This window comes from Parus major, chromosome 5 (genome assembly GCF_001522545.3).
Source record: "Parus major isolate Abel chromosome 5, Parus_major1.1, whole genome shotgun sequence".
Classification (NCBI taxonomy): Eukaryota; Metazoa; Chordata; class Aves; order Passeriformes; family Paridae; genus Parus; species Parus major.
The window spans coordinates 18,314,971-18,387,059 of NC_031774.1; the positions used below are offsets into that span (position 1 = coordinate 18,314,971).

The 72,089-nt window shown below is 37.9% G+C and overlaps 2 protein-coding genes across 4 annotated transcripts; one reads left to right on the forward strand and one right to left on the reverse strand.

The window, feature by feature from the left end:
• Positions 1-540: 540 nt before the first annotated feature.
• Positions 541-13,478, reverse strand: APIP (APAF1 interacting protein). 3 transcript variants are annotated; one of them, XM_015630710.2, is made up of 9 exons: positions 13,058-13,478; positions 11,356-11,390; positions 11,089-11,189; positions 8,143-8,191; positions 6,745-6,862; positions 5,552-5,687; positions 2,824-2,991; positions 2,167-2,289; positions 541-1,009 (listed from the first exon to the last, which is right to left on the reverse strand). In XM_015630710.2, exons 1-8 carry the CDS (start codon positions 13,245-13,247, stop codon positions 2,190-2,192), a joined length of 897 nt encoding a protein of 298 aa, XP_015486196.2. In that variant the 5' UTR covers positions 13,248-13,478; the 3' UTR covers positions 541-1,009; positions 2,167-2,189. The 3 variants fall into 3 exon arrangements, with proteins under 3 accessions (XP_015486196.2, XP_015486195.1, XP_015486194.1); XM_015630709.2 differs by having other exon boundaries at positions 13,143-13,203; XM_015630708.3 differs by lacking the exon at positions 11,356-11,390 and having other exon boundaries at positions 13,143-13,317.
• Positions 13,479-13,525: 47 nt separating this feature from the next.
• PDHX (pyruvate dehydrogenase complex component X) lies at positions 13,526-48,599 on the forward strand. The gene is made up of 11 exons (XM_015630707.3): positions 13,526-13,688; positions 19,848-19,931; positions 24,670-24,770; positions 29,602-29,801; positions 31,058-31,156; positions 35,757-35,928; positions 37,325-37,472; positions 39,637-39,695; positions 42,369-42,527; positions 44,719-44,783; positions 46,029-48,599. Exons 1-11 carry the CDS (start codon positions 13,547-13,549, stop codon positions 46,291-46,293), a joined length of 1,494 nt encoding a protein of 497 aa, XP_015486193.1. The 5' UTR covers positions 13,526-13,546; the 3' UTR covers positions 46,294-48,599.
• Positions 48,600-72,089: the final 23,490 nt, after the last annotated feature.

Genomic DNA, 72,089 nt, shown 5'->3' on the forward strand with positions numbered 1-72,089 from the left:
TAATTGAAACATTTTTTTCCCCAACTCCCACAATAGCTTTATTTTGGGTTGAAGAATTAATTCACCTTGTGTAAGCTCAAAAAAAAGTGCCAGAGATGATGGAAGGGGAAGTGGTGGGGATGCATGATCCGAGCAGAAAACAGGGTCAGCTGACATTTACCCTGTCTCAGTTCACCCTCGGGACTGAGGCCTCAATACTTGATTAGAAATTTGGTCAATCAAGGCTTTCGCTGATGCCACCAGGGGGCCACTCCAGAAGATTTTGAAAGAAGACACAAAGTGTCATAATTATGTGAGACTGTGTTTTAATGAGCAGTTTGATTAAATCTACCTTGGTGGGGGCTAAGCAGAAGTCATAAAAAGCTGATTTCAGAGTGCAGGAATTTAAAGAAGTAAGACCCAGAGCAGCCCCTCAAAAACAACTACAAAATACATGCTATAAAACTTCCTTCTCGTTACAATGACAATTAGGAAAATTTAAAAACACATATGCTAGAGGCTTAATTTAAAAAAATAAAAAAAATCAAAAACATGAACATGGAAGGAAGGAATCAACAGTTGAAACAATGCTTTAAGCTTTATTAACTTCTAATTAGGGGTTGTTCTCACTTTTTTCCCAAAGAATAAAAGCTACAATAACTTTCAGAATTAGAGACTTATTTCAAGTTCAATGAAGTAGCATTAAGCAGGATCAATAAATGCAGGTTGTTGAAATATGAATTTTTAAGGCACAAAACCAAAATGCGACATTATTTCTCTGAACTTTTTCAAAAGTATTTTTGCATCTGAATTTTCATTCCTCCTGCTGTGGCATTCAACAGGATTTGTAAATTGCAATGATTGTTCAGTATGTTAGAGTTTTTTTAACTCTCCTTTTCTTCTTGGGTGCGTTTAACAGTTAAAAGTTCCTGCTTCCTTTGACATTTGTCAATCAGCTGAGGATCAGCACCCCCTTCTGGCTTCAATAATGTGGGGTGAAAGCTGGAACTCCCATTATCATGTAAGAAACCTGTACAGGAGAAACAAAGGAAAAGCAAGAATATTCTAAAACTTGTCATGACAAATAGGCAAAGGAGTATTAATGCCGCTACATCAGCCCAACTTATCCAATTGTGGGGCTGAGGAGTAATTTTGGAATGGCTCTTGTGGGCCATGAGGTAGCTCTGTGCAGGTGTGGCAGCCAGTGTTTCTTCATCACTGTAGGCAGTGGCAGCACCCCTAACACCAGCTAAGGCAGAGGCTCACTGACAGCAAACCTCCTGTCCCACTGCTTCCTCCTCTAGGGTGGGCATAAAGGCTGAAAAGCCACGTCCCTGTCTGTTCTGGGCTCATGCTGCCTGAGCAAGCATCTGTCATTAGTCTATCCTGTTTAATTACACCACTGCTTTGGTCAAGAAACTCCTTTATAATCTCAATACTGGTACCTTTAAACTTGTACTCTCCACCTCTGAAATGTTATGCTACCACTGCATTTTGCCATATCAAGCTGTACATTACTTATGTGAGAATTGTTTCAGGTATCCTTCACATGAAGCACAGTCTGATCATGTTATCTGTCGGCTTTAACTTCAAAAATTTCTTACAAAAACTTTCAAAACTCATCATTGCTACAGTAGAAAACAGAAAGTCAATGTGATTTTGTGCATGAGGTAAACAGATGACACTTATGAGTGAAACTCAAACCAGCCAAGTCTGCTGAAAGAAAAAACCAAACCCTCTAAAACCCCCAACCAACCCACCATATAACCCACCATCCCTGAGATGGTCTGAAACCAAATCTCATCCTGCAAGCAAAAGAACAAATGTGGATGTTCAGACATCTCTGTACAGATCAGCTCACTAGGCTCTGGCCTTTTTCAAGCCAAGTTCATTGGCTTTTCTGGAAATGCTCGATATTATTTTGTTTTAAGAAGAAATCACACTCCATGCTGCACACTCATACTAAATATGCAATAGATGTATCTTGCTATTAATACATGTATTTTTTGTTGCATTGTGTGGAAAAGGAGCACCATTTCAGGCATAGGTACAACTGCAGTGGTAACGGAGCAGACTGGGGGAAGATGAGCAATACTGAAGTTTCCTGAGTGGGAAAGCAGACTGAAATGATGGTGTCATCTGTAGTCTCTCCCTCCAAACAGATCATCCTTACAGATAAATTCACACCTGAATATAAATGCTGTTGACATTTACAAGATCCCATTTTCTCCTGCTGGATGTTTTGAAGGATCTAGCCCATGCTGCTTCATCTGCACTGCGATATCAAACAAGTAGTCATAACATTCACACCTAAAATAAATAGGGAAAAAATGCAATGTAAGTGAAGCTCAAGTCTTACCATGTTTTATGAAAATTAGTATTTTCCTTCCTTAAGATTTTATCAGCAATGTGACAGTCTGACTGGACAGCTCTATTATTGTTTATTTCCAATGCTGTGGAATGGAAAGTGACATTTTGCTACATAATATTGATTTGCTGCATTTCCTTCAGCAGATGAGGTAAATTCCAAAAATGGGACTAAGGAGGGATATACAAACAGTACTGGCAGGTGTCATATAAAAGCAGAGATTGCCTGCATGTTTCATATGAGGAGGGACTTGTTGACTTGCCTGGAAGGAAAACGCTGGCAACCCTATCAGCCAGCAGTGATATGAAAGGAAAACCAAGAAACAGAATCATGGATGAATCCATTCCCAAAAACTCCCTATACATGCAGTGAGGCCTTAATATTCCAAATCATTGTCCATGGGCTGGAAACGTGCATAGCATTAAGTTCATCAAGATCTTGAGGCAAGAGATAGCATATTCCTGAATTGTACTCACATAGTTTTGGCTTTTTCCCATGTCTCTCCCCATACATAAACACCGTGACGTCTGACCAAGACAGCACAAGAGTCTGGGTATTTTTCCATTGCACGTGCCATTCTCTCCTTGAGATCCTTCTCTTCTGGTGTATTCTCAATAATAGGAACCACTAGTGTATCATCATATCTATAAAAAAAAAAGCCATGTTTGTGTATTTAAATAACCCCTGTGCTTGGATGTATGAAGCTTTTCCCTAAGAAAAAGATTATCCTCTGACTGTGTAAAACATTAAATCCTAAGCACTAGATTTTATGCTCTTCTCCTGTGAGTCATGCTGTAGCACAGAAATTCTCAGGAACATCTCTCACTCCCAAATACATATTACGCTGGCAATACCTGAGCTACACTTGAGGCACAAAAAGAAAACAACACTTTAATCTATTAGGTGTAGCTGTTTATTCCCGTATCACTTTGTAGTTGGGACCCTTTACAACTTTTTCAAACTTTTCATCCTGTACTGGCATCATCTACAAGCTTTACCTCAGATTAAATTATTTAAAAGAATCATATCATGAAGAAGGAAATGGAGCTGTTTGCTGGAGAGCAGAAAAAAATTAATTTAGGTAGTCCAAAAAGCCCCTGGAAGATGGTCCTGCTAAGGCATATAAATAGAAGGTAGAGTCAACACATGAGAAATAAATTCTCTGTGATGGAGTCATTGGTGGGCTACATGTGATCTTAAGAGAGCCTGAGAACCCCAGTTCCAAAGACAAGATGATGCACGTTACTCAGTGGAACTTGCCTAAGAGTTTCTTGTGAAGGAGGACTGGGATATTTGGCATTGTTTGAACCTTAATTAACACTAGCAGAAACTTGTTTAAATAGTTTTAATAAGTCCCCAGTTCAGGTTCAGATTTATCATTGAGATCACATAGATATTTCATGAGTGGATGCTAGTAGTACCTTCTTTCATAAAACACAGAAAGAAAGCAATGGTAAAAAAGCCCAACACCAACAGTTTGTATTTTAAATCAAATATTCATAAGATAAAGTCTCATCCCTTACGGTTCTCAGTGCTGACACTTCCTCAAGGAAGGCTATAAAAATAGTGAATGAAGAAAGTGAGAAGGTGGCATTTGAAACTCTACTTTGACTTCTATAAATTCTGATCACTAAAATTACACTTGGAGTGTTTGTCACTAATGAGGCCAAATGAGTTAATGGACTGGCTTCCTAGGTTCTGCTTTTTGCTTGAGCTTGGAAGTTGCTATAAATACCATAAATGATTCCTAACCAGGACCATAAGCTCTCTATCAAGAATTAAAATCTCAAAAATATCAAGAAGACTCTGAATGAGCTAAACACTTGGGATCTCTTTTTTTTTAAAATTTAAATATAAGCAGCCTGCATTTAGTCAAACCTTGATGTAAAATCCCTTGTGACAGTCTGACTTTCAAAGCTGTTTACTACTGATCTAATTCTCCTTCTATGGAAATCAAAGGTAAAACCAGTCTGGGATAACTGGAGTCATATTTAGGCCAACATATACTACTGATTATTCCATCTGTAGCATTTTCCTGGACAGCTTCCAGAAAAGACGTAACTAGAAACAACATGCAAACCCTTTTTGAAAAGTGCCATTTTGTATTTTTAATCCAAGGTCCCATTTTTCTTTTGAACTCAATGGGAAGACTTGTGTGAGGCAAGCCAGTGGTATGGATGAACACGTACTTATGAGCCACATAACCTGGATCTTTGATTTCTTGAGGTTTTTTTCTGGTAAATTAGTAGAATGACACAGGAAAACTTGGAGGTATGGAACCAAATAAATACAATGTTTCCCAACTAACACTTAGGAGGGCTTCAGAGTTCAAAATGCATATAAAAAATTGTTGTGGATTTTTTAAAAACCAGTATTGTTAGATAATTCAATACAAGGTCGTGTACTTTACCACATTAAAAATGCACATGCTAATGGTGACAAGAAAGTAAAGTTGGCAAGTCAACCAAAATGGAATAAAATATGTCTGGGCGTAAAATCACATATGGCTTGCTCCCTTGCCAAAGGGCAATAGTTAGATACAAAAATTAACATCAAAAAGTGGAAAGAATTTAGCATTTCAATTTCTCATCTCCTTGTCACATGTTATATAAATGTTGTTTGCAGATCCCAATTCAACACTCTGTGGGTGGAGACCTCAAAACAAGCCATCACACATAATTTGGAATAACTCAGCACTTACCTCAGAGCTCATCCTTGAAAAGTAATAACATTATCTTTAATGAGCTGTTTATTCTGAATTTTCTTTCAAACTCTGTCAAGTAAATCTGAAATCCTCTACTCTCTTAACATGCCCTAAACTAGCACAGGCAGTGATACATGAAGTCCACCCAAATGTAGTTTGTAAGTGCTATCAATCCAGCCTGGTGTTGGCTGGCTCCAGTTTCAGCTGAATGTTGTGCAGATGTGGTAACATCTCAGGATATAGCTCTTTATTTGGCTTCTTCCTGTAGCTCAACAGACCACAGCAGTCTTGGCATTGCAAGATTTTATCTCAGATCTCTTCCACAGGCTTCAGATCTTACAGAAAGCCAGTGGTGGTGACTCATTCATTCCAGAGGTCTCTTTACTTCTTATTCCTAATACTTTATATTGTACACTTTCAAGTATATAACTCAAATTACTTGTATTTAATTACTGAAAAAAAATTATCAAATATCACGCCTCTGTTCCTAAATATAGTACCTGTAATAGCCTCCTGAAGTACACTTCTGGATTCCTTTTATCATCTCCTGATGGGTAATAGAGAACTCACTCCCTGGGTAAAGAAGGGTAGCCATAACAGCAGCCTTGGAATGTGTATGGATCACTGCGCCTGCCCCTAAGAACAGAAAAAGAAAATTTAGAATTAATTTTAAAATGTGTCTACTAAGAAAATTTTATTCACATACTTGATTAATTATCTTTGATTAGGTATCTTAGCAAATGGAGATCTGATGTATGAGACAAAAAAAAATACAGCAACCTAAATGAAGGTATGAGGTAATTTACTCACATTAAAGGGTTAATTATGGATTGTCTTAGGACACTTCTGTTAACTTTTAGTTAGTGACAAATTCCAGGAGAGACACTAAGTGTACAAATTCAAGCAGAAACACTACTACATTTCTTTTCATACTGCAATGACTGAGATGCTCTTTAATTTTATCAGAGTTCTGAGGTTATAAAGAATTCCCAAACTTATTTGTGAAATGAAAGTTTGAAGCCTTTTACTTTCTTTTCATGTTTTCTTCAATTACCTGCTGATTCTTTGTAAAAAACATTCATCATTATCTTATTGTGTCACAATGGAACATTAGGTAGACAATAATTATAATCTACTTATAAAGATGCAATGCTGCTATTCCTCAAGTACACATGCAAGCTGCTTGTGCAGGAAGACCAGAAGAGACTCCCTAAATCCTGTCTAAAATAAATATGTAAATTTTACACAACATCAACAGCTCTCTATTACTGCCTACCTGCTAAAGAAAAGTTTCATACTGTTTTCACCTATTCCTATTTTGTAACTGCTAATCTTAGCCAATGGATGCAAAAGGATTTAAACTGTAATAGCTAAATTGGCAAAACCATGATATAAAACTCCTGTAATCCTGGGCTTCCCCTGCAACCTCCAAATATTCTGCACTGAAAATCAGTGCTGAAAAGATGACCACAGACATAGCTACAAGAGAAGATTAAATTCCAAGTGATACTGACAGGATGTTACTATGGATATCCCACTGCGTATATACCTTTGCAAATCAATTCATTTTTACAGCTTCATGTTGATTTCACTGTAACTTCTATGGATAAGGAATAATGTTCTGAATAGCAATTTTGTGGATGTACACATACAGAGTTTCACTCACTACTGAACTGCAAACATTGCTACATACCTCTCATAGTGTAGGCATTCATAAAAAGTGGTGTGCACTGGCTTTTCTTTAATTTCTTGTGCAGTGGAGGACCACTGATGTCCTGTTCATTCATGTCACAAACAAACATATCTTCTGGCTGTAAGAAAGAAGAAATTATTTTGATCTGTGATATTTCACCTCAAATAGTTTTGTTTTCCCTCTAGGGAAACAAATACATACAAACCATGTATTTAACACAGAAAGTGATTTTAACTCTGAAAAAGGGCTGTAATGCTCCACATTTATTCCAGCTTCTAATAGTAGTTACCGACATTGTGTAACGGAAATTAATATTAGGTACTCTTTTTCCTCAGACTGGTGTCATGCAGTTATTTGTAAAAATGCAATTTTCTCAGAAAGGAGATAGTGTAGTTCAGTAATAGCAACAGATCAAAAGGTAAAGAAGTAACTGATTCAAACTAAGAAATGTAGATGTACTTTTCCTTCCCTACTTAAAAGAACCAACAAATGACATGAGTTAAAAATAATATATTTAACTTGTAGAACTATTTCTTTGTAAAGTTTGCTTTTAGTATCTTTAAATTAAATGTTACCTTTGCATCGATTATCAATTCATAATAGTACAAAGAATTGTTCAGGACAGTAATAAAATTTTAATGTTATTTTAAAAATCAGCAGAAAATACAATTGCAGTAATCTCCTCACTGACTGCGCTTAATACTCTGTTACTGCGAGCCCAGACCAGACCATTGTGGTTATCTTACATACCTTTGCCTGCCTTACTTCTCCACATCCCCAGGTCTGTGAGACCCCAAGTTTCTATCAGTGCAGAAATTCCTTTCACTCCTCACTGTATTTATCCTCAGTTTTATGAGATGACAAATCTTTCCAAGTATTACTCTATTCTGGGGGAGGGAGTCCTGCGGTCATAAAACAGGTATCATTTACTGTTCTTCCCTCCTCTTACATTTTGGGCTTTTTTGGAAAGCAGACAGATAGACAAGGTCACCCTTTCATGGGGAGAGCCCAGTTATTTACTAAGAATATCAAGACAAATATTTGCAATCACTCAAATGAAAATAAACAGCGATGAGGTGTTAGTGTCTATTTAGGTGGGTAACTTGAAACCATAGCCAGACAGGTATAGCTAGCCAAGCCTGACAGAGAATAAAGCTGGACTCTCCAGCTCCACTCTCACACTGCTTTATGTTAACTTAAAGCAAGGAGACTAATATACACTGGCCACTGAAACACATACTGGATTGCTAAGATAGTGCAGAAATCATCAGCTGTTTCAGTAATGTAGGCAACAGTATAACAAGTTTGTAACCTCACGTAAGAAAAATGAAACTCTGAACAAAGGCATTTCCATCCATCTCAAAATGAGCTCTGAGGTAAAAGTACAGTTTAACACACCTGTATTCTTTCCTTTTGGACTCCTGAAGGAGCAATGTAGATTTCATCCCTAGGAAAAGTTGCAGATGAGAAAAGTCAGTAAACACAGCTGGGCAACGACTGTTCCACTGCACAGGCATTCGAGCTCTTGAGCCACTGAAAAGGAAATCGCAAATCTAGGCCCTCACAATTAAAAAACTTTCTTGCTCTTTCCATACATTGACAGGTAGATAATTTTCAAAATAGAACCGAATTGTACAAGGACAAATAAATCTCTAACTTGCAAGGGTGCAAACCCCTGCTTTCAACCTGACAGATATCTGAAACACATGTAAGTGCAGCCTTATTTTTCCAACAAAGAAAAACAGCCTCTCCCTGCAGTAACTGAAACTCAAATTCTTAGAATTCAGAATGAACATTAAATGAGAAATTGCAAGCAGATACTGATCTGTGACAAGTGACAAAACCATTACTTAAAAATCCATAAACTATCTATAAACAGTAATAATTATCTGCAACATTCAACACTGTAAATACTTTCTTTTTTACCTGCAGGTTAGGTTTCTAGTGCAATTCCATGTTTGTGTTGATAAAGAGATAGCACTAATTCAGTGCAATTAAATGACTGAAATTTAAGTAGAAGTGCATCACTTCTTGCAAGGACTACATGAACAAAAAACTGTAAAAACTGATTGAAACTAAAATGAATTCAAGATGGTACTGCATTATTTTCATTATTAGCACAAAAACCCCAACTAGATTCTGTCTCTGAATTGCAATCACTACTTGGCTACAGCAGTCACGTTCTAAATCCAGGAGCAGAGAGACATCTAGTGAATAATTAGTCAAGTTACAGATACATCTCCTATGGACCATGGGATGTTTCTATTTCTGGACAAGAGTATCGGAGCTGGTCTGGAGCATAAGTCTTGTGAGGAGCAGCTGAGAGAGCTGGGGGTGTTTAGCCTGGAGAAAATGAGGCTCAGGGAATACCTCATTGTCCTCTACAACTGCCTGAAAGGAGGGTGTAGCCAGGTGAGTTGGTGTCTTCTCCCAGGTAACCAGCAACAGGACAAGAAGAAATTATGTAAATTTGCATCAGGGCAGGTTTAAATTGGCTATTAGGAAAAACTTCTTCACTGAAAGTGTTACCAAGCATTAGAGTGGGCTGCCCAGGAAAGCAGCTAGCTCACCATCTCTGGAAGTTTTTAAAAGACATTAGGCATGGTGCTTAGGAATGCGGTTTTTTAGTGGAAAACTTGGCAGTGGTAGGTTTATGGTTGGACACTCTATGGTATTAAGGATTTTTATGAATCTAAACAATTCTGTTATTTTAATTCTTCCAAAAAGAAAACTCTTAAGATGATGTACTATTTGTAGCACTAACATGTCTGTGAAGCACAGAAAAAAGTGGCTTTATCATATTGGTAATTTTTGACATTCATGAATTAACAAAGCCAGCATTGCATTAATTTAGTCTTGAGTTATTTGCATGAGCAAGATGAGAAATTAAGTGGTAAATTCAGTCACTTATGACAGACACATAGTTTTTCTTAAACCAGATTTTTTTCTTTTTTAGAACTTCACCAGAAAGAGAAAATCTGATGACAAAATAAAGTCTTCAAATACAAGATTCCTCACAAAGAATTCGAATCCATTTTTAATATGCTATGCCACATCCAAATTGTCTTTTTTTCCCCTTGATAGTTGATACGAACTGCACAGTGAGTAAGGCTGATTAAGATTAGCTGGTAAAAGAATTGTTATATTTGAATCAAATTTCAACTGTTCTTTTACATTTTCCTTTCTAACAATGCCAAGTAAACAAGCTATGGAACTACTAATGAAAACTGTATTACTTTATTAGTGCATTCTCTGGTAATGCCATTTGCCTTGCCACAACCAACAGGAGTTGCACTGGAATGACAAAGAAAATGGGCTACACTTAGCTGCTGATGACAAACTAATACTAGAAAGACCTTCCCACAGACAACTTTGAAAACAAGAATTTAACCTCTTTTCATTCATCTCACTATTACTGTTGTTGCTTTGTTTGCAAAATCAAGCAAGGAGGTGAAATGACCTGCACAAAGTCCAAAGAGCACAAGTATGAGCATTTAGGGTTTTTTATTTTTTTATATATATATGTATGTATGTGTATATATGTATATAATTAAAATACATATTTGAAGAGCAATAGCTGTTCATGCATGCATGCCAGTGTATACCAGAAAAATGAGAGGTCAGATACTTTCAAGATTGTGTCACAACCTTGTGACTGGGTACAGAACTGCAGGCACTGTGCAAGGCTTTTTGCAGAATGAGGACTTATCTTTTTGTTTCAGTGGCCACTGAGAGGAGCTCTGTTTCCACTAAAAGGATTGGGGGTTATGAATAGGCAGGAGACAAGCAAATTAAAACACAAAGTGGTTCTTCTTTGTAGGAGATACACACCAAAAATTGTTGCTGTTACCTGTTGTGCTTTACATATATGCAAAGTATTTGTCTCCTTAGAAATTAAGCCCAGTAGGACAGTAATTTCCTTCTCAGAGGAAATACCTGCCCCGGAAAATGTCCAGGGTGAGATTGATTTTATTTAACCACAGGCATTTGAAAGTTGTGTGCCTGATGTAACCCAGTCTAAATTCCACAGTCAATGAAATGAAGAAGGGGAAACACATTGCTCTTTAAAGACAATTCATCTACTTTAATCAGGGGTAGGAAAAGCATGGGATAAGGCCACTCTGAAGTTGTCTCTCTCCATTGAAGGGTCTACAATGATTAATTCAAACTATTCACCTCCCTCCTAAATGATTAAATTTGACATACTGCTCATTTCCCCCTCCAACATCTTGCTCACTCTCAATATGCAAACATTTCCCATGGAACTGAAATGCCCTCAGCAACTACTAAACACAGCCAGACCCTCTCTCACCACAATATTATTTCTCTTTCATCATTACTTACCCATGTTTCAAGCTGATTCCTCCACCAGTTCCTGTTACCCAACCTAAATCATAAAACAGTCTACAAAGCTCTGGGATAAGATTCCTTGGATGTAACCCATCCTAAAAAAAAAAAAATCAAATAAATTAAAAACCATCAGAAACACCTCAAAGCTAAGAATTCAAGCTCTCAAAGTGAGTTTAAAGGACTTTAAAGTACTTTCATACTGCAGCAAAATGGTCTAATTTATGCTAACGAACTTCAGTTACAAAATAATTGCATACTTACACAATGCCCTTTATGCTCTGCCAGGGACATCATACCTTGAAACAAACAAAACCCCCAAATAAGGTGCATGTCTGACTATTCTTCACAGGAAAGGTCTCATCTAAAATTTATTTGAGTGCATAAATATTACACCATCAGGATCATGTTAAGGACTATTGCACAAAAAAAGGGAAAATAAATGCATCTGACATTATCCATTTTTAAAAGCTTGACTCATAGTTTTCCTATTATATCAGTTTTTCTGTAGGTTTATTTTACTTGATTTCCAAATTTTAGTAGAACAGACTTTATTAGTCAATATATATTTTTTAACAGCACTCAAAAATATCACAGAAAATATTTGAAAATTATTTTATGAACTTTACATCCTACATTTTTACAACACAAAGTTACTTTACATGCAGTTTAGTCAGAAGGCAAATTGCATTATTTTAGTATTTTTTTAGGAGGAAAAAATAATCTTGTATTTTTTCCATATTCCTTTGTTATTACATTAATATCTGTATCTATGTATTAACCAGAGGTGTCTTTATAATATACCAGATTACCTCTGGTGTCAGAGGTGATATTTCTACCTACATTATCACAGTAAAACTGCTGCTCTTATGGTGTGCTTTTTTTATAGGATTTTTTTTATTGCAACAATAAGAAGGTTTAAAAGTTTTTTTCTAAAATGACAAATGATTAGCTGCTACACTGCTCATGTCAGTCATTAATGCCCATCAAATAACATTTCCAAGAAATGTTTGTGTAGCAGCAAGAATCCACATTAGGGGAGAATATTTTGTCAACACCCACAGAATAGAGAGAACCAAAGCAAAAGCAGCATACAGCAAAAACAGGTGGTGCTGGACTTGCAGAACTAAGGGTGGGGAGGCAGTGGTTCTGAGGCAGGAGACTGAGCAGGTGATTTACTGGAGATGGCAGCTTGAGGCACGTTTGACAGTGTCTGGAATCTCCTGCTCTAACCTCATCTTTACAACCTCTAATGACAGTGAGTCATAAGATTTGTTCTCTCTTACCAAAGATCATGGACATGCAGAAGATGGTCTTCCCTTTCACCTCAGTGACAATGTTTTATCTATTATGACAACTCAATGTACTGCTCTATTTTATTTTTTTTTTTGGCTTTGTTTTGTTTGAAAAAAAAAACAAAAGGAAACTAAATCACAAAACAAATTTAAACAACCCCAGTTAACATAAAAAGAGCTGTGAGTACTGCAGATGCAGCCAGACTCAGGCAGACTGACAGCTGGCAACATCCTGGAAATTGTACTAAATTTTATAACATGCTTATATAGGAGCATATAATAGTTAGGGCTGGAAGAGACCTTTGGAAAAAATCCAGTGCAATCCCCCTGCTAAGGCAGGGTCATCAAGAGCAGGTGACACATGAAAGCCTCCAGCTGGGTTTGAAATGCTTCCAGAGAGGGAGACTCCACGACTCCCTGGGGCGGCCTATTCCAGTGCTCTGCCAGCCTCAACGTAAAGAAGTTCTTTCTGGAGTTGAGGTGGAACTTGTGCTTTGCCTTGTGAACATTACTCCCGGAGCGCTGGACACTGAGTCTGCCTGGATCTTGCTGGCTGAATTTCCCCTGGCCGCCAGGGCACACACACTGCCAGCTCATAGCCAACTTGCCATCCACCAGTACTCCCAGGGCCTCCCTGCTAATTAGCGACTGCGAAGCTGCTGGCTAATTACCCGGGTTCCAGCACAGCCTCACCCCGCGATGGCGGGGAGCTCTCGGAGCGGTGGCGGGGCCCCGCCGCCCCCCGGCCCTCGTTACCTGCGCCGCGTCCCCGCCAGCGCCCGCCATGGCGTGGCCAGCGCGGGGTCCTTGCTCGGGGGCTTCTTTGGGGGGCCGCGCGGGCGCCTGCGGAGCGCTGGGCATCCCCGGCCGTGGCGCCGACCCGAGCCCCGGCGGGCGGGATGGAGAGGCCGCTGCCCTCCCCCGGGCCGGGAGCCGGCAGCGACCGGAGCGGATGCGGGTATGCCCCGGGGACGAACAGGCAGGCCGGGAGCGGGTGCCCGTGCTGATGCACTTGCCCGTGCCTGGGGCGATCGAGGCGGCCGGTCGCACGGCAGGTGCTGCGGGAGGGGCAGCCGGGGGCTCGCTCAGGGCGTGCCCCGTTATTTCTGCTCAGGCAGTCAGCGGGGCAGCCCCGGCGCGGTCGGGGGGCGGGGAGCAAGATGGCGGCGTCCCTGTGGCTGAGCGGCGGCGGGGAGCGGCTGCTGCGGCTGCTGCGGGCCGGGCGCTCGGCGCTGGGCGCGGGGCTCTCCCTGCCCGCCCGGGCAGGATGGAGGCACCTGCACGGCACCCTGGAGCTGCTGGGTGAGTGGCGGGAGGGTGCCCCGCTCTAGGGGTGTCTGCGGGGACCTGCGGCGGAGAAATGGTTGAGGGTAGTTGCGGTGGGTTGACCCTGGCTCGATGTCAGGCACTCGCCAAATTCCCTCTACAGCTCCCCTCCGCAACTGGGCAGGGGAGAAGGTTCATATATTGAGATAAGGATAGGGAGAGACCACTGGTCGATTACTATCACGGCAGAGCAGACTCTGTTTAGGGATATTAATTGAGTTTATTGCCAGTCAAAATCAGAGCAGGATAATGCGAAGGGGGTGGGGGGGAACCCCGCAAATCACCTTTCCTTCAGCCCGCTCCACCTCCTCCCTTCCAGCGGCATAGGGAGACGGGAATGAGGGGACGGTCAGTTCATCCCGGGTTGTTAATGCCGCTGCTCAGGGACACGGCTCGCAGTCCTTCCCCTGTTCCCGGGGAGACAGTCCTGCAGGAGCTTCTCCAGCCTGCATCCTGCCCAAGGGCTGCAGTTCTTCACCAGCTGGGCGACAAGTCAGGGCTGTGCCCGGCGGTGGGAGCTGTCCGTGCCCGGTGTTCCCTGGCTGTGCTGGGCAGGAACTGAGCAGGGAGCCGTGGGGAGGGGGCTGAGAGCACCCGGGTGTGTCTGCCTTGGTCTCGCAGGTACTGAGAGCGCATCCACATGTGCGGGGGCTGATAGGAGAAAACTCGGAGAGATGTGACAATTAATTAAAGGTCTAGAAAGCAATAAATTGAAATCTAGAGAGGGAAATAAATTAAGCCTTCAAATATGAAAATGTGTTGTTGTGGATAAGGAAAAGGTTTTCACCATTGAAAACAGGAGTGTGTTTTCTCAGTGGAAGTATAACTAAGCACTGAAAAAGGCTTTTATATTGGGTTATTTTGGTCTGTTTGGCAAGTCCACCACATTTCTGCCGTCTTACTCTCCTAGTAATGTTTCAAGTAACTGGAGAAGGGTGTGTGATGTGTCTTTTATGTAAGTCTATTTGTTTTTTTAATTGAAAAATACAGTTTATTAATTGCATGTCTAGCATCCTTTCCTACACAGTAGTCAAGGTGTGAGGTTTTGTGAACAATCTTTCAAGATGTATTTTTCAGGAATTTGTTGTTACACAATTATCAGGCGGATCATTTACCCTTCCATGTTTTCCTTTAAGAGACGTGGGAAGAGTTACAGATCCTGAAATGAAATGTGATCTTTCCCTACTTGCTGTGTAAGTTACAACTTATAAAACATTTAAACAATGATCAGGTGCATTGTTAGGAGGTCCTGGTGTGATGCTGAGCATGAAATACCTGAACTCTTTGAGGTTTAAGTGCACTTACAAAAAAGTGAGCTTTCATTAACCTCGTGTAATGAAACTCAGTAGTAGTTCAGAGACAATTTAATCATTGTGGTTTAGATCTCAACATTCCCTTCTTTCCAGCATTGGTTGCCTTTGCTGCTTTGCAGTATGAAATTTTTTTCCTTTGTAAAACCTTCTGTGTGTGATACAGGGAAGCTGATTTCTTGAAATAAATGTTACTTGTTTCCAAATTTTGTTAGAAAAGGTTTGCTTCTTTCTAAATATAATAGTATGCAAATATAATACAATGCAGGATAAGCTACTCCTAAATTGATCTTATTATTTAACTCCTTAAATAACTCTTGTCTACAGTCCTTCCAAACAATCTATTATGTTTTTTATGTTGAGAGTACTTAACATATAGCTGGAGTTAAATTTCTAAATTTGGATATGCAAATGCCTAAAATCTTTTAATTCCTTACAGTAAGGTTTAAAGTGGATAGATGACACCTATAACTCACTCAGGCTTTCCTCATTCAACCCTCCTAGTGTCCTTACAGCTTTTCAAGGTGGTGTCTATTTTGGTGACACCATTTTTTAAACTCTATTGTTACCTCTAAAATTAAAGACAAGAAGTCATAACTTCTCTGGCAAAATACAGCTCATCTAGGCATAAAGCTCACTCTTGGTTTTTAGTTTGACAATATAAATTTAAGTAAATTTAATTTTAGCATTAGTTTTATTTCTCTGCTTTTCTGTTTCTGAAAAAGCCACTATTTGAAGTTTTGGTTCATGTGGATCTAGTTTTTCATGTCACATGAAATTTTTGTTTCTTTCTGTGTTTCTGTCCTTGTTTGTGGTACTGGTAGAGGAAAAGTTGTTTTGTGTAATTAAAACAGTTCAGAATGGAATTCCTAGTTTGTTTGTTACAGAAAAAGAGACAATAGAAAGACTAGAATGACCTCTTTATGTTAGAGGTGTGTAAATTTTTTTGTTTTTAATGTTTCATAATATTATCATTGGTGTTAAGTTGCAGTGCATTTTTCAATTCTCTGCTGACTACAGAGTGTGTGTAGGAAGTTAGGAAATATCTCTCTGGTGGGACAGGGTAAATATGCCTGGTAAATATGACAGTTAAAACTTGTCACCAAGAACAAATTCTCTTGGATACTCAGAGAGCAGTCTTTAAATAGCAGTCTTTTTTTCATGTGAAGTTTTTTTGGGTTCTTTTTAAGTCTTCTTCCTTTATATTCAGATAATTTATGTGTAATAATGCAGTTGCTGTTGATAGAAGTAAAAATCACTGGGTGGTGACTGGAAGTTCAGAAGTTTTGCTTGCTTATGGTTCTGAATTCTAATATGTCCATGAGCTTAGTCTTTGAGATTCTCTGCAAATTACCAGAACTTTTTGCTGACCCACAATTGCAAAGCAGCAATGTTTACTTCCCAAGGTGCTTTTGAGGGCTGCCTGTACAGTGGAACTAGCTTACATAAACACAGTGATTCCTTTTATTGTCTCCTTTTTAATTTAATGAGGGCAAATAATATTTGGTGAAGGCAATTCTACACTGTAAGGTTGCTTTTCTTTGGGGAGGCACAAGCACTTTGAGTGCTTCTAGCACTTTGAGGAGGTTTTTGAACGTGTTTAGTCATTAGCTAAAAAGCAACAGCTTTGAAAGGCTGTTGTTGTGCTGGTGTTCTTGTGTATCTCATGCTGAACAAGGCTCTTAATTGTAACAGCACTGAACTCTGAGCTTGGGTCTCTCTGGGCATGAGCATTAAATGGATGCACAAGGTCCTGTCTTCTACTTTGTATCCAGTTTTATTGATTTATTTGTTCAATTCATGGCTACCTGCTGCTGGAGCGCCTCTTCTGACTTGATGAAAGGACCAGAATGGGTTGTATGTTTTGTGGTAGTTGCTCGTAACATTGAAGGGAAAATGTTGCAGTGGCACGAATTTGTTGCTCAGTTTTGTATGTGCCAAAGTATGAAGCATATTCTGGGAAATGGATCAAGTAGCTCTTTATGAAAGAAATGTGAGCCACCATGTTTAAAAATTAATTTTTTCCTCATTAAAAATGTGGATTATTTTCACTTCTAAAAATGAGGTCTGTCCACTAGTTCTCAATAATCCTAGATAATTGTGGGATATCACTTCAAAATAATGTTTTGATTGTCAAAGTCAGACTTGTCAAGTTAGGCTAATGAAACTGAGAACACTTCTTTGCATCCTGTAATGTATCATAATGTATAATGTTTTCTACTTGCTGTTATTGAGAAATTATTTTTGAGTAAATATGTATAGTATAAGACAATTGTTAACTCATACTTTAGTTTTTCAGTCATACTACAAAACTTTATTTGGTAAATGAACACAGGTAAGCGTTCACATACATAGAATAGTTCATTTTCCTGTATACCAGTCCTAAATGAGAAGTTGCAAGAAACTTTTTTAAAGAATTGCATGGAGGTAATTCAGATGAGAACTATGAGTGTTACAAGGAACATTGTCTGGATACATATCTAAACATGACAGTCATGAGAAATATTAAACTGAAACTACCATGGAAAGACTGAGACAAAAAAATGTGTATTTGCTCATGCAGTGTTCTGGGAACATCAACCATGCAATTGAGCTCATTTCCACAAAACTCAAGGGTTTTGGGTTGTGTGATTCTGATTGTGTTGCTGACTTGGGGGCTTTAGGGAATAACTAACTCACTTTCTGTTCTTGGTGCATTTTAAAATGTCAGGATCATTGATGGCTGCTTAGGTCATTAGAAGTTTGCTACAATGTTTCCATTTCACATTTTTAAAAAAATTATAGAGTGGTTTGGCTTGGAAGGGACTTTTAAAGGTCATCTAGTCCATTGCCCCTCCAATGAGCAGGGACATCTTCAAATACCATGTTGCTCAGAACCCCATCCAACCTGGCCTTGAATGCTCCCAGTGGCTAGGCCTCCACCACCACTCTGGGCAGCCCATTTCTGTGTTTCACCTCTGTCATTGTAAAACTCTTCTTACATCCAGTCTAACTCCTCTCAATTCAAACTATTACCCCTTGTTCCATTGCTATTGGCCCAATTAAGAGGTTGGTCCCCATCTCTCTTAAAAGCCCCCTTTAGTAACTATGGAAAGACTGCAGTAAGGTCTCCCTGGAACCTTCTCTTCTCCAGACTGTGCAACTCCAATTCTCTTGATGTTTCTTCATACAGTAGGTACTCTCTCCCTCACCATTTTTGTGGCTGTCCTCTGGATCCCCTCTAACACATCCATATCTTTCCTATGCTGAGGATTCAGGAGCTGGATGCATTTCTCCAGGTGGGATCTCACCAGAGCAGAGTAGAGAAGCAGAATCACCACCCTTGAGGTGCTGGCCATGCTGATTTTTACATGTCCCAGGCTATGTCTGCCTTTTGGGCTGTGAGCCACAACCTGCTGCATGACAGCTTTTCATCTGCCAGTGCCTCTAAGAGACTTGTCACCTGTTTCCATTGAGATGATGACCACTACCCTCTGGATCCAACCCATTCCTCACCCACAAAAGTCTACCCATCAAATCCTTATTTCATCAATTTACAGAGAACAGTGTTGTAAGTCCATAGAGGTGGCATCCATAGCCTTTCTTTGTTCACTGGTGTAGCCACTGTATCATATAAAGCCACTAGGTTGGTCAGGCAGGACTTGCCCTTGGTGAAGCTGTTCTGGTGTCCTTAATCACTTCTCTGTTCTCCATGTGCCTTAGCACAGCTTCTGGGGAAAAAAAAAATGGGCAAGGAAAAAAACTAAAAGAATTTTGAGCTGAAAAGCAGATAAATAGGAAAAAACTGAAAAATTATTAACTTCTAAGTTTTGATTTTTTTTTGCGCTTTCTGACTACTCCAAACAATACAGCAACTGGGAGAAATGTGGTGTTGTTTCCTATTGAATGATAACAATCCTTATTGCTGGGTATTAGAGAAAAGGGAATATGGAACAGAAATGAACCTTGCCACTGTATACAATGTACCTTCTATGTGTTTATTTCTGTTCTGTAACTCAACACAAGTTCAGATATAATAGTTCAAGAAAGAGCCTCAAAAATCAGGTACTGGAAAGCTGCTTTTACAAAATTGATCTAAAAAAATGATTCTTTTTTTTTGCCTCGTAACTATATTTAAAAGTCTAGAAAGGTAGTATCTCTCATATTAATGTCACAATACTCCTTTGGTATAGAGGATGAGATGACAAGAGGTGCAGTTTGCTGTGAGGCTAAGGACTGTGCTGTATCCTGAGCTCTGCACTCAGAAGAATCCCATTAGCATTGCACACAGTGTTACACAGTGCTGCTTCTGCATGAGTTTATGAACCAAATGAAATTACTGAAACTTGAAATCAAGCAATTTCTGCAAAGTAGATAAAATTTTCTAGTAAGAAGGATAAATAAACATTAAAAAAGTTTCAGTGGAAGAGGTACATCATCATTGTCTGGAATACTAGGATCACAAAGGCTTTATTAATTTAAAAGATCTGCTTTAATCTGGAAAAAAATCCACAGCCTGAGTCAAGGAGGAGAAGGATGACGGGAGAAAGGAGGATGTTGTGCTTTTGGTGGATTTCGAGATGATCAACAAAACTTCAGGTCTGGGAATTCAAGGTTTTTTAATTTCCATTTTTCTTCTAATGTGCCTTTTTTCCCTTTGAGCTCTTTGCTAGGCATGATGTATATAAGCTTAAATGAGAAAAAATGAGCATCATAGTGAATCTTTTGTTCCATTATCTTTCAGATACTTGCACTTTTACTTGAATTTCTCAGTTAAGCAGTTAACTGAGAAAAAAAGTATACTGAAAAAGTATTCAGTTGAGATAACCATGTGCTTGTTTTGCAGGTACACCTGGTATTAAAGTTCTTATGCCTGCACTTTCTCCAACAATGGAAGAAGGAAACATTGTGAAATGGTTAAAAAAGGAAGGTAAGACAGAATTTTCTGTGGTCACATTTTCCATAATTTTTCAGCCATGTAAATCTGTCCTGTAAAGATAAGGTAATTCTTCCTGGTTATAGATGAGTATTTTGAAGAAAAATGTTTGGTGTATGGATGTTGTCATCATGAGCTATACCTGCTTTTAAATTGTTCATTCTTGAAATGTTTTCTTGCTTAATTGTCTTCCAAAGGTTGCATATTTTCGAAAAATTTCCATCAGGCTGTTCCAGGGTGTGAGTGTTTGTGCTATTTTTAATTCCCAGTGTTGTCGGGCTGCTTAGTAGCTTTTGAAGTCTGAGAGCCATTGGCTTTGGGGAGGGTCTCTCTGTCATTATTCTGCTGTGTTATGGAATACCATGAAAGATATTATATTTTTGAATATCTTTTTAAATATCTTATTTATAGTCTGCAGTTAAAACCAAGAGAAATTTAAATTACTTTCATAACCCTGGTACCAAATGGGGAATTTTTTCCCTAAAAGAACCCAAACTGAAAACCAGCCTACTCATCCAAAAAAAGCCTGAACTGTGTGCTGTGGCAACTATGTGCTTCTCTTGAAATCTTTTGGAGCAACTGGATAAAATGTCTGTCAAGTTTTGTCTTCAAGGTAGGTTGTATGTAAATGAAAAGTGATCTCTAGAAGAGTCAGCAATTCCTGTTCTGTCAGGAGACTTTTGTCCTGTGTACTCCTACCCTATCCCTTCTTCAGTTTAACACGAAACCTAAATTTTGACTGTAGTTTTAGTTTCCAAGCAGCTGTTCATTGGTATAGGATGCATTGCAGGGTTTTGGATAGCAGTAGAAATATTGTTTACAGGCATTTTTAGATTTCCTAAAGAGATGATTACATCTGGAGAAAAGAAAATACCTTAAAGCTTATTATCTTTGACAGACTCAATTTGGATAGCTAAACATGTTTTGACTATTGTGCCTAGATAAGCCTTTTCCTTTGGCTTATCCTTTTAAATGCTGATACAGCTTCCATTGTTGTGTTACTGGAGAACTTTGGTTTTCCTACATTTTGAATACATTTTGAGAGGTGGCTGGAAGACAGCTTCTTGCTCTGGTAGTGGACTTGGCCTTTTGCTCATGAAACTTTTAGTAAGAATTTCTCTAGAATTTACTGGGAGCAATTCAGAAATTTGTATATTAAAAAAAATGCACCAGTGTTCTTGAAACTTGAAGCTTCAGTTAATCAAGTCCAAGATGATGCAGAGAGGAAAGAATAATCCAAAGTCCTTTTTATATTCTTTAGTTATTAGTAATTGTAAAACATTGAATGTCAACAGTAGCTTGTTTTACAGTAATTATAGCATTCAAAATTTCAAGAGAAAGAAAAGAGAGCATGGTAGGAGTTGAAGTAGATTCCACTTTGCTCCCCAACATGAATGAATCCACTTTCCTTATTAAAAAGTGTTAGAATTTAAAAGCCATACAATGGTTTTCTCAGTCTTTCCACTAACCCTCCACCCTAACATAAAAGAAAAGAAAGCTTCACACCTATTTTAATTAAATTAAAATCGAATCTTAATTGATGATTAGACTTTGAAAGAAAACTATTTTAGTATTTTTATTGCTCTGTTGTTTTTTTTTATTTAGAAAGAAGACCAAATATATTTTATTTAGAAAGAAGACCTAATCCAAATATAGTATTTTGTCTTATTGGCCACATCTATGACCATAATTCCTATAAAAGGATCATAAGTCCTATCAATACTTTTGTTTCCTCTAAGAGTCTGGACAATTAACATAAAGACAATATTAAAAAAAGAAGATAAATTTTGAAGAAAATAGTGAGGTGATTTAATACTTACATGCCTCTCTGTAAGGGATGATCTTAACTACCTAATTCCCTAGAGTGTTTGCCATGTAAGAGTAGTGTTATTGCTGAGTATGACAATCTAATTAATTGACAATCTAATGTCCAAGAAAATAAATACTTTGTAAGCAGTTGACAGAAGCAAGCTGCTTGCATATGAAATGTTTCTCCCACTGTATAACCAGAAGGGGTCAGTATAATACTATTTTGATAATCTTTCTGTTCTTTGTGTAAATATCAAATGTTTTCATTTTATGGTTTCACAGGATGGACAGATAATTTCACTACTGCAGAAGGGAAAGCGCTGAATTTAATTGATAGCTTTACTTTTCCTTCTCATTGTTAATGCAGTTTCATGTTGATTCCTGTGGGTAATAAAGTCATTCTCACAAAGATAAAACTATGTTTCTAAAAACTTGTATTTATTATGTATGAATTTAATGTTGATGAAAGATGATAGACTGACAGCCCTGGAGACCCAAATCCTCTTGTTAACGTGGGCAGAAAACAGAAGATTCAACAGTGTTGGCAGCATCCACACACAGTGTAACTCTGCTACCTTTTGAGATATCAGCTCCAGGGACTTCAGTATCTGTGTTCAGTCAACTCTGATTTTATTTGCAACATTAAGAAATGCAGTTTGTATCTTGTGATTTGGATACTTGTCTGTCAGTAATTGAACAGAGCACCAAGGCTATTGGATGCCAGTCGGATCTCCTGGAAAGAAACCTGGCTTCAGTAGAGACTCTAGGCATTCAACTTAGCTGTGGGAATTTAATCATTAAAACAAAATCAAAAACAAAACCAAAAAAATTTAAAAAAACAAACAAACCAACAAAAAACATGAAGCCCACTCAATTTTTCAAGGGCATTATTGTAATCTCAGAGCTCTGGTTCAGGCAGCTTCTGTTGCAAACACTGCTCTCTCAGTTTAAAGTGTAAGAGCAAAGATATGCTTTGCAAAAGTGTTCTAATCCTAATTATTGGGAAAGCTGATTTGTAATTGACATCAAACTGGGCATCAGCTAAGACCTATCACATATATTGCAATCTCTAGTGAAAGTAACTACGGTCCTTTCTGTTGTGCATGGGTACTGAAACATCCACAGGACTTGAATGTTGCAGTGAAGTGAATTCTTATGCTGCGTTTATTCAGTTGTCTTTCAAATTTGTGGTAATTTTATGGCTGCAGCAATGGCAGGAAAACAAAAAAAGTAATGGAAATGTGGTTTATCCAGTTCTCTGAAGACTTTTCCTGTTGCCTTCCCTGTGGAAGACAAAGTTAGTTTTCCGTGAACAGCCTTAGGTACCCAAGTTGAGATGTGAGGTGTGACAAATACATGGATGGTGATATTTGCTTGGCTGGCCTATCCTGCTGGAGGTACTGCTGTTGGTCTCTGAGCACTGATATTTATTTTTAATGGTGCAGAATGCTTATAGTCTGATGACAGATTAAGATAGAGTTAACCTCCTTTCTACTTGCCAATCTTAGCTCTGCAAATTACAGAATTTGCCCAACAATTTGATTTTTTAACAGCTGAGAAGTACTTGCCTAATGATCTGATAAATATGGCCTACTTGAATTAATGATCCAGTGAAATTAAAACACTTGTATAGAACCTGGAGTTTTGACTTTCTTATAAACTGTTCATGCTCCAGTTATTGCAAAGTGCAATGTGGCTTTAAAAATATGAAGTATATTTCTCTATCAATTTCTGTAATAGGAGCATTTATGACTTATAAAACTATGTAGGTGACTGTGCTTTTGATGTTTTCATTTAACAAAAGTGAGGCACAACACCTCATTTTCCCTTTCTAATTGGTGTAGTCCTGAAGCAGGAATTCTTTTTTTTTTTTTTAATATAGTGGTGTCTCTTCACCTAAATGTGGGTGGTAACTAGGTTTTAATTCTGCTCCTTAAGCACAGTAGAGTTGTTAACAAGTTGTTAAGCTAAATGCTTAGACAGGTTATGCTGTTACAGTGTTTCTGGTACTGGGGAAATACTAAAATTTTACTTCATATAAAATTGTAGGCATGTTTTAGGCTTGAATGTGTTGTGTCTGTAAGGAAAAAAAGCTGTATTTTGTTGGAAGCCAAAACATTTCAACTACCTCATAGTTTTTACTGTAATGGCAGTTTAATGTTGGACAGTTAGTCAGTATTGATTTGTTGAAATAATCCAAACACATAATATCTTTATCATCTGCTAGCAGATAGAGATATTCTTCAAAAGCAAAGGAAGAGTATGCTTCAAAATTAATCTTGGATATGTGTAATGTAGCAAAAGCAATTTCTAGCACTTGTGCATATTTTTATTTCACAAAGTCAGTATGAATGAATGAATGCTTAAAAAGACCTTTGTGAACTATATAGGAGATTAAGCAAGCTTGCAGCTGTGCTTTCCCAAAGACATTAAAATTCCTGAGGTTTTTATTTGAATGTCTTTAATAGTGTAGACACCAGTACAGAACTACGATAGCATTGTCCTAAGCAGTTTTATATAGCTTGCTGGTGGCTAGCAGTGAATGTGGAAGGCTCAGTATTTTAATCATGGCAGTGCTATTGATTATGGGGTTCTGGAAATAAATTTCATTGTGTGTGTACTTCCTCTTGGAAAGCCTGCTGTAAACATCAGTACTTGGAACATATCAGTATTCTACCACAGCAGTTTCTTGAATCTTGTGATTCTTTCAGTGGTTCTTGAATCTTGAATCTTGAATCTTGGTGATTTTATTTGGAAAGGAAAGGCACTATATGATAAGTAATGATGGGGAAGAAACTAGCTATAATATGTATTAAAGAATACAGAATGACTATATTATATGATGAATATCTATCTTCCATGGTTAAACAAATCTGAAAGGAAGTTTAGGGTAAGTATTCTTAAGTTCTGTTGTGTTTTGCAGGTGACACAGTGAATGTTGGAGATGCATTGTGTGAAATTGAAACGGACAAAGCAGTGGTTACCATGGAATCAAGTGATGATGGCATATTGGCTAAAATACTGGTAGGAATCATGCATTTCTCAGTAGGGTATTATAACTTCAGACTGTTGTTTAGCATATTGCCTCAAAAATTAGTTTTGATAGCTAAATTTCTGCTCAGCATTCAGAAAATAGCACTTGCTTGCATTCCTGGAGAAAAGTAATTGCTCTGTCCCACACATCTACCAGACTGTTGGTACGTGTACATGATTCTTTATATATTTAATGGATTTTCACTTAACCTTATTGACATATTTGTTTTGTATGCTTTACACCTGCTGAATTATGTCCATGAAATATTGTAGTTTATGACGTCTCTTACTTGGTGTTATAGGAAAACAATTAACAATCTGTTGGAATATGGAATTTTGGGTGGTACTTTACCCAGGATGTGTTGTCTCTGTGCTAGGTTGTCTTGTGCCAGTCATTCAGGGTGGAATGTTATACCAGAACGGTTCTTGGAGTTAATAATTTCCTCTATCAAACTTAGATTGATTAAGCTTAATGTAAAGAACAAGAACTGGGATGAGTTGGAAATTCTCCAAACCAGTCTCAGCTGGTGGTATATTGCAGCTGTTTCTTCTCTCCCTCCACAATAATTAAACACCAGGCTGAATTGCAAGGATTTGGAATAAAATAAATAAAAATATGAGAGATGTGTACTTACAGTAAATATCATGCCATTTGATCAGGGAGGTCTCATCTAGGGACTATCTGCCCCGTGAGGTGTGGATCACATAGTCATACAAATTAGGCATACTGATAATAATTGCAGTCCAGCTGCTTAGGAAACAGCAGAATGGGCACGGGTACAAACTGGTTCCTGGAGCCGTGAGAAAATCCTACCCTACTGACAGTGAGACATGTGTTTCTGCTGCCATTACAAAAGCTTTTTGGATTGGTATATTAGACTTCCTATCTCTGCTACTGTTGCATTTTCTTACATCAGCATGTATTTGCACAGTTATCCTTTGCAAAAATAGAAAAGGAAGAGTAATTTCCTGTGGGGCAGCATTTGAGAAGTGATGTTCTGTTTGGTATCTCCTTTTTTTGTATAAGCAAAGGCAGCATCCTTTGCAAATGTGAAAGTCTCAAGATAGATGAGAGGCTGGGATAGGGAGGAGAGGGGATGTGAGATGGAGCTCAGCTGTAAATGAACTCTATCAGGGTTTACAAAAATTGTCATTAGCATTCAATTTCTGCAGGATAACTTGCATTTAAGCACTAGTGTATATAGAAATAGGTTTTTTAATATTTTTCCTTCTTTTAATTGCGTTGCTAAATTTGTGTTCAACTATGGAACAACACATTTAATAGGTTTCAGAGGATCTATTCTGCCATGCCAGGATGAAGTCTCACATCAGACATATTTTTTAATCTGTGTTTAGTCTCCATGTAGCTATTTAAATAATTGCTGGGAAATGCTTTCATTATTTTTAAATCTCTCTTCTTCAGTTTTGAATGTTTCTGAAAATCAGTTTCCCCCTAATAGCCTTGACAAAAATCTTGTGCAACCTATTCTGCATTTGCAGACACTACTTCGTTAGATAATGTGAGGGCGAGATAAGGGGATTCTCTCTGTCAAAAGTATTAAAGAATTAATCTTAGAGAGATATTAAAAAAAAATTGAAATTTACTGAGTTTCTTTAATACTAATTTATGATGGCTACGAGTAACATTAGTATTTCAGAAGCTGTGGGTTTTTTTGTTTCCTGTCTTGTATTTCAGATGCATTGTAAATTTCAAAATTTCTCTTTGTGTATTGCTCTTGTGGCATATTTTTTGATAGATCAAAGGCAGACTTTCCAGCAGCTACATGATATCAGTGTCATGGAGCAGTGACATTCAGCCTTAGTTATATCCATCTCATCCAGTAGCAATCCAGTGCCAAGAGCTGAACCTGAGAAGATGTCAGAGGTAGAAAATAACTATAGTGTCTTTCAGAATAAGGGAGGAGAGACAGCTTTATTGGAGTAACATGAACAGATCATTATACAAACCCAATTTTTAATGGATTCTTTTAATCCATTAAAAGATCTTAGAGTCTAGAAATGGTGGGCATAAGAATTAGAGTACAGAATGGCTTTTATTCCAGTCTCCTAAAAAGTATAAAAAAACCTGATGTTTCAGCAACTAAAATAACAAGAGAGCTGTAAGATCAGGAATTTTCATGGGTTTTTTTCTTTTTTCCATAGTTCAGATGTGATCCTTGGTTGTCTTTCTGCAGTATCTGGTGGATATTTCTGCTCTGTGTTAGGTCTTCAATAGATGTTTGTGGAAGATTTATAAAACGAGCTGTGCCAGGTTTGTGGATGGGGTGATGACTTTGTATTGAAATATTGTCCTTCCAAGGACAGAAGTTTCACATGTGGTGTAGCTGATGGGAATTCAAGAATGTTTTGTGTCTCTGAGCTAGCATCTGGCTGAATTTCATTCACTTACTAAAAGAAATGAGAGAAAAATGGTGTGCCTTTTGATGGCAGCTACAATTCTGAACCATCTTGATGGAGTTCAGTATGGAAAGCTTGAGTCAAATGAGCACGCTGTCTGCTTAATGCTTTGGGTTTTGCATTTAAAGATAGGAGGTTCATTAGGTTAAATTAATTCAACTTCTGTAACCCTTCTTGCTTTTTCTCAACTGTATAATCTATGTATGGTTTAGGAAGAGCAGGCTAAGAGCGAAATAGAGACTCATGCATATATATTTCTTCTCTATCTGAATAGGTCTTTTAATGATCACATCTGATTTAGTGTCAAATGCATTAAAAGATTAAATAACTGAATGAAATATTAGAAGGGTAATTTCAGAATGAATATTATTCTTTCAATAGAGTTTCTTCTTAGCTTAACACTGATTTTTTTATTTTTTTTTTCCACCTGAAATACAGTTCAATTTGGAACAAAAAAGATAATGAATGATTGTTTAAGAACTGTAATTAATTGTTGAGGAATAGACTTAGAGCAGGTACTGATTGTGCAGCTGCAGTGGGAGCTGCAGGTTTTGCCCTGGGTGGGGGATGTGGTGGGAGCACCAGAAAAAGGGCTTTGACCTGGTGCTGACCCTTTGCACAGCAAAGGGCACAGGGACCTGTGGCACTGGCCAGGTGACCAGACACTGGGACACAGCAGGAGCCGAGGGCTCAGCAGGAAGACCCCAGACTATCACAGCACAGACTGAGGGTATGAAAGCACAGGGATTCCTTTGTTTGTGGTCCTTCCCCAGAAGCACCAGCTTGAGCTGTTTTTTGTTACTGGGCCACAATTAGAATTGCTTTAGGGATCGGATCTGAGATTCTGCTATGGGAAACCCAGAGTCAATCTGGTGAGGAAGCCCTGTCTGAATGTGGGGCAGGGCGTGCAGGGCGCCAGGCACCCTGGAGGTCACTGGAGCCACCCACTGAAAAGGGGCTTTGGTCCCTGCTCACGTGGTGGTACTGTGACTGCCAGAGTGGCTCCTGGATGTTCAGACAGGACTTTACAGGTTTCCCTAAAATTAGTATCCGTTACCATTTTCTCATTCATGACCTAAATGAAAATTGGTATGGAAACCACTTTGTATAAAAATTCCACTGCAGAATGAGCCAGCATAAGTTCCGTCCCCTTTTCTTCAACATTTACTTTATTATATATTTGTTAGTGACTAAAGCACTATTCTGCAGTGGAAAAAGTCCCAAGGGAATTTTACTTCTCTGTTCACTTTATCTCAAATTTTTTCTCCCTGGCATGGTCACCTGTGCTTTGTTGGTTTGTCAGCAAAGCTAGGATTTTTTTGACTCTTCTTAGCTGCATAGAGCCATAGAATCATTGAATGTTTTGGGTTGTAAGGGCCCTTAAAGATCATCTTATATACCAGGGGTGCCATTCACTAGATCAGGTTGCACATGGCCCCATCCAACCTGGCCCTGAATTCTTCCAGGAATAGAGCATTCACAGCCCTTATAGGCAACGTATTCCAGTGCTTTACCACGTTTGAGTAAAGCATTTCTTTCTAACCTAAAACTGCCTTCTTTGATTGTAAAACACTTGCCCCTTGTCCTGCCTGTATAAAAAGACATGTATATGTTCTTCTTCCCTTTTATAAGCCCCTCTTGAATACTGGAAGCCTTCTATAATGTCTTTCCAAAGCCTTCTCTTCTCCAGGCTGAATAACCCCCGTTTTCTCAGCCTATCTGTAGGAGAAGTGCTTTAGCCCTCTGGTGATCTTCGTGGCCCTCCTCTGGACCCACTCTTAACAGGTCCATGTCTTGTTGAGGACCTCAGACCTGGACACAGCACTCCAGGTGGGGTCTCACAAAAATGGAGTAGAGGGGCAGAATCATCTCCCTCGGCCTTCTGGCCACACTCCTGCACTGCCTTTCTGGGCTGCAAATCCACACTGCTGGCTTGTGTCCAGCCTCTCATCCCAGAACCCTAAAGTCCTTCTACTTATTTCAGCTTTCTGCATCTGAGATTCTGGAGTTCACTGAAGTTTATGCAGAGTTGTTTTTTTTTTATTGTGAGTAATGGAAATGTGGCAGTGACTCAAAAATCCAGGAGACGAAAAGTTAAGCAAAATTATAACAATTTTTTTTCTATTCTTATTCTGAGCTGCAAAGGCTGTGTGTATGAAGAATTACTTTGATTTCTGAGTGCTAACTTTAGGTGTATGGGATTTATGGCATAATTTAATGTTCCTCTCCTTATAATAGCAGTTATAATTAATTTCAGTCTTGAAATACCTTATTAATGGTAGCAATAAAATGGGATATATCTTACTGATGAATTGTCATTCATATGCCTGAAACTTCAAGATCTACCAGTTTTAGTCATATTAGAGCAGACAGTGTAATATGTAACTTAATGTTCTTAATTGAGGTGGAAGAAGGAAGCAAAAATGTTCGCTTGGGCTCGCTAATTGGTCTTCTGGTAGAGGAAGGACAGGACTGGAAGCAAGTTGAAATACCAGCTGATGCTGCTGAGCCGTCTTCTGTGGCTCCACCTGCACCTGCCTCAGCTCCTGCAGCTCCTTCAGTTTCGGCTCCTCCTAAACTGCAACATCAGCCTGGGAAATTGCAGTAAGTTGCTATGTTTGTCATGAAATGGAACTCTTCATTAGATCATTAGAACTGAACCAATAAATATTTTTTGTCCCTTTTTACCTAGTAGAAGGCTGTTAGTTTGAGAGTGTTTCAGTCTGATGTGAGAGAGATGATAAACCTTGCAGGCCTAGACTATTTCTTTGCTCATAAGACTGATAAGTCAATTCAAACAACATAATGTTATTAAAATTAAATTTAAATAATGATTTTATTCTGTCCTGCAATTAAATTATGAAGGATTATAAGCTTACAGTTAGAAAGAAGTTGTGTTAATACAGGATGGACAATAGTGCTTATGCATCAGAGACTAGGTGTACTTATGCCTTGCTTTCTATTTATTTAGGGAGGAAAAAATAAAGAAATGGCACACTCTAAGGTCCTTCCAAGCTATTGTATTTTTGATATTAGAAAAAAATTACTCTAATATTTTCATAACAGTGCAAAAAAACTTAGTCGGTTTATGTACTCTTTGTTAGTTTGCTTTGGATCTGTTGGTGTTGTAAGCATTGAAAACATCTTGGAGGAGGGGTCAGCTCTAGCGTGTTAGTCAGCTAACAATAATCCATAATCACTTTGTGTCCCAGGATATATCCTGTTTGGAGGTATCACTCCTTATTTGTGCTTGTTTTTTTTTCCCAAACCTCATTATCTTTTCTATCTAGTTTGCTGCGTTCTAAATGCTGCAAATTTAGGCTTTTCTCACGCAGGTGGAAGACAACTGAGGTCATTGCCCAGGCATTACCTGTAGTAGGAGGATGATCCAGAAAAGGATCTTTGAAAGGATTATGTCTTTCCTTGCAGTACCAAAGTCAGAAGTGCTGTCTCACTGCAACTGTGAGAGATAGATCAGCATGTTTGGAACCAAATGGTCATTTAGGACATGGGGTTTTTTTGGCAAGGGCTTAATGGACCATTCTTAAAATTCAATGAGGTGTGAATATAGTCTCCTTTAGGAAACAGTTGATAGGAGATTTTGTGGAAATCCTTTAAACCAGATATTTATTCTTTTGGGTGTGTTGTTCCTTTGCATCTAAGAATTCTAAAACATTTTCTCTATATGCTGGATTTTCTTCTCATTTCAGAAAGCAAATCACATTAAGATGCATTGGGTACTCTGTGCCAACGTGCTGTGCTTTGTAGTTGACCAGAGAGAAATATAGTTTCTCATGATGTACATTAATGAAATAAGGTAATATTACTATTGAAATTTTTTTCCCCCCTCATTTCTTCAGGGTTCGCTTAAGTCCTGCAGCTCGCAACATTCTGGAGACACATGGGCTGGATCCAAGCAATGTTACACCTACTGGACCTCGAGGAATCTTCACTAAAGAGTATGTAGATAATTTGATAAACCTACAATTCTGATACTAGAGCAACCTCCATTAGGTTAAAGTTTGCTTATTAAAAAAGCTATGTCTTTGTTCCATTTTTTTGCTCTGGATGGGTTTAGTTGACTTTGAAGAATCTGTTGAAAAGATAGGGAGAATTGGTTAGGAAGTATTTGCAGAAGCCCTTAATTAGACAAACCCAAAACATTTATTTGTATTTTTTAAGTCACATCTTAGCTGTGTGCTACTGCTGTCACATTTCCTGCAGCTCAGCCTAATGGTGGCTGTTGCCTCCTAAGAACAACTATTAGCTACCACTGTGGATCTTAAGAATTTTAGTTCCCAAGATGCATACAGAGCCAAAATAAAATATCAGTGGCCTGTTTTCTTCCATTCATTTTCTTCAGATCTTTTGCTTTTTTTGCTGCAGTTCTGTTCTAAAATCTATCAGGATTTTGTTTTTTCCCATTTTTGTTAGTCTGGGGGGAGCAATGAATGGAATGAATTCCAGAATTCTGTTTTTCTCCCACTTCTGTTTGTCTTCTCTATGATTTAAAGAATGTTTGTTTACAAAGCTGTGGTTTGTTATGATCTAGTAGTTTTATGTACCTTTTTGAGTATTCCAATGTAATGATGGGCACTCAAGGCTTTGAGTGACAAATTTGAGTGTAAAAAATGTGGTAGATCCAGTGCATTTAGCCTTGAAATGATGCATTCTCTTCACACGAATATGTATGTCATTGGAAGTGAGGATTTTGGCAGAAATAAATATTTTTGTTCTCAGTAAAATTATTCTTTTTGACAAATAACTATGATACACTTACACAGACTTTGCTGGCTGCTGTTATTTTAGTTCTATTCAGACAGTCAGGACCAGGTCACTGTACTGCAACTGGAGCCAGAAAAGTGGCAGACAGTTTTTCAAAGCTTTGTTGATTTTATGGCCTTTGGCTGAGTTGAGATGTAATAAGGAATTGAATAGATAGAATATGCTATGTAACAGCAAATCATCAGAGAGAGTTCTTTCTTAATTATGTAAGTGTAATGGTAATTTATGGTGTGTAACGAGGCTATGGCAGGTGGAAACCCTCTAGGACTTTGAGCTAACAAATCAACATTTTCTAGTTGTCATGGAGATCTAGCAAAGATTTTTCTGTAGTTATGAGAATTATCTAGCAAAACTAATTTCTTTTTAAAACTGTTTTTTTCATACAAAGGATTTGACTATGAAATGTCAATTTAAGATGAAGAATGTCTGAGGCTTTCTAACCATTCTTTTGAAATGGGCTTAATCTTTCAGATGCCTACAGACTCTGCTATTATATTCAGTTTAAAATGAAATGTGCAGATTTTTACAGAGAGCTGGAGCAGATATTCAGGGAAATATTTCCTTTGCTGCATTCACCAGATTACAAGAAAGATAGTGGGTTATGTAAGCAAGGAAGATTCTTTCCCCCAACTTTCTATCTTTAAATTCAATTAACTGTAAAACTTGCAACATCAGTTGGAACTTCCACTCTACTGGCATTTCTGTCATGACCCTCTCCCTTAATAAGCCAATACTTTATTTATCTGTATACTTTTATTTATTTATATTTCTCTTACGTGTTTGTTCAAGGTTGAATTACTGTTGTCTTTTTCCTTCCAGTTTTATTGTTGTTGGTTTTGTGTGTGACTTTTTTTACTGAGTGGCAGTGGTTTTATTTGTTATTTCTAAGTGATATCCTCTTATATCACTTAATATCATTTTCTTCAAAAATGTCTTAGAAAAATCTCACAGATTCTGTCAGAGATTGTACCATGTTTCTACTTGTCAGCTCAGACACTGTTTGGGAGGGCTATATTAAAACTGATTGTTTCAGCTGCTACTGCCTTTTCCCATTCTGTTTCACAGTGCTTAGGGACTTAAAAATGCAACTGAAAAGGCTGCTTACTGAGAACCATGTTTTTCTGAGGCTGTCTTGCTCCCAGCTGTTGGTGGGGATCTCTGAGCTGCTCAGGTGTTTTCAGCTTGCAAAGAACCCACAGCACACACATGGAATATTGTTTTTCTGGAGATTAAATTCATGTGCATGTATTCAGTATGAACTGACCCTGGGATCTCTGCTGTGTGCAATTTGTTAGCTGCCATGTGGGAGGAATGAGTTCCTTCTATAATGATAGTGCAGTAAGTCTGACAACGTGGAATTTTCTGATGTGCTCTGAATCTCTGCTAATCATTTTCCTTCTTCCAGGAAATCTATTAATTGAGTAAATAGGTGTAAACATGTGAAAGGGAAATATGAAACATATGAAAGGAATTGGGAACAATTTAGTAACAGTAACTGCCACCACAGGAATCTTGTGTCAATCCATGCATCTCTTGTTGTACCATTTCATCCTCAGAGATTCTTAGGTGTCCATATAACCTAACTTGTCTATATCAAGAAAAGTGTATTTTGAACACAAAATACTCAGTTTTCTTTCATCATTCTTTGGATTTTGGCTAACATGAAGTGGAAAGACTACACACTTCTGTAGTAGTGGTAAACTGAAGTGTAACAGAGTTGCCAGAACCTGCATATTTCTAATAACAGTTTGGTAAGGCATATTTTTGTTTAACAAATATTTAATAAACTCTTATATCTTTTTTGCAAAGCAGGCTGCTTTTTCATGTTTGTTACCTCTCTTTCTCTGTTACTGACCCATATTGTTAGTTTAGAGTTGTTGGAAAGATGTGACCAACTCTTCCTTTTCCAGTTATAATAAAATATCTATTTACCTGACTTGTACTTGAACCTGTTAAATGTTATTTGCTTTGATGCCTCCTCTGACTCTACTTATATTCAGGCTTGCAGTGTTGCAACCATGACAATCATAACATTGCAGTTCCTGGTTTTTTAACCAGTTAAATCATTTGGAATTGATTGGGGGTGGAATCTCTATTCATATGTATGTATAACAAATATATGTGAACGTTGATGTTTATATATATGTCTTTTGTGCAATACAAATGAGTTTCAGAAAGTCTTGAGCAAATCTTTTAATCTAAAAATAAGTTAAATTTTGGCAATACATTTTCCAGTTAGCACACTAAAACCCACCAAAACCAGATGGTCTCTCCTATGACTGCCAAGTGAAAGCCCTTAAATTTTTGGTAGCTTCTAATATGTTAACCAAAAAGCTTGTGTTATGTTACGCAGTCACTTTTTATGTCTCAAATTGTCATGGTAGGGAAATGATTTTCATTCTATCAAATATATTTTTTTTTACCCTGATACAGTAGTTGTGTCAAATACTAAACACTTAATTTTAAAACAAATTTTGTCTAGCATATTAATTTGGGAAAACAAGTAACAACTTTTAATTGGGAAAAATTTTATCTTGAGCTCATTCGCTTTTTTGTTTTCAATATTGTTTGTTGAAGTATGTGTTGAAGGTAAGAATAAATTGAAGTAATCAGCAATGGTAAAAGGCACTATGTAGAGGTTTTCAATTTTAAATTCTTGTTTCTAAAGTGCTACTTTTTAGGAAGAAGTAAGAATGCATAATGTCCTGAGATTTTGTTCTTTCTGTAAAAATTTAGTAACAAGCTCTTGGCTGTCACTCAAGAATAGTCAGTCAAGCAGCAATCTACTGAAATTAGATAGCTTGAAGTGCTCATGGCTTGTGTTTTAAAACCTTGTTAGAATTGTAAGGAGTCTGATTTTTAGTTTATTTTAATTTCTTCTGCCAATTTGTGGAATTGAATTTTTGTGTACCTGCTGCATCTTTCTGAAGTGATAGAGATTTATCTGGGTATATGGTACAGGCTTTTGTTAGCAGATCTGGAGAACAGAGAGAGGAGATCTACAACTGACTTACCTTGCAAATGTCAGTGGTGTGGAAATGCGGTTATTTCTGTTCAGCCCTGTCAGTGCTGGTCTTTAGCTTGTTGCTTTATGAATGCAGTGCACCTGGAGCAGACACAGTGTCGTGGCTTAGAGATGGGAGTCTCTCCTGTCTGTCATACTGTGCCCACAACAGGAAAATTTTGTAGCTGTGGTAGCTGTTTCAGTAAAAAATCCTTGGCTTTGTTTCTCCAGTGTGGTGTTAGGGAGTATGGGCCTGCATAACGTCTGTGCCTGACTCTGCAAACTTATGTCAGAAAGGTGCAGAGAAATGAGTGATAAATGTATTACTCAATTTTCACTTAGCACTAAACAATTACATTAAATTCAGGTTATTACAAATATAACAGATGAAACAGCTTTTACTTGAGACTTTATAGCCTGAATAAATGTACTGTTTCATTTAGAAGAATTGTTGGTGCAATTCAAAAGTAACTTTGCATGCTTAGTTAGTGATGATTGTTACGCTTCTCTAACACAAATGTTTTCTGTTACTGCATATTCAGACCCTTTTATTTGTAGAAGTTAATGAGAATTTACTAAAAAGATACCACAAAGGCAACACAAAATTAATATAGTTCAATAATAATTGCTTTCTTAATGTTTGGTTTGACAACAGAAATTTAAATGTACAGAGGCGGCTAATTAAATAGAATAAGTGATGGAATAGTAGTGCTTAGGTAATTGTTAAATATTTTCTTTGTTGTCACTATTTCACTGTGTTTAATCACCAGGGATGCTCTCAAACTTCTGCAAGAGAAGCAGAAAGGTAAACCCAGTGAATTGAAACCTGTGGTTTCTCCAGCTCCTGCTGCAGTGCCTTCTCCTTCACAAGCAACAGCTGTGACTTCTTATCCAAGGCCAGCAATTCCACCAGTTTCCACGCCAGGACAACCTGCTGCACTGGTAACACTCTTGCTAAGATTTCAGCATTGCTACAGCTGGATAGTGCAATAGTTGCTTCAGTAGCTCTGAGGTCTCTAGATCTGGAGAGAGGAAGGAAAGTAAGGCCACCCAGATGTCAAGCTCAGTGATGTGCAGTTTTTAGTATGTTTCAGTGATTCTGAGGCAATGTAATTAAAACTGTGAAATCCTTGAGGTGATGGTCTGCGTGAAATGCTAAAAAAATTTATATTGCAGGCCTTGGAGAAACTAGAATGATGATTTATTTTTACTGTACTTGAGTTGTTTGCTTTCCTGCAAGATCTACGTGTCCATTAATGAGTTGTCAAGAAGTGAGGAAGGAAAAGGCTTCTTAGTGGTTGCCTTGGAGAGTAGTTGTGAAAACTCTAGACCCTAAATAAGTTTCTATGTTAAGTTGAAATGTTAGAAATACCAGAAAATATTTTTTTAAAGAGTAAATGCCCTTGCTGAAATGTACATTATTAGAAATGGAAAAGCTTTTGTAAAAAACATTTTCTGGCTCTAGAACTATATTTGATGTATCTTATCATGCTGAATTTTACCATGTAGCTACAATTCATAATATTCAGAAAATGTTGCATTTTTTTTTTTTGCAGTGTACAAAGAACCAAACAAAGAACTCAAAAGCTCAAACTTATATCCATTACAGAGTAAAAAATTTCTATGATTGCACCAGAACATACATATTGCAATATATTGTGTGTGGAGTACTATTGAATATGTACTAAAGATTCTGTGAAACCTTGTATGTTCAAGGGATATGTGCTAAAGATTAAATACATAAAATAATGTTTTACATAATCATTTATCTTGTTTCTTTCTGTAGTCACTAATATTTTAAGAAATTTCTTGCAAGTTTACCAGCTTCTAGGAAGAAGTTTGCCATTAAAATATCTATATATTGGATATATCTGGGAAGAGAGAGAAGAATAACAGAAAAGATGCAGTAAAGCCTATCTTAAGGAACTACACAGGGATTGAAAAAGCAGTAGTTTACCAAGGAAATGTTATTTTCTGGTTTAAATGGAGCAAAGCATAATCTGAGTAATATACCAAGCCTGGAAGATGGAATAGTGCTTTTATTCTCTGTCTGAAAAGAAATGCCTCAATATTTGGATTTTTTTTTTTCTTTTTAAACAAAGTTAATTCTATACCGTAAAATGGAATTATTCTGTAAAACCTGTTGTGTTGGTCCCAGTTAATAGGAATAGACTAGAAGACTCAATGATCTTTGTCATATTTATTTCAGTAATTGGAATGCATCACTTTTGGATACTTAGGGGATAGTTGATGTGGGCAGGAGTCACTGAGTCCTTCACCAAGAGGGAAATGTGTTCGCTGTCCTGATATTTAATATGCAGGATATGATTTCTTTCAGGGCACATTCACAGAAATCCCTGCTAGCAACATCCGAAGAGTTATTGCTAAGAGATTAACAGAGTCTAAAACCACCATACCTCATGCATATGCTGCTGCTGACTGTGCCATTGATGCTGTTTTGAAATTAAGAAAAGAATTGGCCAAAGGTTAGTAGTCTGATTTACTTTAACGTGTAGTAATACTAATGTGGTTATACTAACGTATAATTTGTCCTGTTTGCATAAACTTCCCCAGGAGGTGTAGATTTTATATAGGTAGGCCACTTAGCATTCAAATAATTTTTTTTCAGTATTCTGTATGTTGGACTCAAGCTGTAGTTCCCAGCAACTATGGAATTGGACAACTTGTCAGGATACAGGAAGACAGGGGTGTTACTCTGCCAAATCACGCTTCACTCTGAAGTCGTATTTTCCACAATGATCAGGCTGCATAAGTAAATAGTGCTGCTCTGTTTGGTGATGGAAACATGCCCCTCCTAGACTGGTACTAAGTCTGTGACTTGGGTAAAAGAACCCCTGTTATTTTATAGAGTGAAGAAACAATAGGGTGGTTTTTCTCCTACTATACTTTTTTTTTTTTTAAAGACCACAGATTAGTTCAAAGACTGAAGACATTCATGGGAGAACACAGCTGTCTGCACAAGGGAAAAGTACATAAACATAAAAATTTCACTTGGTTTCTTTAGTGTTGTTCCATTAGTTCTTTTTTTCTGGTACCATTTGTGTAGTTTGTTCTCAATAGTTCAGCTTTGAGATGTTTTTCCTCATTACCTCATCACAAGAATGAAAAATTGAGTTTTAGGTCTAAGACCCTTCAAGTTTTCATCTAAAGCTTCATGATTTCTCTCATGGTTTAAAAGCTTCTAGGTTCTAATGGTAGCTTTCCTAAGCCATGTGAGCTCTGCATTCAGAATAAAACAGCAGAATAGTTTTAGTTTACATTTTTATTGCTATATTGATTGAGAAACTGAGGCAGACTGTTCTGTACTACTGACTAGCCCATGCTTATTTATCTGTTTGTGGGATCTAAAATTAAATTTGACTGCTATATTCATATTTCCTAGATGATGAGACAGGAGCTACTTCTCCTTCCACGGGAATTTTGAGTGACTAATTTTTAATGCAACAGTACCCAGGTCATTTTTCTACCTGTTATTTTTCCTAATGGTGTCTTATTCACAAGTGAATGTCAAAGACATTTTTTGATGCTGATATTTTCTTCAAATAGCAGCAGTTCATAAGGAATGAACCAAAAAAGGATCTTAGGAATACTCACTTGAAATTTTTCACACCTCTTCCGCTGTTTTCAGTTCTTAATGAATATTTCCTTTAAATGCAGAGGTGAAAAGCCATATGTCTTTTCATGAAATTGAATTGCAGAGCTTGTCTTCGTAGATTTTTATGTTTCCTCTGATAAAAACTACGGTATTTTCTAGTACTATAAACTTCAGTGATGTAGGGTAAAATATTACCAGATGTGGATCATTTTACTGTATTCCTGCTCTACTAGTGGACAGTGACGTTTTTGTCAAGGGTTAGGAATGTCGTATGTAAACAGAAACCAGTGTATATTTGATGACCAAGGTATAGGTTTGTCTGATGTGACATTCTGTCAGTGCAGCATAGTAATTGCAAGTTCCATTATGTTCTGTTGGAATGCTGTCTCTCTTCTTATACATAGATTACTAATCCTGGCAAATGTTGCAGGCCACTTATGTGGTAAGTGGATACTTGGTTCTCTCCTCCAAATTTGTGATGACTTAAGAATGTTTCACTTGATATAATTATCTATAAATTACTTTCCCTTGCAAAAATATTTCTAAAGGTATGTGTGATACATGCCATAAACGAGATTTGAAAGTTAAGCAGTTTTGCTGCTTGATCAGTTTTGTTGTAGTAGTGATGGTGGTGGAAGGATAATGTAAGTTTTTTTTAATTGTGAGACTGGTGAGTTTAATATTGTGTAAATGTCATGCATTTCAGGGTAATCTTATGGCCTAATCTGCTTTGTATCTATTATCCCTGCTTCTGCTGCCACTCCTGATTTTAGTTACCAGTTTCAGTCTCCTGAAACTCTCCTGAGTATCTCTGCATGAGATTTTTCTTGATGGATATGCCTTTGTCCCAGGGAGGAAAAAAATTTTCTTGCTTTTATTATTGGAATTTGAAGATAAGTGTCTTTCTGTTAATGTTTCAAATAAGTAAATCTGCTGAATCACTGGAATCTTGTCATCAGACAAGTGCTGATACAGCAAATCACATGAACAATGACTGTTATCCTTTTTTTCAATTCTTCTATTTCCTTTTGCAGATGACATTAAAGTATCTGTAAATGATTTTATTATCAAGGCAACAGCAGTTACTCTGAAGGTAAGCAAATAATTTGCTTAAAAAATATATTTTAATAGTAAACTGCCAAGGAGACAAGAAAAGTATTTTGTGAGTCTATATGGAGAACTGAATGGGATCACAGTAAAGCTGGTAATTCTGTATTGCTTATTGTCAGGTTTTTAATGTTTCTGGGTAAAATTCTCTTCACTGTCTATGCTGTGAACTGTAAAAATGAAAACTTCTTAGTGAAGATCCACTTACTGTAGTTAACATCTGCAAATCACAGTAGTTGCTTTGTCAGCAGACCAAAGCTATTGTTAACATCATTAATCTAATCTTAGTTATTTCTTTTAGTTACAAACATTTATCTAAGTCTTACACCAACCTTGTTATTACCTCAGGTGTATTCTGACAGCACATTCAGTGATACTTACTTTGAAATAAAATTCTTCTGGCAGCTACTATGCTCATTGCTAGGAATTCTCATTGCCTGGATAACCTCACAATGATAGAAAAATGTTGGAAAGGATTAGAGAGCTGGTTTTCTCATTTGTGAGGATAATTTGAACTATTTACAAGTTGAGAGAGGAGTTTGTTTAAGTTGGGGAACTATTTGTATTCTATGGATGTATGGAATTGAGAGAACACTGGACTGGAAAAGACTTAACAGACTTCTAGCTGAACATGTACTAAATATTAATGTATAGTTTTAAGAAATATAGCTTAGGCATAGCTTAATGTATAATTGCTGTTTGGACAGAAAATAGACAGGATTCTGGGCAGTTTCATAAGCAAGTGCCTGAGAGAAATTTGGGGCCATATTTACACTGGAATAAAACTCTGCAAGTTAATACCAAAGACAAAAGGAGGAGCCAGATACGTCTGCTGTACTTTTGTCAGATGTGTATGTAACAAGAAGCTTCTTTTAGTGGCCTAATGAAACCTTTGTGAGGAAATAGTGACACCCAAATTTACTATCAACTGCTGTGAGTGTTGGATGACTTCTCTGCACCAGAGAGTGGGTGGAAGGAATTGAGACAGAGAGCAAGAGATTGTGTTTTGTGTTCTGAGGGGGTTGTTAGCTTTTGAGGTGATAATAATATTGTGTTGATATGGAAGTAAACAATAAAATTCTTCTATCCAATTGCTTTGTTAGAAATCTATGCTAGCATTTGTTTGACTATTACAATAATACATTAAAAAAACCCAACATATTTAACTCAGTATGTCAGGAAACAAGTTCATGATCAAGCTCATGTCTCATCTACTTTGTCAGCATTTCCGGAAAAAATGTGGGCAATTGCTTTAAAAAAGAAAACACACTTACACCTGTACCTCTCCCCCCTCAAACGGGGTGGTGCAAATACATCTTCAAGTTTAAATTCAAGGCAGTTTCACTGACTCTTTTCTGGGGACTCTTCAGAAAATATTTTGCTACTATTTTATTTCTGAACAATGAAAAATGTGTTCAAGCTTTGAAGAGCTGACTGCAGCTGGCTTTACAGTTTGATTGTTTGGCACACACCTCAAGGTACTGCTTGTATCGGTTCTTGAACATGCTGAATTTCTCCTTCACTTATGATATCACATGTCCAGTTATGAGTTCTGTGTTTCAGCTTTGTCTTGCTATTTGATAGCCAGGATTTTATGAATGTGCCAGTGGGCTCACCAGGTGACAGCCCAGTAGAGTCATTCTTCCTTCTGGAACAATGAGGGAGAGAAGTACAGAGGAAGGAACTAAAACTTACAGGCTGATATCCTCAAGTGTTTGGGCTTCCTAACAACAGCTCCTATAGCAACCATCCTTTAAAAAGAAATCTTTCATTGTTGAAGTGACAAATTCCATCCCTACCATCTCTTTTAAATATCTTTATATAAAGTTGCACAGTACCCACTTCAGAGTATCTTACAACTGTGTAAACCATGGGACTTCTAGAAGTTTATTTAGTTTGCAAAGAAGAGTACTAAATACTTTATTATGTGTTCTCTTTTATTTTTATTTTTTATTTACACTATACATTCTGGCGTTGAAGAATAGGAACTTGGAGTACCATCATACTACTTCTTCCTAGGAGTGCTGTTACTTTAGATAGACAGTAGGGTCACTTTTGATAGTGTGTCCCTCCCATTTTTTCTGGAATACCTTCTTCATTTCATTAAACTCAAAAATACCTAAATGAAATTATCCGTAAGCATCTCAATTTTGACTTAGTCCACCCACAAAAAACATATTATGCATTTTAGGAGAACATATGAATAACAGTGAGTGTACCTGCAGCACATTTTATTTGTTGAGAATCATGCTTGAAAATCATGCAGTGAAAAACAACACATGGGTACAGTAGGATGTCTATTTCCATGCTTTAAAATTCAGCATCCTGTGATTTATTTTGTGGGAGACGTTGCACCACTTTGAAGCTTTACCTGCTGGGCCATCATAACATGGTATCAGTGAAGAAATTTGTAGTAATTTGGATTTTTTCCCCCTAGGAACACCAAACAAACTTCTGTCTGTCTTGCCATTCTTAGTTTCTGGTGCATGCATTTCATGCTTTTTGACAAAGTAAATGTAAATAAAGTCAGTGCAAGCTAATTCACTTGGTGGATGCCTGTATGTAGATATGTGTCTTAAAGGAATTTCCTTTTTCTTAATAACTGATTGCACTGTTATTCTTCTAACAGCTGTCTTTTTTTTAATTGTCTGTGTTTTAGCAAATGCCAGATGTGAACGTAACATGGGATGGGGAAGTCTGCAGGCGGCTGCAGTCCATTGACATCTCCATTGCCGTGGCAACGGACCGAGGGCTCATTACGCCAATCATAAAAGATGTTGCTGCCAAGGGAATAAAGGAAATTGCTGCCTCTGCAAAGGTGGGTCTGAAATGTGCAGCAGGCTGAGGAATAGAGCAGCTGTGTAGTTTTCTGTAGCAGAAATTGTAGCGTGACCCAGATACACATCAGTAATAACAAAGGCAGTGGATCTAAAGCAGTTTCAGCATTACTTACACTTCAGAATTCTTATTAATTTTGCAACTCTTTTCATTTTTAATCAACAATAATATCATGTTATTTAGTTGAATGGTGACTAGACTGCTTGAAAAATAAACCTATACAGAGTTTTTCAATTTAATATAATTGTATTTCTTTAATCCTCAAGAGAAGGATACTTAGTGCTAGTTTCATTACTATTTCTAGTCTTGGTTTGAGATTTCAGGTTGTGTTTTTTTCCTGTTCCCAGAAAATTTTTCATGTCTGCTATTTTACTCTCTTTGCAGTTATATTTTAGAATGTATTTCCATCTGCATTTTTTTAAATATGCAGCTAATTAAGGATGTAACATTAAGTTCCTCAGACTAATGAGCAGTATTTTGCATAGACCAGGTGCCAATCAGAGTGATATGTTGCAGTTGTTGCCAGATAAAGGAGTGGGTTTTGGCAGACAAAGTAGAATGAATGATGAAATGTCCCAACACAGGCCTTTTCTTGTCATTTAATGACTGCTAATCAAAGGCCTACAGTATCTGAGGAATGCAATGGAAGCAGATCCTAGGGCATAAAACTAGGTCCCCAAACTAGATACCACTGCACTTTTTAAATGCTTGCCTTTTGTGTTAAACTACAGAAACTATAATAGTCTGTGGACACAGAGGGGAACAGCCAAAATGCTGTAGCAGAAAAAGATGGGTCACACCACAAAGCATTCATAAATGGGTGTTTTTAAGAATTTTTTACCAGTCCATCTTGCTTACTTTATGCAGAATGTGTTGTGAAAACAATTCCTTACGCTAGTAGCCACTTGAGCAGGAAGGTCAGCTGATATTGTTGTGGGGTTAATGATAGAATGAAGAAGAAAAGTATTGTTCAATGTTGTGGTTATCATACCCAATACCTGCCATAGTGTGAGGTACTGCAAACCTCTCTTACCACAAATCAATGTCCTGCAGTTCCTGTGATGGAAATGCAGCTTGTGTTACCTTCAGTGGGGCCACGATAGTGAGCATTCCCCTTGCCTTTTAAGTGGAATATGTGTGACATAGGTGTCCACACCAACATCATTTTGCTTTTCAATTTCTTCACTGAATTACTGAAATAAATATGTACCTGACATGCACAAGGGGGAGGCTCTGGAACTGCAGCTGCTTCTCTGTCAGTCTCCCTGGAGTTTGGCAGGCACTTGCTTTTTTGTGTAATTGCTTATATATCCCTTTCTGCTGCATGATAGTTTTTACTTCTTTCCAGGTCATGTGCATCCTGGCACTGTATTTACATCATTCAAATAATGCAATTGCACAGATGCATCATGCTTATATTGACCCTGTTGTGTGAATGCTATTCCCATGGCTATTGCCTTGACTAATTATTCAGAGATGAGAAAAAGCCTAAAATGAAGCTCAAAGTATCCTTGTAACTTTGACATGCTTATTATGATTTTTTCAAAGTTTTATACAACTTTGTGATCTTGTCTTGGAACGTAGTGTGAATTTCTTGGGCTGTATTTGAACATTTCTTCTGTTGAATTTTAAAGCAAAGTCTCATAAATGAAATGGAGATCACAGAAGGAGTGGCCTTAAAAGGCACCATTTAAAAAGTAGTTGATGGTTTAGCTGGGAGAAATACATTCATTCAATTTGGTAGAAAGTTCTGAAATGGTACATGTCAGTTTCTTTAAACAAATATTTTAGGAATACTGTGTGTGTATATCAGTATTTTGCTAGATAATCTAAAACCACTGGGGAGCATGGTGGTTCCATTGTGAAAACTAGAACAGTATTTGTAAAGTGAGAGAACAGCTTTTATTGAACAACCAACATTGGTATGAAAACGAAGTTTTGTTGTCCTAGTCCAAGTCAAATCATTGCAGTCCTAGTCTCTTTGCCAAATCATTGCAGATAGAGCAACAGTGTTGCTGAGGTGCTTCCCTAAATCCAAAAGCAGGTGACTTTTGCTGATTTAATGTCTGTATGGTACTTAAAACATCTTACTGAAATAAAAAGAATTAGTCTATTACAACATACTAATTTCTTTCTTTTCTCTGCTGGTTTTCTTCTTTGATTTTCTTTAGGCTCTAGCAAAGAAAGCCAGAGATGGAAAACTGTTACCAGAAGAGTACCAGGGAGGATCTTTTAGGTAAAACTAGCAGCATTTAATACATGCAGCATGGGTTCAGAGCCATTTTATCCTCAGCTATTCCACTGTCTTTTAATGCATTGCTTCTAAAATCTTGCTCTGTTTAGGATGAAACTCCATGTGATGATTCTGAGGGTCAAACCTAGACAGAGTGTCTTGTCTCAGGGAGAAACAATTACCTTGGTACAGGTTCATTTCATCTGTACTTGGCACTGGTGAGGCCACACCTTGAGCCCTTTTCAGCTTTGGTTCCATCCCCTCAAGAAACACATTGAGGTGCTGGACTGTGTCCAGAGAAGGGTCTGCTGGAGCACAAGTCTTATGAGGAACAGCTGAGGGAACTGGGATTGTTCAGTCTGGAGAAAAGGAGGCTCAAGGGGGACCACATCACCCTTCACTCTTTCTGCCTGAAAGGAGTGGAGTCGTAGTGAGGTGTGGCTTGGTCTCTCCTCCCAGGTAGTAAGTCACAGGAGAGGAAATGGCCTCAAGTTGCACCAGGGGAAGTTTAGATTGGATACTAGGAAAGAATTCTTCATGAAATGGATTGTCAAGCATTGCAACAGGTTGTCCAGGGAAGTTGAATCACCATCCCTGGAAGTGTTCAAAAAGCAGGTGGGTGTGACACCTGAGGACCTGGTGTAGTGGTGAACATGGCAGTGGCCATTTGATGGTTGGGTTGCACCATTTAATCATTTTTCCACTCTTTGCCATACCTATAACCAGAAAGGAGGAGATGGTGTGCCAGCTTTCTCCATAGATAACTTGTCACAGAAGAGTCCAAGCCTAATACACCACTCCACAGGTGGTGACATGGACAGAAATGTTTTTCATGTGCCTGAGTGATACCTAGATGCCCAAATTTATTCTCTTAGTGGATACCAGCCACCATTGTAAATTGCAGTTTTGAGGTCCAGTCTAAAACACATTTGGCTTGGAACAGGTACAGGCAAAATATGTTTCAAGACCTTGCTTTGTTGGCTTACTTTCTGACTTCAGTGTGTGCAGTGCAAGAATATATTGCTGTAAAGAAATGGGCCTTCTAAAAGGTGCAGTATTTTTAATTTTAAAAATTCCAAACCCTTGAGAGTCTGAATGTGCTCAACTGAAAACAGTTCAGATCTATTTTTAACTTAATGGGGTTTGCCTTGAAGGGGATTTAATCATAGTAGTTGCTAAATATAGATTCTTTCTTGTTGGGAGTATGTAATTTCTGATGTTACTGAAACTCTTTTCTGTTTTATTTAGTATCTCAAATCTGGGCATGTTTGGCATCAGTGATTTCACAGCAGTCATAAACCCTCCTCAGGCCTGCATCCTCGCTGTGGGCCGAGCAAGAGCAGAGCTCAAGATTGTGGAAGATGAAGAAGGGAATGAGAAACTTGAACAGCATCAACTCATGACAGTGACTCTTTCAAGTGATGGTCGAGTTGTAGATGATGAACTGGCTTCAAAGTTTCTGGAGACCTTGAAAGCCAATATAGAAAATCCAATGCGACTGGCCTTAAATTAAACTCAGTGCAGATTGCTTCCTGTTTTGACAACATAGATAACTATTATATACTTAGGGCTGTTTTTCTGTATAGAGGAGTAAATAGCTGAAGATGGACAATTAAAAATATTTAATTTATGAATTAATGTGAAACACCCATGATTTTAGTCTTCTGTAATAACCAGGTTTTGTACTGCAAAGCTAAAAGACTAAAGTACCACATTTATTTAAACACATAGTACCAATGGTACACGTTTGCATAGAAAAGTCAATCTCACCTGTAAAAAAAACCCTCAATAAAACTTTATGAAATATTAAAGGGAATAATAGAATAATTTGAGTTGGAAGGGACCTTTAAAGGTTGTCTAGTCCAGCTTCTCCTGCAATGGGCAGGGATGTCTTCTGAGCCCCACCCACCCTGACCTTGAATGTTTCCAGAGATGGGGGATCTTCTACCTCTCTGGGCAACGTGTTCTGTCTTTTACCACCCTCACTGTAAAAATCTTCCTTATATCTAGTTTGAATCTACCTGCTTTCAGTTTAAAATTATCACCCCTTCTCCTATTGCAACAGGCCCTGCTAAAAAGTTTGTTCTAATCTTTCTTAAAAGCCTCCTTTAAGTATTGTAAAAAACAGAACTTAATTGTGCAAGCAGTATTCTCATAGAGGTCCCAGTATGAAAGGTCAAATTTTGCACACTGAATAGTTGCTGATTAATGCTGTTCTTTGCATGGATGGAATGTAGATGTAAGTAGAAGGTGTTTCATCATCAGTGTATATTGAAATGTAACTTGGAGGCTCAAGTGCAGTGGCCTGAACTTTAACAGAATTAGATTGGCATCTTTCCTATATATAAATATGGAACCACATATTGCATGTAAATGTTACAAAATAACTGTGTTTACAGGACCTCATGAGAATATAAATTGTCTATAGAATTATGGGAGTTTGTCTTATTCTGGTTTGTGCAAATGCTGTTTCCTAATGATTTGTAGGAATTATGGCAGCAGCTCAACAAGTAAACAAATACTTGCAAGATAACCTTTACTTAACACTGAGGTGAGAGTTTTTGCTAAATGAGTTTGCTTCTTAAGCTTCTTCTGATATCATAAATTTCACAAATTATTAGTCTGACTATAGGGAGAGATTTTTGATTACCAGATACAGCTTACTGTACAGGAATGGACATAGCCATTCTGTATTTCCAAGAGTTTCTTATTGATAAACCATATTAAAGATCGGTTTCTGAGGATTTATTTGCAATTTGAAGTGGTTCAATTCCAATTTTTCCAAAGCTGTTCGACAACTTCGTATTACTGTGAAAAAAAAAACCAAAAACAATTTCTATATTGTCCTTAATGTACAAGTGGCTCTCATTATTTGCTGAATCTGCTCTGCCCAGGAGAATTTTTCAAGGCCTATCATGAATCTGATTTCCTGCTTTTCACTTGTGTGTGTGTTGCTGCAGTGGCTCTGTGTGTTCCCCAGCATCCCTAGGTGGTGCTCCCGCAGGTGAGGGCTGCATGGCTCTGTGTGCCAGTTCTGCATGTGCTGCCGTCCCTTCTTGCGAGGCAGTGCTTTTCCTGTGCCCTCGGAGCCACTGGAAGGCGCTGCTGCATCTGAGCGTGGGATGGATGTGTGTCCTGTCTCACCAGAGTGCGTGCTCACATCCACTGTGCTGTCCCAGCAGGCAAGGCAGCTGCTCCAAGTTAAATCTTCGGATCTTCAGAACTGGGCAAGGCTAATACAAGCTTGAATTGCAGTTTCTTTACACCTGCCTGCTTTGCCAGCATTGTTATTTGAAGCAGATAGAATTTGTCAGTCATCAGCCTGTGAAAGAAAGGTGTGGAATTCAGACGTGTGATAGCAGTCAGATCTCCTTAATTTGGAGGAAATATACCCTTTGGCAGCATCTATTGCTTCAACAGAAGTGAGACAGCAAATGCCTGCCCATACAAATTAAATATTCAGTATCCTTTTGATGATTTAGGATAGAAACAATGGGTCAGTTGCCAGAAAGTGAGTAATTGGTAGTGGGGTATGCTTGCTTTAGAAGCAAATTTTCCTCAAAGTAAAATTTTCACAGATGAAAAATTTAGCCTTCCGTGTTTTATTCTTTCAAGTGTCTTCTGACAGCCTATTCTTTACATACCAAAGCAAGAAATATAACAAAGACATATTTCTTGAGTAGTTTTGTAAAAAACATTAAAATTGAGTATATTAATATGTGCTGGAAATGTGTGCCTTTAGGATACTTACTATCTTTATATCATTTCTCATTGCAGGAGGCATGATTAAGGGAAAAAAATAAAGAAGGTATTTTAGTCTTTCTGATTGTTGGCAAATCTTGAGTTGTGTGTCACACTTCAGTCCCTAATTGCAATGCCAGAATATTTGACTGTTGTGTTTGTTGTTTTTTTCCCTGCCATCTACTCCTTAAGAAATAAAACTTCTGTAATTTATCTTCCTGCTTGATGCTGTATCCTGCACCTCAGGATACAATTGGCCCTTTTGGCTGCCAGGGCACGCTGCTGACTCATATGCAGTGGTGTTCTATTCCATTTGTCCCTAAAATGTTGAAGGCATAGAAAGCAGATTCCTCTAAGCCAGTATTGTAGTTACATCCATAAAAGATTAAACAGGAAAAAACTTGATAAACTGAAAGTGTCTTTCAGCATGTTCTTTAGTTAAGCATAAGTTTTGAACTTTAAACTCGGGATTTCTTTCTCTGTAGTCATGCTTGAGTGAAGCACGAGGATATTCATGGTAGCCTGTGAGAGATGTGTAGAAATATGTCCAAGAAACACAGAAACTTAGGATTTGGGTGAAATCACGTGTTGATTAAACTGGGGTGAAAATCACTTACTGGAAGCTTGACAGGCTACTTTGCATGTTTACTTTACAAAATCTACATCTTTCATCTTTCTCAGTGAAAAGCCATCACTATTTGCTTGAACTGAGTTTGTGCTCCTTCGCTTCTACGTCAATTTTGTTTCAACTTGTAGGTGTCATGGTACATAATTATTCAGATACAATAGCCACACTGTTCTTCCCTTTCTCCATAGTAATGGCCCTACCTGTCAAGTTAAACATTTGTGTCATTATGAGACAATAACTAGCTGTAAAATTAAGGACATTTCTGTTTGTTCTGTACTAAGGAAAATGATTCATGCTATGTTAATGAATGTCACTATTTATCTCTTTAAAAGATAAGAGAACAAGAGAAGATTCCCTTTTATATTTTGGAAGTTTTTCTTGTGGCTTAGGAAGAAAGGGCAGTGGTGAACATTTTTATTTCTGCTCACTGTTGTATGAAGAATGAAGTGAATTGTTAGAGCAGCAGATCCTTCCTGCAGTTTCATGGTTTTTGCATTGTCTCTGAGATGTGCATTGCAACACACTCTCCACTTCACTTTGCAGGGATCTGAGCAATTGAGGGATACTCTCCATTCACCTAGCCATCAATTAATTCCTGTTGCAGTTGCCTATTTTAAGAAATAATTATGTTTCATTTGGGAGCCTTGGTACTCTTTTATTTTCTCCTCTGCCAAATAAATTATAAGCTTACATATCCGAGGAGGCTGTTTGCTTGTGCAGATGCTTATGCTTGCTGTGTCATGTCCCAGTCTGCATTAGCAGCATGTGCTGACTTACTGGAGGTTTCAGCAGACAGCAACATGCTGTTTCCTCCTCCTTGCCTGGAGAATAGGAACTAACACAGGCCCCTGGGTTGATCGGGAAAAGAACTCTTCTTACACTCTTGAGGCTTGAAACTTTCAGCTTACAGTGTGAACTTCAACCTGATATTCTGAGTGCAATGTGTTATTTGCTCATTCTAGGATACTAGGAAAGAATTGTACAGTACCTTTACTATTCCTTTAAAGTACAAACAATGCACATATTCAAGTGGAAGTAACGTTCAAATTCTACCCTACACCCTCCCCCCAATAGTATTTAATAGAGAACCAACTTGCAGTTATTTTGGAGTCAATTCAGAAGTTAATTGGTTGTGCCCAGGGAAATTCATCAGATGTTTTAACACCTTTAACACCCTGTTGACAAATGTAGAATTACAGCTTTTTCAGGTAGGTTTGGAGTCTTTCCTCTGTCAATTAATATTTCGAACCTACTATAACTACCACAGTCTTCAAAGCAGGTGGCGTCTTACTCAAGCTCATAACAAGGGCTAACGTTTGAATGACTCCCTGGCTGCAGCAGAAGACACATTTCTGGATATGTGAAGTTACCTGAAACAATGCTTTAAGGTCCTCCTTGGCTGCTGTCCATGTGTATTTGTATGCTCTCTGACAGCTGCAGACAGAGGCCACAAACAGAGGGTTGAGGCCCTCTTAACTGAAGTGGATAATACTCATAGAAGAGGAGTGATTATTGAAATTCACCTGTTAGGGCTGTCTCAAATATTATTCACATGGCTTAAATTTTAAGTGTAGTCTGAGCTGCCAAAAAGTCTGAGCTTTAGCCAAAGACTATATTTAAGCAGCTGCAGGAAGACATCTTTAATTTTGAAGACAATCCCTATTGTGGAGGGCAGAAGAGATGAAAGAAAGTCAAGAGAAAGGAGTCTTTTTTACCTGTACTTGAACAGAATTCTTTGTGTAGCATTATCTCTATTCAATCAATCTCTATTTTATTCACTATCAGGGACTGCCTGGATTTCTTTAAGCCATAAAGTGTAAGCAGATGATCTCTGCCTATGTAATTGTCATAGGCAAACTCTGAAGGAAATAATACTTCAAAACTTTAATATTCCATGATCCATTTAGAAAGGGAATTTTACTTCTTGGACCTCCTTTTAAAGGAGATGCATAATTCCCATGTATCTGTATGTGCAGAGACAGGCTGGTAAAGACCATCTGCTGCTTTTTCAACCATGTTTGTTAAAGCCTAGCAGATTTCGGCTACAGGATGAACGGGGGCAGGCTTCTGAATTCCCCTGCTGAGACTTCAGCATTTCTGCTTTAATGTTCATGTTTCGATGTGTGTGTGTACAGGTACAACACTGGGGGAGGCCTGAGAGAAACCTGCCCTGATTACATGAGAAGAGAGTAATTGCAACATTGCATCTGTTGCTCAAACACCAGTGATGAGACAGGTGCAATGATAGCTGGGAGCAAATACTCTTGGCTAAGAGAGATACCCTGAAGAATCTGTGAAGCAATCTTTGGGTGAGAAAGCAGCCTTCACTTGTACCTACCTCATCACAGGATTTTGGGGCTGTGGAGGAAGGAAGAGTTGTCTTGTGTTAGAATAATTTGTCCCATGCACTTGAACAGGTTTTAAACATTTTTTATTTTTTATTTTTTGTAAATAATAAAAAGACAACTAACCAAGTTAAACCTGCAATTGTTGCAGAGTTTACTTAACTTACAGTTAAATCTAACAGTCTAGCAAACATATGGTATTGGGACTGATGTAGGCATGGGCTAAGCCATTATTTTTCTCTGTGCTTTTCTAAGCATGAGTCCAGTTTAATTTTTAAGCTGTCTAAAGTGGTAATTGTCCTCCATAGTGGATATGTGCACTATAAACAGCTCAGTAGTGTGTGTCTGTATACCATTTAAATCAAACTAGTCATGGATGGTAATTGACAATTTACTTTTATTTTCAGAATTGTGGCATCAATGCCACAGGAAATGCCATCTCTAAAATAACATCAAGCAAAACAAACAAAAAACCAACCAATGAACTAAAACCCTCCTCCTGAATAGCTATATTGCTCTACTGAGTTTGACTAACTAGTGCCAGAAAGTGACATTAGGACAGGAAAACCTTAACTTTGTGGAGAACTCTGTGACAAAAGAACTCTGGATTCTTGTATATCCAGTGACTGGGAGGGTGGGGAGAGTTTGTTTTGGTTTTTTGGTTTTTTGGGGTTTTTTTTTCCATTTTTTAGATTAATTAAATGCAGAAAAATGTGGCTTTGTTATAAGTGACAGTTTTTTCCCATAGCAACCACAAATTCTAATTACAAGTTCTAGAATATGTTCTCTTGACTATGGAAGTTTTAGGGGTTTCTTCTGAAGTTCTGTGGTATTAAAAATAATTGTTTTCATGTGGTTTGCCATTATTTTTGTGGTAGTTTAGAATGCTTGGCTGGAGTTTCATAAGTGGAGAACAGATTAAACAACCATAGACTGCAATTTTCTTTGCTCGAAATATGAAACTTCTAGGGAAGTTTTCTGGAGTAGGTGCCCCTATCAGCAAGAGTAGGAAATATAAATACAGCCTTTTTGTAGGTTCTCAACCATGTGAGAATAATATCTAATTTTTTTCTTGCTCAATTTCCTTTTTCTTTTTCCAGTTAAAATTAGTTTCAATGTACTGAATTAATGACCTAACTAACATTATAACTAACCATATATAAACACAATGTTTTCACAAAATTTTGAATTATATCTATGCATAAAAATGTTCTCATTAGAATTCCAAAGGACATTCCAAAGATGTTCAATCACACAAGTTTTGTTTCAGAAGAAGATTTATGTAAATAATAAAGTGTATGCATAAAGATTATTTTAGTACTGACTACCACTTTTAAAGTAAGAGGTCATTTAGTAAGAGGTAATTTATGTGTCAGCTGTTTAAATAATTTGAGGAATTTCTTATCTGGCAATGAGTAATCAGTTTTTACGACAGTCCCAGAAAACCTTGACTCACCTCACTGTGAATTCCTAAGAATTTGTGTTATCTCTAAAATCCTTACACAAACAGACCTTTTCACAATGGAAGCATATTTGGACTTGAAGGAAATATTCAACTTTTTTTGAAGCCTGTGAGGAGTCACCTTTCTCAGAAGGAGTTAAAATTTTTATCAGTTTCTGTCTATTCTTCTTTTAGTGATTGTTTTCTTGCTAATATGCAAAGAGAACATAGATTTCTGAAATACAAATAGTGCTGGGGCTGTCCACAGTGGTGCCAAGAGACTGAAAGGATTAGGATAGCAACTCCAACTACACCTTAAAAAGCTGCCTTTGCCTTCTAGTGATAATGTAAAATATCAGGGAGGAAGCCCCTTATGTTCATGTGTCTCTGGTCTCCTGGGGCTGCCTCACTTCTTTCAAGTAATGAAACTGTGAGAAGACATAGATGACAACTGACCACACAGCAGGGAGCTGAAGCATCTCTCTAAAGTTTACTAGCAGTCCTGGCTAAACAGGGAGGTCCCAGCTGGCTGGAATTCAGCAAAAGTGTCACTCATCTACAAAAAGGGGTTGGAAGGAGGATCCAGGGAACTACAGGTCTGTCAGCCAGACCTCAGTGCCAGGGAAGGTCATGGAGCAGATTGTCCTCAGTGTGTTCACACAGGATGTGCAGGGAACCAGGGGATCAGGCCCAGCCAGCATGGGTATGGGAAAGGGAGGTCCTGCTTGACCAACCTGATCTCCTATGACAAGGTGACCTGTTTAGTGAATGAGGGAAAGGCTGTGGATGTTGTCTACCTTGGCTTTAATAAAGCCTTTGACAGCATTTCCCACAGCATCCTCCTGGAGAAGCTGGCTGCTCATGGCTTGGACAGGTGTTTACTGAGTAAACAACTGACTGGCTGAACCTGGAGATGCTGGTGACTGGAGTTACATCTGTGCTGTCAAGCACTGGAACAGGCTGCCCAGGGAAATGATTGAGTTGCCCTCCCTGGAGGTATTAAAATGCCACATGTTGATGTGGCACTTAGGGACATGGCTTGGTGATGGACTTGGCAGTGGTAGGTTTACATTTGGACTTGATGATCCTGAGGATCTTTTCCAACTAAATGATTCTACTATCTATATCAGCTACCTGGGGGCATTTTAAAGATTCCAGAAATTAGGGTGAGAGATACTTTACCAGAGAACTAGATTTATGTTTTCCTTGTGATGATTTCAACAGTGCCCCTGTACTGCATCATAAATAATAAAAATTTTTCCACTATCATAAATGTGAAGCCTGAGTGTTCCTGGTATAGCTCCTGTTGAGCTCATTCTGTTTGTGATTGAGATGATCTAGGGGCACTTGGTTCATGTTTGTTAGATGTAGTTCTTGAAATCAGCCAGTTTGTGAATCTTATGGCAAAAACCCCACAGTCCTGCTGCTGCCTTCTCTGTAAGCCCAGGATGCTGTCCCTTCTCAGTCATTAGGTCCACTTTCCACTGGCTCTGGGCAATCCTTGCTTGTGCTGTTTCTTCCTGAAGCTTCTTCTCTCCTGCTGTTTCTCCTGTGCTTACCAGCACTGTGACAGATACTTGGTTGATCTTTATCTTCACAGTTCTGCAAAAGTAGTAGTGCAGTGGCTTTAAATAAGAATTGGTGACTATTTTCTATATATGTTTGTGTGCTGTTATATTCATTTGCCTAGCCAGAAAACTCTTTGAATTTTGCATTATTTGTTTTGAGCTAAGAACTGAAAGCCTGTGAAGCAGGGAGAAATATTAAGAGTACTTTATTTCCTCCTTTGTAAACCGTTCATGTAATCCAGCAGGATTTGCCACTCCTTCAAAAGAATTCCTTTGTCTATCCATAAACTGGTTTAATTCTTTTAGACTCACTAAAGCAGGACTCATTAATAACATAATGTGTTTTACATTTTAGAACAGGGTACCTCTGACTGTTGTGAAATCACTTTGTTAGAGACTGTTCTCTGACTGATACATAAAATGCATTGCGGAAGCTAGTATGGTTTATAATTTTCTTTTACTGTTTTCATTTTTTTCTTTACCTCCTCAAGCCTTGTTGTGATTGTAGTGGCCCTTTACATCTGGTTTAAAAAAAAAGCAAAAAAAAAAGCTACAGGAATAGGGGACAATAGTTGCTTTTCAGCAGTGGCAGCTGGAGACCAGGCGGGATACCCAAAGGTGTGTAAAATAACACAGAGGTTTGCATGTAAACAACAAACTCATCGCTGAGTTACATCACTGAGCACAGAGAGAAACCACTGTTAGGTTTGGACTTGCCATTCCTTGTTTCCCTAGAGAATAAACTTATTCAATGTTTTTTTATTGAATGTTTGTTTTTTTGACAGGACCTTTGTACTTGCACTGTAAAAGGTAAGAAGTCATTTTGAATGCTACTCTCAACTGGATAACAAAGGATTTGCTGGAAAACAGCTTGATTTTATTATTTTTCTGGTAGGTCTCAGATCCTTCATAGCAGTGAACTGAATTTCAATGGAATAGAAACAAGAGACACTTTCGTCTTCACTTTTGATTATATCTCATCCACTCTTCAGCATCAGCTCCTGTTATCTTGGAGATTTGGATTGTGACTGGAAGAGGAGGAAAGTTCTCTCTTGTAAGTCCTGGCACAAAAACTAACTGTATACAGATGAATGTTGTTTTAATTTTAGGTGCCCAGGAAATGCCAAACTTCAAACATAGTATCACCCCAGATTTCCAAGGGCTGCCTGCTCACCAGGTGCTTACTAGGTGATTTACTGATGCATATGAAAGAAAACAGAAATTTTTGAAAATCAGGAACTGAAAAACGTGTAACTGTTACTAAAACTGTATAAGGTATGTGCAAACAGTAAATTAGAAGTGTGCTCTGATTTTGTATTGAACACATCCAGCCAACAAGACAATTATCTTCTTTATTGAGTATTTAGAGTAGAAATAACAGTTAAAATTAAATAGTTCTCCTCAGTATAAGTGCATTACATAGTAAATTAATATTAAATATAGTTACTTCTTCTGTATGAATTTTTTGTTTTCTTAAATGAAGAAGCCCTCAACCTAGACATAAAGAAGACAAAAATCCCATATAAGTATACAGACTTTTTACAGCATATATCACTTTCCAAAAGCTTAGAATAATTAACTAGGCATCCCTTAAATACTTGCATGTACACATTAAAGCATTTCTTTAGTGAATAGTAGGCTGGAGAACAGCAGGGGAGGAGGAAAGCAAAAGATGCATGTACATGTTGGTGCTGATTGCAACACAGCAGCTTTGTTGTCTTAAACCAAGAGCATCATCAAACCAATGCCTTTGATCTTATACACTAAAGCAAATTAATTGCTATAAAATGCCACACAATGGATTTTTTCCCACTACCATTCCAGCTGATTATTTGGAATAAGAATTAACAATTAATTAACATTGTTGTAATTCAAAGTTAGGTAATTAAGTCTGTAATTAGGTCTGATTTTTAGAACAGACGAGAATGCAATTCCAACCGTATTCAAGGAAGAAAAATTGTCTGGAGGGGGAATACATGCTGGCAGTTGAGAAAGAAGGTTCCAGAAAGAGACCATGCTAAGAGGGTTATGGATTTCCAAGAAGAGAAACACGTGGCAGAGACTAGAGGTGAAGATCAAAAATGGAGGTGCAGGTGACCTGGCTGGCACTGTAGGAAGCAGAGCAGGTCTGGGGAACCAAGGAAGAAGTTGACTTTAGTGTTGTTTTCTATCCACTTGTGTATTCACCATGAGAACACTGTGCTTCAAAAATTTTCTGCCTTTGCCTTCTCCAGCCATGTTATTAAATTCTGGCATTTCAGAGAGTCAAATCTCTTACCCAGATATCAACACCTTGTACGGCAGATTATTTTATAAAATTGCTCTTGCTTTTTAGCTGGAAGAAAACATAATCTGGATTTTACACAGAATACAATCTTTTCAGAATTATTAACAATAGGGTGGGTACTTGAGAAGGAAGGAGTTTATAATAGCTAAATACATGTTATTGTATGTCATCCTGAAGGTAGAGTGATTAACCTCCAGTGGAGGTATCATTCATTCTTTCTGGATCTGTGGAAACAGTTGTAACTTTCCAGGCTGCATTTCAACAGTGTATTGTTTATTATTAATCTGCCAGAATTTTAAGCAGGCGTGCCCTCATGTTCTGATGTTAAAATACTCTTTAGCACCTATTTCACCAAGCAAGTTCAGTTCAATTTACTGTAAAATAAGCTCTGTTTTCTGGAATGCCCCAAAGGGTGTGGAAAACTGTCTAAATATGCCTGCATTGGGGACAGAAAACAGAATGACATAGGAGGAAGAGAATTACTGATACCTAAGACTGTTTTTAAAAAAGCAAACCTACTAACTTACTGTAATTCTCTTATAACAGCTGGAGTGATGCAGAGAAGGATGTCTGGAAAATGAGTCATTTGCAATTAAGTATGGACACAGATACATCACTCATAAGTTTTCTAGTACGGAGAGAAAGAAACAGGAATCAAAGCCTGTAATGCAACTGTCCCCTAGATTTGGAAGAAACTTGGTTCTTGTTGTGACCTGAATTTTCCACAGGGTTTGCTTTTTTTTTTATCTTCAAGTCATAGTAGAATAAAAGATTTACTATCTTAAGCTTTAAGAATGTCAGGATTTCCATCCTTGACATTTACATCCACTGCCAAACCCCCAAAGTAACTGTTATCCTTAAAACAGCAGATTAATTTCTAAGGCAGTAAATAAGCTAAGGAAAAGACAGCAGTGTGTTAGAGTCAACACTGCTGTATCTTCTCGAGAAAAGTTCCACTGTGCTTCAAAAATAATATGCTCCATCTCTAATGTTTACTACAGTGTTACCATGCCTCACTGATTCATTATTTGCAGTCTGTTTCTGAGAAAGAAAAGTGCCGTCATGCTCTTTTGTCTCAGCAGCAGAATTGTTATAATATACCAACATGTTCCTAACAGCACAAATGCACTATGACCTGTGAACACCAGGCTCTTCTCTGCAGTTTTCCTAGACTCCAGAAAGAATAGAAGCTCTGCTGTGCTGGGTGAACTTGTGGTGGTCAACCACAGCATTGTGACTGATGACTGCAACTAAAACAAGGCAAGAGCTGTCAACCCAATCTTCCACTAGGAGGTCATTGAAGTCAGGGGTAGATCGCCAGAACAAGGGACATGTTTCTGCTGAAAGCAACCAGAGAATGGCTCTTTGGTAGTTAATGTTTTATTTGTATGGAAGTAGCAATAAGGCCTCTGTTTGCAGATTCTTTAGCAGAATCTACCTGTCCTACCTGTTGCTGACCTTTGTAGTTCCAGCAAGCTGTGTGTACCCACTGTTCTATTTTCCAGGCTGCCTCATCTTCTTTTCTCATATCTCTTTCCTTACCTTCTTCCCTTGAGGAAGTTTTCTTCCTTTACTCTGTTTTGGCATCTGTAAGTACTTTGCTGGATGGGTCTTAGGCCTATGTGATGACACAGGATCTCCAAAGGAACCATGGTAAATCATAAATGCAATATTGCTGAAGCCCTTAGAGATCTTCAACAAAAGACATCATCCTTATAAATATGTGCAGAAGAGAGCTCTTAAGGAGAACCACCCTTTTCAGAGTGCTTAAATGCATTTTTGAGGGTATACACTGCCTTGCAACAGCCTCAGGTTGACCAAGAAGTCAGTACAGAGAAAAGATGCAGAAAATATTCCTGTTCAGCATGTTACTTGCAGCAAACTCCTTACCTGGGGAAATAGCTACAGAATGATTTAAATTCCTTATGAAGTTTCTCAGACTACAGAAAGTCATCTGTTAAGAAAAATGAATTACAGACACTGGACCTTAGCTGTTGGTAGCTTATCTCCTGGAACAGATATTTTGGATGTACATAGATGGATTTTCAAGTAAAAATGTGAAAATGACAGTCCCCAAGTTCAGGCCTCCATTCTTCTTCTCTTGGGTCCATTAGCAGATGCAAGACAAACAAGTTTTTTCAGCTTGCTGTGGATGCAGCTGCCTTGATGATGGCCAAAGGAACCCTACGGCATCTTCAGGTGTTCTCCTACCTAGCTGACCATGCAAGTCTGTGGTTGTGCTCTGTTGCAGAGCTGCAAAGCTCTTTTCATTCAAAGCTCTTTTTTTTTCCAGTGCTGATCCAGGGAATGGTTAGCAGCCTTCCACTGTGTGGCAGCTCACCCATGGTGCAGTCAAAAGCCAGATGCAATGATCTTCCTGTTGGTGTGCTGCCAGTTCTATGGATTCATCCAAACCTGTGGGTGACCTTCACCCACAGGAGTCTAGACCACTGTTCTGTCTACTTTCTTCTTTGGCTCTCAGTCTCTGAGTACAGAGCTAAATTAAGTTATCTCTGTGGAGTCTTTTCTGAGCACAGAAATACTCAGGTGCAGAGAGCTTAGGGTCACTAGAACAGGAGTTCCAGTCACTTGTTTTGGTCTAGCAATTTAGTCTGGGAGGTTACAGTTCACCTCTGCATCCTGTTCTCTCTAGTGCAGTATGACAGATGAGCTAAAGTAAAACAGGAACAAGACACATGAGGAATCTATTCAAAGTTATACATAGAGGTGGGTAGAGGGAGGGAATTTTCTGGTGATTACACCCTGGCTCATGAGATTTAATGATCTAAAACAGTCTGATAACTAATGAAATTTCTTTGCATAGCTCACTCCCCTGATTAGTTCTGAGGAGGTGTGTGTCTTTCTTTCCACTTTAGGGAATTTCTTGTGTAAGTTCCTTCTGAAGGTGGCAAATACCATATTTCCCTAGATGCAGCAGGCTCTGAGAAACAAATTCTGAGAATCAAGCTCTGCATTCAGCAACTGAATTTTCAATTTCAATTTGTTTGATAGCTTCATCTGCTACAGAAGTTTCTTTCTCCTTTTCAGTACATACCTTGTACAAATTATTAGCTCACCCTTCAGCCCATGTTATAATATTTTTAAAGTACTCCTTTTTCAGAGTAAAAGCTATTCAGCTGTGACACCTCTTTCCATAATTTATCTGTTTAAATCTCTAGTATTGTATAAGAAAAGATACAATTATCACAACCACTAGTTTAAATGGCAAAACCTCTTTGGAACACAAATCTTTTGTCCAAAACTGAATTGGATTGTCATCTAGATTTGGGTTTGTTTTTTAACAGATGAGCAAATTGTAGTGTTCAGGCATGGTGATCTAGAATATATATATTGTTCAGTACACAGAGTAAGTAATCTCTTGACAACACCAAACTCTGCTAGGTCAATTAGTGTGAGATCTCTTTGGTAAAGTAATTTTTAAGACCTATTTTGGTGTTTGTTTTGATCATCTAAACACATTTCTGGAGACACAATGGAAGAATTTTTTTGCCTTCTGGCCTCGGCATGGCAAATGGAGTGAAATCAAGAAGAAAAAAAGTAGAACAGTAATAGTTCCCCTTTATGCTTGTCATGTCTCCTTTGAAAGTAACTATTTGAAATGTTGACTGCAGCCCCATACTAACAAGGGGACAGAAATAGAGATGAGTTAATCCTCCCACTGACATCATGTCATGCTGCACTAACTGCATTTTAACAAACAGAAGTCATATTTTCAGGATGAAATGTGCTGCCTCAGTTCACCTACTTTCCAGACATGGACATCTGTTAATTCAGACAGATTCAGACATCATTTGCTGCTGTCTTTGTGCTTATATGCTGTGTTTTCTGCTGCCTTAATACAGCTATGGGTTCATAATCAGGACAGCATAATCTAGTGATGTTATTTGGCTTCTCACCTCAAATTGCCACTAATTGTGGATATAGAACTAGGAAACAGTGTTGCATGAAAGCTGACAAAGCTCAGGAAGGCATTTTTTTTCCTTCTCAAAGGCACAGAGAGGAAGAATCCACTTGTCATGAGAACAGGGTGTAATGCTCCTTAGACTGGGATCAGATGTGCATGCAAGGAGGCTTCTCATTCCAATGAAATCTCATGGAGTAAATGTTAGCTACACATGAAGGAAGAATACAGGTTTTTGTCATGTTTCTATTATGATTGTAATGTGCTTGCCTGGTGAACTTTGATTGCAGAAGATGATTTTTTTCTTGCCTTCCAGCACCTGAACATTATGAAGGGGAAAATTAGACACTCTTGACTTTCAACACTCTTTTTTTACAGATTTTGAGAGAATATGTGCTTCCAAACAAGGCAATCAATTCACTGTTTCTTTCAGAAGGAAGAGACTTTGCTCTTATAAAAGGTTTTCCCACATATTTTGCACACAGTTATGCCAGTACTAACAATTATATTCCTAATTCATACCCTGGGATTTCTTAGTCTCTTGGGCTGTCCAAATTACTGAAAATCTTGGAAGCTAATGAGAAAAGTCTCAGATGAAAAAGTACATCTGAACATTAATCAATACATGAACAATAGAGATAGAAATCAGTCTGGTTGTTTAAGGCAGAATTATGGAGGCCAGTAGAGAAGTCATTCTTAAATCTGGCCTTTTTTACTGTGCTTGGAATTCTACCTTAGAATTCCTTGAGGTATATGAAAACTTGAAATTCCTGGTTAGAAAACCCATTCTGGAGTTCAGAGACCCATTTGCCCTTTTAGTCAGGATTCTGTCTCACTGAAGTGGAGCTTTAGCATGCATTCCTCTGAAGGAAAATGTGATATAGACTTGCTCAGGAGTAAGCCTATGTCTTATTAATTGCTTATTAAGTAATTACTTAATAAGTAATTACTTATTAATTACTTCCTCTAAACAAAAATTATCTTACTGTTCAGTTTTGGTTGAACAGTAAAATCAGTATTTCCCATCAACAGTAAGAAATCTGATCACACTTTTAACTCTCATAATCCTGGTGAATTTTGTAATGGGACTTTTCAGAGTGTATTCAGTAGTGGGAACCAAAATCATTTCAAGGACACAAGCCATAGGTCTAACCTCTCCCAAAGCTGCAATTAGGTTGTTGGCAGTCACAGCCTTCAGCTGAGACCTCTGAATCCTTCCTGGTTTGTATGAGGCTGTTTTGGTCTGGTTCTTTGTAGGCATACATTTCTTGGGTTTGCTTTCTAATAGTGAACCAGTGCTCTGTCATTTCAGGTCTTAGAGAAAAGAAGAGCCAAACATTTATCAGTAAAAATAGGCATAACTCTCCTGCCTGCAGCCTGGTTTTCAGTGGGAAGCAATGTCTCCTGCAAAAGAACAGTGTAAATATCTTATCTTCTTTCTTTCAGTTGTAATTCTTGATGGGAGAAGGTGGAAGTGTTGTCTTCTAAATGATTGACACCACTTTCTTCAGGTGTTTCTTTACCAAGTGTAGCATGTAGAGAAGTAAACATATGAAAGTGCCAAAGGAATTGCAGCACACTGTGGCTTCATTATCCATCTTTCTGGGCGGAATAATCCTGGCCAAAGGTGACGTGTGTGTCAGTGAAGGAATTTGTCAAATACTGAGTGTGGTAGTTCACAACAAGTGAAGCCAAGGGAAGCCTTGGATTGTGAGGAGCTAGACTGAGATAATAGCAAAGCCTGCGTGCCTGGGTTGCATGAGGATGATTATCCCCCTGCCACAAAGTTTTCCATGATTATTCTACATAGCTACAATCCACGCAAACGTTGTCCTGCTATAGCAACATGACTCATTTGTTCTTTTAAAGAAATGTTTATTACATCAGGGAGACAATTTTTGGAAATCTGATAATTTTCACTGAGTCATTTAACTGTCTTGTCTTTTCCAGATGTGTCTGGTTATCTTCTGAGTAAGCTTGGAGAATGTGAGGCTGAAATACTGTTGTTGGGGTCTGTGTCTACTGGCAGAAAATACCCTGAGTAAATACCTGGTTTGTATGACGTGCTGGTATTATTCATGCACATAGTAACTAGGAAAGAGAACAATTTAGCAAACCAGTAAATTTTTTTATTATTTTTTTATATTTTTTTTAGTAAATTGAAGAATGCCCTTTAATAAAGACAGAACTCCTCTTTCTCAAAGGATTTTCCACGTTGTTTGTGCTTGGAAAAATAATTTTTAAATTAGTACAGAATAACTCCATGACAAAAGTCCAAGTACTTTTGTGTTATATGAACTACACTTTATGAAAAAGTAACTTTGTATCTAAATGGACAAATCATAGCTACTAAGCTTTAAAGAACTTTAAAAGTTGATATGATAAAAATATGAGGTTGTCTATTATCACGTTGTCTACTTCAAAATTATTTTTGTTATAACTATACAGAATATTTTCTCTGCATTTTTTGGAAACTTCTTAAGTTAATTTAAACTTAAAGTTTTTTACTGATGTCATCAAAACAATTCAGTTTATATCTATTTATATATATGTATCATTTTATTGGAGAAGTTTATAATAGAAAGCTATCTGTGTGAGAGCACATTGATGTGTGTGTGCTATTTAACAGAAAAGGCAGATTTTCTTGTTTATGAAACATTAAGCCTGCAGTAGTCATTTGATATAAATCAGAGTAAACAAACAGATAAACAAATCCCACTGGGTAAATTGAAAACAGTCCTGCCTGCATGCTGCCCATATGATTTGTGTGTAGATGGATGACATACCCTTGTAATTGGAAAATATAAAAATTAGAGTGAGGCAAGGCTAGGTTAATTTTTTTTTGAAAAAGTGTTTGCTTAAAATGGCTGTAAGGAAAATACAGGCATACAAATACTGTTGTTGTTTTATTGTTTCACTGACATAACTATTCAGCAACAAAAAAATTGTGTGCTGAAGAGGAATTCAGGCAGGGCTCATTGTAATTCTCAGTTTCAGGTAAACCTCAGCCTAAGTACTTGTGGGATGGCTTGTGACTGTCTCAAAGCTGGTAAGAGTTACAGTATGGAAAGGGAACAGCAGGGAATTCCCCAGGCTCGGTGCTAACTTAGAAATGCTGATTCCTTTAATTTAAACAGCTTTAAAAGTGTCTCCTCCATCTCTGGTTATGCGAGCTTGGAACCAGCAGACCACTGCAGGTACTCTGACGTGCTGCTGGCACTGTAAACACTCCTCTGAGTGTGGAGCTCCCAGCTAGGAGGTTGGCTCAGCGTCACAGGACGCTGAATCCAGGCAGGAGCAGCTGAATTAATAACTGCTCAGCTATTAATGCTGCTCTCACAGGAGCACCAGAACCAGCTCCTAAGAAATAACATGCCTCAGCTTGCTGGGTTGCCTTTAGTTTTACTTTCCTGCTCGCAAACGCAGCTGTTGCTGCAGCAAACAGGAGCATTTGGGGCTTCAGTTTAATCTCAAAATACACATAAACTTTTAATCATTAATTAAATTATTCTTTCAAACTCTTACTTTATTCTAGGACCCTTTAGAAAAAGAAAAAAAATTAGCACCCTTTTCTGTTTCATGTGTCTGTTTGCTTTTACACAAAATCAGATGAACCAAACACTTGAAACCTGGAACAGAAGTTGCAACTGCTCACAGTTTTATAGTGTCTGCCTGGCATTTAACTGCAGGTAGGTCACGACTAAAAATAGCAACAGAGAGCTCCTAATTAACACATAGGTGCTGTTTTGGCAACCAGGAGCTCTTAAAATATGAATTCACTGGATAAAGCTCTCTCAAATCTTGTCTCCCCTGTACTTCAACTTTATATGAAAGAGACATCTGCCATTTGTTTTCTGCATTTATTCAGATTTGCTTTTAAATGTAGTATGTCTAGTACTTCCACAGAATTTTGCATGCAAATAATTTAAGATTCGATTTTTCTAGGCATTGATTGATTACATGGTGTTTGGACATAGAGCAAACCATGAGTTAAATCACTCTGGGTTTTGTTACAGGGAGGGTACCACAAGCTTTAATCCTGCTGATGCAAGCCAAAAATCAAGCAAGCCTACAAGAGGACACAAAAAGCACCTGGAAAAAATACCATAGGGAGTTGCTGGTACAAATATGTCTACGCATATGTCTGGGGGCTGGTTTTGTATTTCTTCGAAGCAAATTTTGTTTTAAAATATTTTGCTGTGGAAAAAGACCAGTTAGGATCCTTAACACTTGAGAAAACAATCACTTGTTTCCTACCTGTTTTCTCCATTTTTCCACTCAGTGCACCTTAAACTTGTTTTGGAATTTTTTTAGTTTTTCAATCATTACGGGAACAGGTCAGAAAGAACCAATAATTATGTAATGCATTACAAAATAAGGTACTGTTGAAACCAGAAAAGCAGCAAAGCAACCTGCTTGTGGTTTATTTCCTGGGTGAGAAAAACAACTTAGGGTGTGACTGGGAAGAGGAGGTTTATGCCATGGAATTGTAGCAATCACCACCCACGAATAGGGAGCTGATGAATAATGGACAGTGAAGTTTTGGGGTGCAGATGATTAACATTGGACCTAATTTCATCCTCTGTATCCTGCCTGTGACTCTGAGAAGGGTTCTCCATATATTCTGCCCATCTGGATGTGCATCTGGTTTTAGGTAGGATTAAATCAGCTGCACACAGAATGCTGATGATTAGCTTGCTGTGACTATACAATGAACATTTCTTTGCACTTCAGAGCAGGATCCAGAATTCTGATCAGATTTCAAGTCACCATGTTCTTCCTCCTTAGAGTCTAACACATATACATCTGAAATACACAATTGTCAAAACAATATGCTTTCAACCACTTGCTGTATTGCAGTGACAAATTTATCCTCAAATGTAGCCTGCAGTTAGAATTAATTGATGATGATGGGCTCCCAAATAAATAGGAATTGTTGTCCATTTTAAGTACCCATAAAATAAATATTGACTAGATATTGCTGTGTAAAACTGGTGGATGGAGAAAATTAAATTGATGTTTGTATTTTACTTGATAGTTTTAATGTTGAGATGTGAATTATATAGTATATCTGGTATGAATGCCAAACATTCATAAGTTAACTAACATAAGTTAGTTTATTTCATGCCAGTCAAAAGGTAACAGCAAAATCCTGTGATTTATTAGCAATAAAATATGAAGGATACTAAAATAAAGTTCAGGTCTCTTAAAGAGACAAAACTGTTGGTGCTTGGAACATCGTGATCAGGAACAGGAAATTAAAAAAAGAAAAAAGGAAAATGGCTAGAATGTAAAGTAAACCTAATAGGAAAATGAACTTCACTATTAGAATCTACTATGTTAATTAAATTTCTGATGAATAATGCTGGATTGGCAGCTTGGAGTGCACAGGGATTTTTAATTAAGGAATGAAATCCTGCTCACTTGAACAGTATTTTAGAAATGGCATTAGATCAGCAGTATTGAGTAGCTCTATAAGTAGAACAGATAAATAGCTGAATTGCTTAAATCTTGGTACTTGAAAGAATATATGTTTCCAGGTCTTCTCTTCTCTATTAGGCTGCCACATTTTGCTCACTTAAGATGTTACATTAGATGGTTCTTTAACTTAATTCCTTCATTCCTTTAAAACTAAAATATTTTATATATGCCCTTCAGGATTTTTTTTGAAAGTCCATCTATACGTGAATCATAGGAATATATTACTAGTTCAAGCTTTGGGCAGTTGTCACCTTCATGCAACTTGACTGATCTGCCTTTAGTGGATGCTAATTAAGGGGAAAGCATTTAAAACACCTGCAGAACCTAGGATTTTCCCAGTTTGGTGTAATTTCCCATTGGCAACTTAAGATAATTCTGTTACAATCTGCTGTAGAAACAATCAGCTGATGTGCAATCAGATAAAATTTTTATTAATAGCCCACAGAGTTTCTCTCTCTGTTTCTCTCTTGGCACATGTGATCTGCTGTCTCCATCTCCTTTTGACTCCCTAAGATTAAACTTCTTGTTAATTGTATCAGGGCATTCCCCAGTTGACAGGGGATGTTGGAACTGGAAAATGTCCACTGTGGATCAGAAGAAAATCTTCCACAATGAGGCATGGGTTTATTTCTTTGTCAAGGATTTCTTCCCACTGAGCAGCACAAGAGGAATATGTTTACTGGATTTATTTTTTTAAGAGCCTGGATGATGTCTAAAAATACTGTAGGTGAGGTATTAAAGTGGAATTTTCATTTGAATGAGCCTCTGCTGTTCTGCCCTGCAGTGGTGCCTCACAGTGAAATTGGTGTTTGAAGGAGAAAATCACAGCAGAATTTTCTAGGCTTGCTTGGAGATGGGTGTGTGCAGGCAGAGCAGTTTTAGCCCCTTAGGAAGAGGCTATACCTTATTCTAGATGAAGGAAATAAGCAGTTTGTTGGTGAGAGATGCTCCAACATGTGAAAGTGGTGTCCATTCAGCTCTAACTTGTCAGTAGAGGTTCTTACAGGACATGGCCAGTTTGACTGGAATAGGTTCTTTTGCTTGGTAAATAATCCAGAAACTCCAGGGAAAATGGGGGATTCTGGGGTTGTTTGTTATTAATCTCTCTCCTTACTAGTCATATGTGAATCTGCACATCTCAATAGCTTGAAACTCATCGCTCTCTCTCCCTGTTGCTTGTTTCTGGTTTCCCCACTGTCTTTAACCTGGCAATAGATGACCCAAGGTGCCCCTCTAAGTATCCCAAGAAACCATTTGAAATTAACTAGAAAAGGAAATAAGCTGATAATTATAGACATGAAATTTGAAGAGAACATTAAGACAGTCCCAAAGTCTTAATTCAAGCAGGGGGAAATAGCAGAAACAGGTTTATTTGTGCTTCCATATTTTTAGCTTTTTATACATCTAATTACAATTCTCTTTTTCAATGCATATCACATGCTTCCTTCTCTCCTAACCCTCCCAGGACCCCAGAGATGCTTACTTCATGGCATACACAGTGCTGCTCACTTAACAAACCTCTTTTCAGTATTTTGCTTAAGCCTCATTTTTCTATGATTAGTGTTTAGGGCTGTGTCTAATGACCAAGATGGGCTTTGAGATGACTTGTGCTTTTCTATAGTGCCTGAATGGTTCAAAAGCAGTTTGTCTTCACAAAGGCCCCTGAGACAAGCAAATCTTATCACCTCCAGGAGGTTTTATGATTAAAAGAAACAATTAGCTTGATTTGAGACAGTGTAGTTCTGACAAATCTGAAACATGCAGGAAATCTTGTTTAAGAATGTGTAGGAGTAAACTGAATTTCATACTTTCAAAGTATAGCTCTCTCAAACTTCACTTGCAGCTGTGAGCCAACAAACTCTTTACTGGAACTGCAGGTGCAGTTCAGATACCCAGAAATTAACATGCAGACTTCACTTGTTTTAAAAAACAAAATGTTAGATCAAGCCACTTCTCCAGTTTCAGACAGAAAATACGAAGCAGAGAGGCAAATTCAGTTTAACCTTTAGTTCTCAACTCTGAGCACACTTTTTTCTCCTGCAGGCCCTTAGTCTAACTGCTGCATACCCCTCAGTCTCTGTGAGGATTGTAGGTGCTACCAACATAGTAATCGCTTTTACTTCAGAGCTTTCCTACCTCCCCCGAGTGTTTTGTAGCCTGCATGCTGAATAAAGTGTTAATTGTGAAGTTGTGAAGGTGGTTTCTTTATGCATATAAGGAACTGATGCATTAACTAATTTATAAATATACAACAATGAATGCTGGTATTTCCTCATTTTCATAGAATCATAGAAAGGCTTGAGTTGGAAGGGAACTTAAAGATCATTGCCTCAAACACTTCCAGGGATGGGGCACCCACAACTTTTCTGGACAACCTGTTCCAGTGCCTCACCACCTTCTCAGTTAAGAACCTGTTCCTAGTAACAAATCTCAATCTCTCCTTTTTTATTTTCAACCATTTTCCTACACTATCTGCCTGTGTAAAGTGTCACTCCCTATTTTTATAAACCCCCTTTAAGTACTGGAAGGCATCTGAGGGGTCCCCCTGGAACTTTTCCTTCCCCAGCTGAGTTGTTCTCACAGTCTGCATTAACAGCACTGTTTATCTCTGGTAAGCTGATGGTCTGGACCATCGCTAGAGGGAAAATGAGGGAGTGGTACCTGCCAGCGAGGCTGTAGTGTAGAGGGACTGTGTTTCTGGAAGGCATTTACTGTACATCCAGTGGGACAGTGCTTCTGGCAGGAGAGAAATGGTATGAGTGTGGACACAGCTGCAATATTTATTTACTTCAACACAGAGAATAGCTTATCTATTCCTTCTGTTCTATGCTGCAACCTCTCTCTAGTTTTCTGTCCTGCTTCTTTTACTGAGTCAGCCCAGGTCTTCTCTCCCTGCCAGGTCTTTGCACATGCTTCTTTTTACAGTCTGTTTGCATATAGGTCAACCCTTGTCCTCTCCTTAACTCTGGCAGCTTCTTTATTTCCCTGGAGTTCATGTGGCTACGTGGATTTCAGCAGTTTCAGGGATAGTTGTGCTTAGTCCTGTGCTTGGACATGCCTTGTGGAGGTGGAACATGTTATAACCACTGCTGCAAAGAGCCACTGGGTGTATATGGGAGCCAGCTACTCCTAGAATTTTAGCAGCACTCAGAGAATTGGAATACAGCATACACCTGCTGCAACAACCACTGCCATGTAAAACTGCAAAGTATGTGGGTGTTAGAAGAATTGGGGGGAAAGAAAACATGTCAGAAATACATGTCAGAGATTTGAATAAAACACTAGATTTTTCAAATGTTATGCTATGAAAACACCCAGCCATTCTGGTTGAAATTTTCCAAAGCCTAAAGTTACTTTACACAGAAAACAGAAATAATTCATTTCAAAATTTAGCAGACCTAGTATTTCATGTAACTAAATATAGTTACATGACCTTAATAGGTAAAGCTATATATGGTGGCTACTAAGCCACCAGCACATGGAAATATGCCTCATTCTACATGAGATTGACCTGGAACCCAAGCTGTAATCTAATATTATAGGATTATGTGTTTTATTTCCAATCTTTGAGCCTTAAAACATTTATTTCAGGGTTTTCTTTCCTCTCTAGAAGGCAATTCCCAACATAGCCAGCCTTGTCTCTCCCTCTTTTCTTGCCCTTTCCTTACTATAATATATTGCTTTTCTTGATCTACATTATTGAAATGAAATTGAGTCCTGCCAGGCATCCTTCAAAAAGAGAGATGTAGGAGGATACTGGAGCTATTAGTTTAACCTTGTATATAGAATGTTTCATTCTATTTTAGCTATGTTTTGTCATTTTCTTAGTGCTTGTATTCTTTGTACTGACATGACCCAAAAGTACTTCACAAAAACAAAACAACAACTAGATGCTAGATTCTTGAATGGAGGGAGAAAAAGGAAATGTTCTTGCAAAGTTCTGAGAAATACAGGCAGAGGAAATGAACCAGATTTCATTCTCCTTTGGTAGATTTTGTTTCAGTGTGGTAGCAAAGATGAAAAAAGTCTTGGAACTTCTCTGGGTTTTTTAGGATTTCTGTGAGCAGCCAGTGTTTCTTTTGGATTGCCTGAAGTATTTTCAAGGGAGTGCTGTACACCCTCACACCAAAATAAGTCAAATATACAATAGTGCTCATAGTGTTTAGCTCTGGTATCTGTTTCACAGCTATTTGTACCTAAATGTACTCCAGTGTTAAAAGTCACTGGATTTTTATACTTTCTCCCCTTGATTTTCCCCCCCTTCTCTTATTCTCCTACATTTTGTCTTTTCTATTTTCTCTCTCTCTTTTCTGCAACTCTTTACCTCCTCTCTACTACTCATTTTATTGCTCACATCAAACCATAGATTAGATTAGATTAGATTATTGAGTTTCTATGTCATTACTTTTAAATCAAAAGAATACTTCTTTATTAAAAAAGGAAAAAAAAAAAGGAAAACCCCAACTCTCCATAGAAATTTCTCTCTGCAGAAATTCCCTGTAGAGGTTTAGAAGAATTTCTAATTCCTTTCTATCCCATTCACAGAGAGGCACATGCAACATCTGTTTTCATGTCTGTGAAGGAAAAGATGGACTCATTTGGAAGAAAATAAATTCAAAATGTTATATTTGTACTTTCATAGCTGAAGACCACACACTTCATGGTGAGTATCTTCGAATGTGACTTCCAGGTCTTGGGTGCACAGTAGCAAAACTGCAAGGAAATTCATAACAAAAAAATACTGTGTCAGAAAAGAACAAAGGGGGCCTTTCTAATATTCTCTCTCTTCCAATGCCTCTGCAAAGGAAAATTAATTGCTATTTGTAGTCTTTTTTTCTGAGATTAAGAAACTTGGAACACTTCATCTGCAAATAAGCACTGCAGTTGGAGGTTCATGCAAATCCATAGGCCCTCTTTTTCTGAGCCAAATGGTCCTTGTCAAATGCTGCTAAAGCAAATTTTCTCTCACCAGTGTTGACTTTTCATTAAGATACCTAATATTTGTTTGAGCTGTCATTATTATAATTATTTAGAACTTAATGATAAGAAAAACCTTTGATATTTGAAGCACAGATTTAGAAACCTTGGATAATTGCCCAGTAGCAAATTGTTCAAGATTCTTTGTACTGTGTGGTACCAAACCACCTTTTATACCTTTTTTCCATGCCAAGGAGTTGAAAAGAAACAATCTCAAGAAAAAAACTCCAGTATTTTATTTTCTAGACTCATACAAGATATTGTGCTGTGGTCATTGTATGTTCTTTTCTGGATAATGTTTGTGGTCCCCCTAATGTATCAAGGTGTCATTTTATGATTTCACCATAGAAAAAGATCTTTCCTCATCCCCAAAAGGTGCACTGCACTGTAAGAAACAAAGCATGACCACAGCTGGGGGAAAAATATCAAGCAGTGATGAAGTCAGTTGTTGGCATGAAGAGTTTTAGAATTCTATGGCTTCATCCAGTGATAAGGCTTTAAATCATAAATATGACAGTGGAAAAAATAAATCAGCATTACTGTTAAATAATCCATGTTTGGTAAGGCTCACATAAACTACAAAAATCTGCGAGTAAAGCATGGCAGCAAAATTATTATTGTCTGGACTTGGAAGGAAAAAGTGAAATGACAGCTCAGAGGGAATAGTGATAAGAGTCTGCAAAAGCTGAAGCATATTAATGCCAAAGAAGGAGAAGAATTTACTATGATGTAGAGGAAGTACTATAAGAATTAATGACCTGAAAAATTTGGAGGAAGTATAACTATGAGACTGCAAAATGCTTTAAAGTAGACTTAAAAAAAAGACTGGGCACATGTCTAAAAATTATAGTTCAGGAACCAGCCTGAACATTGGAACTGGATATTCTCTGTCATAGCTGAGCATTACAGACTGCCTGAC

Bases quoted from the DNA above. Each gene is read 5' to 3' on its own strand.
- APIP (XM_015630710.2), bottom strand. From the start codon at position 13,247: ATGCCCAGCGCTCCGCAGGCGCCCGCGCGGCCCCCCAAAGAAGCCCCC. The intron at 8,192-11,088 runs GTAAGTAATGAT...AACTTTTCCTAG, and splicing joins GGAATCAGCTTGAAACATGG to GGATGAAATCTACATTGCTC. The intron at 6,863-8,142 runs GTGTGTTAAACT...TCTTTCTTACAG, and splicing joins TCCAAAAGGAAAGAATACAG to CCAGAAGATATGTTTGTTTG.
- PDHX (XM_015630707.3), top strand. From the start codon at position 13,547: ATGGCGGCGTCCCTGTGGCTGAGCGGCGGCGGGGAGCGGCTGCTGCGG. The intron at 19,932-24,669 runs GTAAGACAGAAT...TGTGTTTTGCAG, and splicing joins GAAATGGTTAAAAAAGGAAG to GTGACACAGTGAATGTTGGA. The intron at 31,157-35,756 runs GTATGTAGATAA...TTTAATCACCAG, and splicing joins CGAGGAATCTTCACTAAAGA to GGATGCTCTCAAACTTCTGC.